A 59,123-nucleotide genomic window follows, 5' to 3' on the forward strand; every position below is an offset into this window, starting at 1 on the left:
TACTACTATTCACTCTGACTATTTAAGCAGTCCCCATTGAAAACTAGCCGTCAGACACCAATTTGTGGCCGTTCTGCACAATCTACAACTCCTGACAATGTATCCGTTGGGATCGGAGTCGACTAGCTCGATCTGGAGTCGACTCAACTGTTGCTGGAGTCGACTCATGCTTTACTGGAGACGACTCGCCCACTGGTCAGGATTTGAATTAAAGTGCTGTCCCGTTCTGGAGTCGACTCGGCCAAACCTGGAGTCGACTCGCCAATATCCGAAGATGACTCGTTCTCAGGGTTCCAGAGATCTATTTTTCTGCATTTCTTTCTCGAGTCGACTCGAATCATCTTGGAGTCGACTCGGCTCTTAGAGCCCAAAAACTGATCTTCTGTCTTTGGAGTTGAACTGCCTTAGAGTCGACTCGGATCGTCTTGGAGTCGACTCGGCTCTCAGAGCCCGAAAACTGATCCTCTGTCTTTGGAGTTGAACTGCCTCGGAGTCGACTCGGATCGTCTTGGAGTCGACTCGGCTCTCAGAGCCCGAAAATTGATCCTCTGTCTTTGGAGTTGAACTGCCTCGGAGTCGACTCGGATCGTCTTAGAGTCGACTTGGCTCTCAGAGCCCGAAAACTGATCCTCCGACTTTTAGTCTTGCTTTCCTCTGAGAGTCGACTCGGACGTAACTAGGAGTCGACTCGCCAAACTTCGGAGTCGACTCGTAACCTTCTAGAGTCGACTCGGTTGCAGGGTCTGAAATACATCGTTCAGTTTTTCTTCTGTTACCCTTAGGAGTCGACTCGGAAATATCGGGAGTCGACTCGGCAACCATCGGAGTCGACTCGAACCCTTCTGGAGTCGACTCGCTGACATGGTCTGAAAATCAACTTTCTGTCCTTCTGTCAGTTCTCAGTCAGAGTCGACTCGTAGTGTACCGGAGTCGACTCGAGCTTGTGCCAGAATCTCTGAAACACTTGGAGTCGACTCGCAAACTTCCGGAGTCGACTCGAGCTTCAGACTTTGGCTTAATTGTGTTCAACACTTAGCCGAATAATCTTGAACAACAGCTCGATGCTTTTAAAGATAAATTCACATATATTTGCCTGAAACTCTAGATTGAATTCATTAGTATAACTTAAAATATACTCAAATGCTTTGAGCTCATCAAAATCAAATAGGAGTATAACCAATCACTCCACATTACCCTAAGCAAAAGTTGCAATAAAATAATTATTGAATTATTGGAGGAATAATTGGCAATTAGATTGCTGATGAATTCAATTTGATTGAATAGTTGAGCTTAGGCTGAGCCAAATTGAATCTAATTCAATTTGGGCTACACTTGGGTTTGACCTAATAGGATTGGGTTCAACCCAAGTAGATTGGGATTGACCCAATTGATGTGACTTGATCATAGTGGCTCATCTTCAAGGATTAGATCACAGTGTTACCCTACACGCCATAAGAGATCCCATTGAATGAAAAAAAAAGAATTATGAACCCTTCTTTCTCCTTTGACCGGACGGCCTGATGATTATTCCAATCGGATTACTTGACTACTAGGATTAGAAAACTTGTTTTAGGTATAAATGTTTCAACTACTTTGAACCTGTAGCTCTGATACCACTATTGGGAATCTTAGTAGTCGCATGCATATAATTTTAAAAATTTTACAGCGGAAGCATGAATAAAACTATTTAATTCCTATGCATGCTAGAAATCAGATCTCTACAATGAAAACAGATCCTAGGATTTAAACATTTATCTCAAACAAGAAACTATGATTGTATATTAAACATACAATCCTGAAATTTCAGTAACCCTGAAATTTCTTCTTTGACATGGTCAGCAACTCGCTGTCAAATACATCGGGGCAAAAAGGAGACACCAAAACAAATCTATTCTTGGAATACTCTCACCCAGTTAAGTGGAATGAGTAAAAGGTTTCTTTTCCGTCCCCTTTTATCCCTAGCTTTGTCAAACCTGGAGGAGCACAAATGGTTTCTCAATGGGACATTGTGGAACAAAGCAGGGTATATTCTGGTTTGTTCCAGTTTATTTCACAACCAAACAACTAAAAGAAAGCCAGGTTGTTAAAAAATGAGGTTTAAAAGTCACGGGAAATTTGATCAAAGTCATGGACAGTTCCTTCGGGCAAAGCTTACCGGTTTAAAGAGATGTATGCTAATTCGCAGTGCCAGATCGTCAACAGAAAATGGATTTAACGCAGTAAATATGGAAAGAAGCCCGAATATTACGGATGACAAAGAATTGCTGTATACATGATAAGCAGAAAAAATGTCTATATGCAGCAGTTCTTGACTCCAAGGGCGTGAGAAAATCCAGGAATCAAAAGAAAAGGAAAAGATGCAGTATAATTTTCCAAAAATAGAGCAGAAAATTCTCTAGGCTATATTTTTGCACATCAAGCAGAACTTGGCAACTATTTCTTGATAAGCTAAAGCACATCAGTCCTGTATCAAAAAAAAAAAAACACACACACACACACACATCACTACTGCTGCATTGAAATACCCTAGTTCTGGCTTTCCAAGTGATCAAGGCACGGCATGATGCTATTTGGAAACAAGAAAAAGAGATGCAGATTAGATGGCACAGTATGCAAGCAGCTTGCCCAAGTGTTCTGCGGCATGACACACATTCACTTAACACACAAGGAAACAACAAAACCATAACCAGAAATCATATTTTTTCAATTAGGACCAGCCTATTTTATCCAATTCATATGTACATTACTTCAATCTTTGGAGGTCATGAGCAACATGGCCAGAAAGATGAAGAGGGAAATCACATTTACGATTCCTCTAAAACAACTCTGGATCACTTTACATATTCAAAGCAAAAAGTAAAACTTAAGAAAAATAGAGAAAAATAAACTTAACCAATATATATAGACATGAAGATGAAACATATGGGAAAGAAAAATGATTAATGTGCTCTTCTAACAAAGGATCCCTAAAACTAATCAGAATAACAGAGTTTCATGGGCAGGAGTCCAGGCAGGAATCTTCCTTCTTTTTAATCTTTTCTCCTGTTCATTTTCTTTAGAATTGTCAAAGTCAAATCTTCCCTGGTTTCCTAGAAACTCTCAGAGAGTACAGAATATGTTAGCCAGTTCTAGCTGGCCTATGTCTTTACCTTTTCCATTAATCTAGAGACGTTTTGAAGGAACCATAAGAATTCACGGCCTTTTGATGCTTAGATCATTGACTCTTTCTAAGACCAAATGTATCTTCAAGTCCACTGGTAACTTTTTTTCTCCTCTCGGCTATCATATCCGAATATGCCTAACAGAGAAAAATAATGACATGAAAAGCAAATTTCAAATCTATGGTAATTATATGCTTGTCAAGGAATAGATGCAAAAGGGCTATAAATTTAACTGCAAGATTTAAATCAAATTAATGTCCAGAGCTTTAGTTATTGAAATTAGCATATCTCAGAATGTTAACTGGGAAAAGGAGTTTGCAGGAAGTCACTATCAGTTCTCCATGAGTTCAATTTAACCCACCGTATTCATTGCTTTTTTCTAATGCTGTTTAATAAAGAACTACAACGTGATATAATGTTATTGAGTGTTATTGTAGTGTAATGATTTGTGATTCAAAGATTAGAAGCCAAAAATAAAGTGTTATACATTTACACACCAATTTTTATATAACTCTGCTCAAGGTCGGCGGAATCTGTATCGAACACCGTACCGCTTCCTTAGCGGCACGACTCAGAACAGGCTGTGTTGGGCCTATACCGACAGAGAAGATGACACGCAGACTGTGGGAGAGAGAGAAAAAGAGAGAGATGAAAGAGGGAGGGAGCCCGGTGGAGGGCTGGCGGACGCCGGCTGTGGCCGTCCTTAGCTGCGGGAAGCAAGGCTGCGGCCGTTTCCCTGTTCCAAACAAAACAGGGGTCCGGCTGCGGCTTTCAAAAATTTTGCGGCCTTTCCCTCTCCCTCCCTCCCCCACTAGCTCTCTCTTTTCTTCTCCTTTTTTGGCTCTCGGCAACAAGTTTCGTTTCGGTTGTCAGAATTATACCGGTGAGCCCCGGTACAACACGGGACGGCCGGAACTGCTCAGTTCGATACGGTTCCGTCAACCCTGACTCAGTTGCTAAACTCTGCAATTAACTTGGGATATATAGCATTAAGAGATGCATTACCAATATTAGTTGGAATTATTTTATCCGGAGAAATGGTCAAAAGATGTAACTGACTTCAGGATACACGTTATTTGACTATCACAGTACTGATGTAGTGTTATTCGGAGAGCCTGATGATGCACATTTCAGTTAAAATAGACAAGACAAGTATGCAGGTGGATGCTAATAGTATTCGAAGAAAAATCAGAACATATGTTGTAAAACTAAGCTGAACTACAAAAGAATATTTAGGAAAAATATTAAGGGAAACATGAATGCAAATCCAAATTAAAAACTGATAACCAGGACCATAGTCAGATTTTGTGATCCCAGATTTTTTCTAAAGTAGAATGTAAGGAATTTGGAGAAGTTTTGATATATTTGGAGCAGTACTTTAGGATATTCTAAGCACATGATGTTAATAAGAAAGTAATACTTATAAAACACTAGTAGGATCAATCTTGTTTTTTTCGGGTATGTATTTGGTCATAAAGAGGGTTTGGACATCTTGCATATTGAAGAAGGAAAGATCATGACAAAGGTACATAAAACAACTTGCTTGGATGCCCAACAACTATATCCATATAATATCTCTCACAATCTAGAATGGCCAAAGAGAGGTGGATGGAGATGTCAGGGGCATCCAAGCAATGTCATTCACTGCATAATCTCAAAATCTTCAAGATTCCAGAAATCACCTTTAAGATAGATTCAATCAAGATTTTAGATGTCGGTCCATGACAGACCAATGCTGATAGATGGGTATCCTATGTATTGCAGGGGCATCGAATAATACCAACTAATATCAAATCATGCTTGTGCAATATAATTTGTCATGGCCTAGTATTGACAAGTACTGAGCTAATTCTTTCGTCTTCATCATTTAATTGTAATGTTACCTCGACACAAGATGCAGGTGTCAAAAATCTGGGTGTTTTGATGAATCCAACAACACAACCTCAACAAACTTGCCAAGTGCAATTTCAGACAATGAAATCGCCTTAGCTTAATGGGAAGAGCAAGCGATATCACCTTCCTTGGTCCACTTTCCTCACTATTCCTTTCTTTTTCATTCTTCCCCCTTTGTTTCCCTCTCCTCCATTCCTCTCTCTGAGGATTTAATCTTAAGTCCCTTGTCTTCTTTCCTATGCCAATTCCTTATCAAGATGTCAATGTGTGCACTTCATTTGGCATTGGTGCACTTTTAACATTATGCCCTCATCCATTTCTCTATAGGCATACATATCATTCCTCCCTCTACCTTTCTCTCCATCATTGACTCCCACTATATCGGCCGTTCAATGCAGTGATAAAAAAGTGTATACTTTTAATGATGCACATAATTTGATCTTGAATACATATTCTAATTAAATAAATTCCTCATTGTACCTCTCTGGTTCTCCCCTAGTTTTCCAATCTTTCTGTATACGTGTCCCTCTCTCTCCCTCTATCCTGACTATTTTTTCTCTATTGCCCTTCTCCTTGTATCTACTTTGCTATGTTAACTTACTTCATTGATGCACAAATTTGCTTAGAGGAAGCACATTTCTTCTAATGTGCATATTTTAGTTGTGCGATCTATATTTGGCAAACACAATGTAACACATGAAAAATTTTAATACACACGCACATGCACATAAATATAAATTATATAAGCTGGACTTTAGTTAATAGTTTGTATTGGGCCCGGTTTGCTTGCATCAAAATTTGTTGTTATTAGTAGCAGTTTTCTAGTTAAGATATGGTTAGTGTATTTTCTCAAATCCCAAATTACATTGCGATGAAATCCTTGTACTATTAAATCATTAGATTTATTAGTCGTCCAAGATTTTAAAAAGGAGACTTTGACTAGGAAGAGAGGTGATAATCCTTAATTTGCAAGGAATGAGTGCCTATGTCTTATGCCTTTATTGAGAGTCTAGTATGTTTTTGCACATAGTAGTGGAACACGATGACCTAAATAGTGGTTTTAGACATTTCAAGTAATATTCTTAACTGAAGTGGTGAGATAGGTATCGGATTTGGATTGAATTAACTCACGGGAGGATGATTGTTGATTGGAGTCAATTTTGAAAAGCGAAGCCTAGTTTCACTTTGAAAGGTCTGTAGCATAATTGGTTGTTTGTCTGATACAGAGGAAATAAGAGTCGAACTTATATAATATTTTTTTGTAGTTAGAAAACTTTAAGTCAAGGTTCGCCATCTTGGTACAGGACCTCGTACCATTACCTCCTGTTACTGTGTTGGTAGGCCTAGTATGGGGGCCGGTTTAGTGTAAGAACACTCGGTACGCCCCCTCGTACTACGTACTAGTTCGCTACTGGTATGATACGATACGATACGGTCAGTACCTATCGGTACAGCAAATCTTCAGGTAAGATATTAGCTAGGTTTTGAACAGAAGGTGGGCATCTAGCTCCTCTTAATTCTAACTATATGTGACTTAGTTGTAGGTCAAGGTACATACTTTCAAGCATAGGATCAAATTTTGGAATCCTAACTCATTTAGCAAACATATTCTCCTACTTGGGGTTTGTTTGTGTGTAGTGGCTGAGGGCGTTGTGAGAGAGTCGGTGGGAGTCCTGACAAGAAAGTAGAATCCTTGTTAAAGCAGGCCTTGAGTTGGATCTATAAATGAGGGTTTTTCTTTTTACATTGTAGAAGAAGATGGGCACTCCTGATACAAAGTTTGGCGATCTCTTGTGCTCTAATAATAGTCATCACGTTAAATCCTAGACAAGTTGGCTATGGTGCCCAAGTGCTTGGTCCCCTCCGAAGTCCGCTGCAGAGATTAGCGAAACATGATTTAGAGCATCTTGGAGACAATAAATCATAATTTGATCCATGGAGTAAGTCTCCTAAAAACAGAAGTTTATTTATTTCTCACATTAATTTAAATACATAACCAAATTTCTGCATATAGTATTAAGTTTCGAATTTTCTGAATAATACAATTTCTACAAAATTTACAAATCTTCTTTATCTGAAAATTAATTTTCTGGGAATTTGTGCTAAGATATTTTCTAACATTTCTGCATATTATATTTCAAAGAATATCTGCATAAAACCGATTTTGCATATTAATTTCTGTACAATAAATTGCAGTAAACTATATTCAAATATCATATTTTCCAATATTATATTTATATAATTTGTATTTCTAAATAATAGAATTCTGTTTATTAGTTTTCTGGATATAAATAGTTTCAGCTATTAAGAAAAAATCTGCATACGAAAAATCTGCAAATTCAGCTTATAAGCCGCATGTTTTGCTTTGAACTTATAAAGATTGAATAAAAAAATAGAAAATTAAATTTTAGGCTTATTATTATTTCGCCAATTTCAAAGTATAAAGGAATCATGTGGGTAATATCTAGACATTTATGTAAGTTACTTTATTAATAATTAGGTTTTATTGTGTTGGATTGCATGGCTTGATTTGTCATGAAGAATATTCGAGGTAAGTAGTGATTCATTTTTTTTAGAGCTTTCTATTTATTTTCCTCTGAGTAAATATAGATAATTAAATAAATTATAAATTGACTAATATGCAGGTTTTAATTTTATGCAACTACGTTTTGAATGAAAAATAAATTTGTAATTAAAAGCATTACTTTTACTTTTATTGCTAATATTATGCATATTTTGTTTAGAAATTTTTTGTTGAACATGAATGATATATGAATGCCTTTGATAAGTTCTTTTGAAACTTTGACCATCAACTTGACTACATTTTGGACCCTGCCAATGGGGATAATATATTGGTACTTTGACTATTTCGAAACTCATTTTTTTGGACCACTCCATAAAGTATAAGTATGGTATTTTGGCCCACTACACTGGGTATAAACATGGTTGTCTAGCCCAGAGTATGCTGAACCATCTCAAACCGGATGGTTCAAGGTGTACTACTGAACTGTCCAGGAATTGAGATAGTTCGACTAATCAAAATGGAACACCTATAGAACTAGTCAGAACTAGAGCAATCAAGGCTGAACTAGTCATTTTTTGCTAGATTTGAACAGCTCTGATCTAGTTCATGTAAGCCAAAGCGGCTTATTATAATAAAACTCCTCGACTCCCTCCCCCCCCACCACTTCTTCGACGCCAAAGCCAATGCCGACGCGATCACCCTTGATCTACACCACCAATGCCTATATCTTTCCCTTCTAGCTATTTGAATTGGTATGCCTCTCTCTCCATCCCGCTCCTCCCTCCTTGCCCTCTCCCTCTCTTTTTCTCCCCTTTGTCTTCTCTCTCTCCCCTTAGTTCTCTTTTTAAAGTTAAGGTTAGGGTTTCTTCCTCACTCCCTCTTCTTCTTCTGATCCTTTGTCTCCGGTGTACCACAGCTTGATATGGTAAGTAGGAACAATTTTAAAGGATCGTTCTTAACCTAACAACCTAGAAAACTTTGACGACATTTATACCCTGTAGTAGGGACAAACAAGGATTGTTGAACCAATATTGTCCCGAACTGATAGCTGGCTAATACAACCTCCCAGTACCAGTTCGGCGAGCCAAACAAAGGTATAAATATGATCAGTCTCATAGGTTATTGGATTGAGAAAGACCCTTTAAAATTGTTCTTATATGATGAATGCTTCAGCAAATTTGAATATTTTTAGTATTAAATTTTTCTTATAAAAATGTAATTGTTTTGTTTTATATGCTTAAAATTAGCAAGAAAAATTTACTAACTTACTACTTAAGCAAGCTAGTTGAGGTATTCAATACTTACGGAGTTTCAAGCTCATTATTTAGTTTCTTCCTTCTTGATAGATCCAAAGAACTAGTGGCTACCAAGGTACTTTATGGGCAAAGTACGCCATACCAGCCTGAACCAAGCAATATGGTACATACCGTACCATACCGGTACGATACTGGTACTTGGTACACCAAAAAAAATCTCGTATCATACTGTACCGATACTTGCTAGTATGGCACCGGTACGGGGTCCGATATAGAGATGGTGAACCTTGGTTATGGGAGTGCGACTAGATACAACATTAGAACTTTTAGCACATTTTATAACTAGTCCTTTTTTTCTATGTATGATTATTGGAAGTATTTTGTAGGTTTGCTTTCTTTGATTACATTGAATTTTTTGGAGAGCTATTGAAGTTAGATTCTTGTAAAAAAATTTCTTGTAGTTTCTCGTTAGCTTTTGGTCTTGTTAAATATTAAATTTAGTTATTTTGATTTACTCCACAAACTTTATTGAATCAATTATGCTTTCATGTTTATATTGGACTAATCACAATATGCCTTGTATGCATGTAGGGCAATGCCTATAAGTATACGGCAATTGCTATGTCCCTAACTCACGATTTTATGCCGAGGGCATAAAACATGATGCATAATTTTTAGTCCATAAATTAGTTCTCGATGCACACAAGTCTAATACATTGTATTCATGTTTATTATTCAAAAGGTTACAATGATGGGTACCTGTACCAAGATATTTTGATCTGGGAATACAAGTAACCTCATTTAGTATGTATGTTCCTTTACCTTCGATTGCTTTTCTCCTTGCCATGTAGGCTTCCCCACCTAATGTGCAGAGGGTTGCGAGCAATGAAAATAGATGTGACAACAAAAAGGCCAAACTAAAGAAGAGAGTGGAGGAAGCAAAGGAGAAGCAGGTCAAATATAATCCAAGAAAGGAGAAGTAATGAAAGTGAAGGATACATAAGAAAAGAATGTCGAATATGTCTTGGAGGATTCGAAAGCATTGTCTAACATTGAAGGTGACAACAGTATTACAGCACAAAGTGTGGGAATAATAGGGTAGTAGATGTAGGCAGTAGATGTCGTGACAGGAAGTTACACAAAATGTGTTTAATTATTTTGTAGTCTTATTTAAAAATCTTCCAAACAGCCCCCTTTGAGAAAGCTCTTTAATTTCCCTTCTATCACCTAGGATCGACCAACACTAGATGCTATCCTAGGATGATGGTACAAGGAGATTGTCTTCAACTCAGCCCTTAGTCAAGTTTCATATTATTAAGGCTTCTCCAACATGTGCGTCTTTGAATGAAACATGTGCACCTATAGTTGTTTGAAAAATGTTGCACTATAATTGTGAATTCAAAAACATGTGCATAAGTCAAATGTGTGCACTATCATGGTAAGAGATTGCTGCCTTGATCATCTTTGATGCTTGGAACCGCATTGTGGTGTTCTGATATATTTATAATGTGTGTATTCACACCTGAATGAAAATCGTGCATCTTTGTTGTTAGATGTTGCACTATAATTTGTCCACATCAAATTAAACTGAATATAAGCTAAGTATAAACATAGAACGAAAGAATGAGGCCAGGAAGGCGCATTATGGACACATGCTAAAACACCTGCGTTAGCTACTTAAAATGTGCATCAACTAGTATAAATCTATGGATGTAAAGGACAGTTTCATTTCATATACATAATCAAATGACCAACACATGCTTGAAATGGACTATTGATAGTCAAGACCTTTAAAGGCTCTCAAGATAAGTAGATCTTAGTCAAATTTAGTTGAACAGTGAACCAATATTTCAAAATAAAAAGAATGCTTTAGTTTTTTAAAAAATTATTTACTGTAAAGTATGTCTATGCAATGATCAAAAAGTGTGAACCTTCCTGATGGATGCATATTATGATTCATATCAAATCCATTCACTCAAACATAAATTGATTTAGCAAAATATTGTGCATCTTCTTTTACTATGTGTGCATCTGCACAGATATTAACAATCAGATAACTGCTTGCATGTCATTCCATATAACATCGATGAAAAACACATAATCAGAATTTTAATGAATCTACATTAACTTGCAGCCATGGCATAATAGAAAGGGATGCCAAGCACATCCTATTGCCTGTATCAACACATCCTCCTATTAGCATCAGCATCTTTACTTGCTTGGAGTTGTTTGAAAATCAACATTGGCCAATGGACATTTGCCATGAAAGCTTGCTGCATCCTTCAAGGTCTCAACTCTCAAGTTTCTCAACTCATGAAGGGAGTTTGGTGGTCATGGTCTCAAAAATCCTATCCGTTTGTATTAGTATGAGCAAGGATTAAGAACCTAGTCCATGCTAATGGTACTCCATCCAAGTGCCAGTTCCGGTCATGCATCCCTATAGATATCCTCTATCTCTCTCCCTCTTTACTTTCCTTTCTTTCTTTTTCCTTTTTCTTCTACCTTCCTTTTTTTCCTTTCCTTTGTCCTTTTTCTTCTACCTTCCCTTCTTTCCTTTCCCTTTTTCTTCTTTTTTCTTCTACCTTCCTTTCTTTCCTTTCCTTTTCCTTCTTCTTCTTATCCCGTCCATTCTTTCCTTTTCCCTTTTTCTTCTTCTTCTCTTTCCTTTCTTCCTCCTTTCCTTTCTTTTTCTTCCCTCCTTTCTTTCTTTCCTTTTTTTCTTCTTCTTCCATTTCACTTTTTTCTTTTTTTTTCATCTTTCATTCATTTCTTTCCTCTTTTTCTCTCCCCACATTCATGGGTTTCGGAGTCCCAACCTCATCCTGGTCCTGTTTTCTCATAAGAATGGGACAGAATGACCGAAACGCCTCCTACCCCATCAAGACTCGTACAACATATCCAGTACCTTGAGTTTCTCTAAACTAGATTGCCTCAGTCTGTCGTATCGAGACAATTGCATCCCAACACTTGAGATTAAAATCTGTCTGACAGATACCAGGAATCATAGCAGCCAGCGACTAATTTGGTATAGTATCGATGCACACCTTATCATGTCGAGGCATACCAAACCAGAGAAAGGGAGGGGGAGAGGAAGAAGGGGACCGAGCGAGAGGGGTGAGGGAGAGAGGGAGGGAGGGGGAGAGAGGAGAGCGAGGGAGAGAGGAGGAGGGCGTTACCTGGTATCGATTAGCATCGAAGAGGAGCGAGATGGGTGGCCAAGCGAGCGAGACGAGCGACTGACACACACACAAAGCTTTGAAGCTCCAATCATGGCAAAAGGGGAGAGAGAGAAAATGGAGGGTTAGGAGGTCCTCTAGAGGGTTTTTAAAGGACCAAACCGTCCCAAGTCTTGACCAGTTCAGCTCTGTATGGCCCGAACCGTCTGATCCAAGAAATAGGTTTATATGTTGAACCGGGACGATGTTCGAAATCCAGTCTGAATCAGAGACTGTTCTGATTCAGTTTGCATCAAATTTCATCATTGTGGTCTAATGGATTTGGCATGTCGTAGTCCTAGACCACTTGGAGTTGGACCAATGGTAGGGAAGGGTTAGCTAAGACGCTGCTTCGATTGGATCTAGCCTTAGTAAAGTAGAAGTTGAAAGAGATTTTACCATAAGCTGTGGTTGGAAACATCCCTCGTACCACCTCAGACTACTATCCTATGATCATTTACATGGAAGGTATGCATTCTGCTAAACCCTCTAATCGTCCCTTCAGGTGTTAGCATCCTGAGATACCAAATTTTTATTTATTTTTTTATTTTTTCTCTGCATTGTTTTTAATGTTGTTTTGGACTAATTTGAGACCATCTTGGAACCATACTAACCCAGCCCCAAACTAAGATGGCTATGGATACCAAGATTTCAACCCCTGAGTCTAGCATTATCTTCTTCCTCATTCTTCACTACAAGGTCCGCCAAACTGGTACCAAAATTTATATTGGTCGATGGTCAATTCGGTACCGTACCGACACAAGGTACACAGAGGCGTGCTGGGCGTGCCAGTTTTGAACATGCACACCAGTTTTTTTTTTCAATATTTTTTAGGTTCGATTTATTGGCAATCAATTGTTTTCATCTTTTTCAATGATTTTAAGTATAATTTCATATTTTTTGAATTTTTTGCTATCTCTACGATCTCAATACAATCTAAATAATGCCTCTTGATGTTTTAGAGTGATGCAAAATATAAAATGATTAGTGAGATATTGCATGCTACAAGAATCAACATGAAATATCATAAAATCAATTAATAAGACACAAAATATAGTATAACATACATAATGATATCTAAAATTTCGTCAAGTAGTGATATCTCGTAGATATTCAGATCATTAGCATCATGAGGAGGCACCCCACTAACCAAGTGGTGTAGTCTTGTATGCTCATCCCATAAAGAGCGTGCACTGGATTATAACCACTCTCAGATCTCTTACTCAAGTTCTGGTTCTAAAAGGCAAGGTCTGCCAAATCGATACCAGAACATGTACTGGTTGGCGGTTGGTACGGTTCAGTACCGTTTTGGCTCCGTACTATATCGGACAGGTAGGGCATGCCGATCATGTACTGGCATGCCCAATTTATTTTAGAGTTTTCAAAAAAAATTAATTGGTAATCACTTTTTTTGAAAATTTTCAGTAATTTAAGTCTAATTTGATTTTTTTTATATTTTTTGATTTTTTGATGGTTTTTGATATTTCTATGATTTTAATTTAACCTAAATGATGATCTTATTGTTTTAAAATGATATAAATTACAAAATGATTAGTGAGATGTTACACGCTATAATGAAAAATCAAGTAGCGATGTAAAAATTAAAAAATAATACAATCAATTACATATATTTAAATTACAATATACATACCGATATCTAAAATCGGATCGAGTAGCGATACCTCTCATAGATATCCGAATCATCAGCATAGCCAGGAGGCACATCAGCCTACCCCTCTAACCAAGCGACATTGTAGTCATGTACAATCATCCTATAAGAAACGTGCTCCATATTATAAGCACTCTCGAATCTCTCGATGAAGTTTTGGCTCTGAGTGATTTTCTCTAGCTGAAAATACGGCTAGAAAGGGGCATATCCGAATATGCCGGCAGCAAAATTCGATCCGTAAGATATTTCAGGATGCATAGGATAATAGCCGACAGCTGACTTCTTACCCTTCGTGCCTCTCTTTCTGGTTATATTAGGAGGATGTATGTCGCCCTCCTGACTGAGTCGACCGGATAGCATAGTAGCCTCATTTAAGCATCTCTTCATCATATCTCTGAGAGAATATTTCGGACAAGGAGTAATGTGGTGACTGACTCTCCTATTGTTGTGGCTGATCAGTTGGAAGGATGCGTGAAATATTGGTCTCGGCCCATTGCTTTGCGTCGACCCGAGTCTCACTGACTACAAAACTGGCCGGTCATGGAGGCGATCCTCGCTTATCAAGCTTTAACTCCTGCTGCTGGCCCACAAGCTATATGATCATAAGATCATACTCATTATTAACGAAAGCACTATGGATCGGATCTGTGTACTTGAACTCCACTTCCTCATGAATGCACTGCAAGCCTCAACCTCAAATTCTAGTGAACATATACAACATCGTTGAAGCACTTATGTGTCAAATGGTTCCTCTGCTTGCTGTAGATAAGGATGAAGATGGACCAGTTGCGCTTACAGCCACTCGAGGAGACCGTCTGAGAGGATCTAAATAGTTAGCTGCTTCAGATTTTTCATAGATAATCCAAAATGAATCCACCATTCAGCTGCAAAAATATTAAAAAAATTAGATATAAGATAGTACTAATGTTAGTAACTATCTAATGCCAGATAAATATTCTCCTAATGTGTAATATACCTGAATTCATACTTTTCTTACGACAGCTGCTGAGAATCCAAAGCTATCACTACCCTCTCTAAATATTTTGGTCTGTGAAAAGAAATTGTATTGTACTATATTAATAATAGAAGATACTAGTTAACTTATACATGTCACTTAATTTAACTTACCTCTTCTGAACATAGGGCCGCAACTTCTAGATTTGGTCCCATCTTGTAAATAACATTATGCAAAGCGGCCAGAAGTCCATATCGTTTTCAGGTACGCTGTACTGAAACCGAGGATTCAGGTAGTAAGCTACAGATAGAGTTCATTATTTCTTAGTAAAATTGTACAAGTACAGAAGTAGTCTAATTTTCAGTATTCTTGCTTACATGTTATATGCAAGTTCCTACCTATCTGGTAGTCCCACCGCCGCTTAATGATGTCGATGTACTCGTAGGCATGCATCGGATTTACCTCCAAGATCTAAATCTTTGCCCTCTCCATCATGTGATACAAAAAGCCCATCTGGCGATACTTCTCACAATCCACGTTCCGAAGCACTCGTGGGCTTTGATGAAAAGAGAGTACCTGATTTAGGTTGAATATAAGAGCCAACAAGCCTACTTGAACCTTAGGGGCTCACGGGCCTTGAGAATATGCGATAAGTATAAGGATCGGCGAGCTTGGACAAACCTCAAGGGTCAACGAACCTAGAGAATATACGAGGACAAGTATAAGGGCCAGCAAGCCTGCTCGAACCTTGAGGACCCATAGGTTTTGAGAATACACAAGAACAAGTATAGAGCTAACATGCTTGCTCAAACCTCAGGGGTCAACGGGCCTTATTTCGAAAACACTTCGTATGATAAGACCAAGCGTGCCTCCTAGAATGAGCTAGGACTCGTATGATAAGACCAAGTGTGCCTCCTAGGCGGAGCTGGGATTTTTTAGATAAGAAATTCGAAGTCATTGGCTTCCATGGATGGTACAACTTGTAATGCTTTAGCCCCTGGGGGAGATTTGGAATATAATTTCATTGATGATTAGCAGTAAGAAATACAAAAATTTGAAAGCATAGCTCTTACTACTTTTGCATCCTACCATTGCTGGAGTTCGAACTTCTCGGGTTTGATTGCTAAACGTGGATATACCCAACTCAGCTAGGCTTAACTGCCATTTCACTGAGGCTCAAGAGCTCAGGCTCTTTGCTGCAAATCTTTAGAGGATAGTGGCTATCACCCTAGCGAGTGGCTGGTTACCATCCCGCCTTTCAGGGGTCCGACTGCCTCGACCAGAACTCTAGTGATCATTCACATATTGGCCGAGGTACATCTTCAAACAAGGGTTTCAATTTTCATCTTTTAATTGAAGACATTCCTCTATGTCATGCCATGGTCTTTGTTGAATTGGTAGTACTTGTCCATATCCCTCTTCTTAGCAGGGTTTCTGAATCTCGGTTCTGAATCTCCATTAGGATCTAGGCTGTCGATGTGTTGAGAGGGATATACCTCTCAGACCTCAATAATGGACTCCAAGGTCATGCAATGCTCCATTCTTGGTGGTGTTTTCTCCTCATATCATGTCTCGGTCTTTGCGCTTACCACATACTTTCCTACCATCTCTTTCCGAGCAGTGATAGTCTCCTTAGCATTGAAATATTTATCTACTCAATCTAGGAGATTGGATAGATCTTTCAGAGGCCTTTTCTCTGAGGAAAAGCTGAGGCACGAGTTCCTTAACCAATTCATCACCCGACTATTGCAACAGAATGGTCAAGCTCACACACTTCCAATGCCTCGACATTGACTGGCTGATGTAGTTTTGAAGGGACTTGTCTTTCCCTCGCCGATGGCAAACAAGCTAGTCAAAGCTTTCCTTCGCTTCCTGCTACTGACTAAGTGGTTAGAGAACTGGCGACCAAGTTGGTTGAAGGAAAAAATTGAGCCCGATCAGAGACTTGAATACCAAAGCCATGCCTTCCTGACCATGGCCAGGAAGGCCTGGCTCATCGCAACATTGGAAGCCTCTTGAAACAATATAAAAGCTTTAAGCTCTCAAGATGATTTATTAGATTGATGGTACCATCATAAAGCTCAAAATAGTGTACTTTGAAAACTCGTTCGGTAAAGGCTCTTCCATGATTTCTCTAGTGAAGGGAGGTTCAATCATCACCTTGAAATCATCGCGAATTTCAACCGTCTTATCCTGTACAACCCTGATCTAGTTGCCCATCTCCTCAATTTTATGATCGAGGTCTCTCTCCCACCTGGAGACTCTTTCCAGTCAATGTTGAGAGAGATCAATGGGATTGAAGCTTGCTCTGCAAGGGGAGCAAGAGGGATTTGCCTCTGGCTTCTCTCACAACCTTCAGGGTGGAGGTGACTGGCGCCAACTCCTTGATTCTACGATTAAGGTCTCTCTCCTGCTTGGGGACTCATTTTAGTTGGTGCAGAGCGAGAGCGAGAGCGAGAGCGGTTTGCCTCTAGCATCTCTCATAGCCTTCAGGGTGGAGGTGACTGTTGCCCTGCATTAAATCGTCTCAACGATGCGGTAGGCCTGCTGAAGGAGGGATGATCTACCATTGCAAATCCTACACCATTGTTGTGAGAGCCTTCACCTACTAAACCAGTAGGTCTACCTAGCCAGCATCGGCGGTCTCAACACCTGGTCGAGGAGGAGACCTTAGGAAACCATGCAGGGAGCCAGTGGACTCTAGTTGGACGGCTCCTGGGTTATTGTTCCTCCTGAGCTTCATGGCTCTTCCTTGGTTCCCACAAATGATCCCAATCTGTTGCCACTATTCCCGAGACGTCGAGGTGGACCGCCTCCATGAACCTATATAACAACAAATAATGTGCGAACTCGCCGGATTAGCTCCACCCAAGCCCTCCGATGCTTAAGTCAGAGAGGAATTTCTAGTGGAAATGAAGGAAGAAGAAAGAACAACAAAGAGACAAAGTCTACCCTAGTCCAAGTTATTACCTTCCTACGAGGACCTTCAGATCTATTTACAGCTAGAGCTCGAAATCTTTTGGAATCGTATCCCAACAAACTTGGGGTCACATTGCAATAAACTGCTAATGTGGTGTAACAACTTTGGAGACGTACTATAATAACCTAGCATGTGATAGAATTGCGTGCACCTTTGAGGCAAAATGATCGAGATGCTTCTTTCGTAGGGAGGATTCTACTCAGTTCGAATTAGTAGCAAAGGTTACCGACTAGGTTGAGAGGCAAGGTTTGCCGAACCAATACTGGTACCCATACCAGTCGGCATCCGGTACAGCTCGGGTACCGATTCGGTGCTAAACCGAACCTGTAGGGCATGCGGGTTCACGGACCGTGAACTGGCATGCCCTAATTTTTTTTTGCAGTTCTCAAAAAATTTTAGTGGTAATCACTTTTTTCGAACTTTTTTTATGAATTTAAGTCTAATTTGATGTTTTCTGTTTTTTTAATGTTTTCTTGATTTTTTTTGATATTTTTTGATATTTCTATGATCCTGGTTTAACTTAGATGATGTATCTTATTGCTTTAAAATGATGCAAATGATAAAATAAACATAAAATATCCTCAATTTAAGTAGTGAAGTGAAAAATATAAAATAATACAACCTGTATAACATACATACCGATATCTCAAATCATGTTGAGTGCCGATGGTTCTCGTAGATATTCGAATCATAAGCATAGTCGAAAGATACACCAACCCATCCCTCTAACCAATCGGCGTTGTAGTCTTGTACGTTCATCCTATAAAGAATGCGCACTGAGTTATAAGCACTCTCGGATCTCTCGCTAAAGCTCTAGCTCCGAGAGATGTCCTCTAGCCGATTCTATGGCTGTGGAGGGCTCCATCCGAATATGCCACCAATAAAATCCGACCCATGAGATGCTCCGGCTTGCGTAGAATAGTAACCACCAAAAGATGCTTTAGACACACCATATTCATATCTGTATCCAAATGGGTCATAGTTGTCTGTGGTTGCAGATAATAAGATCAAATATACAACTCAGAACCTAATATGTCCATGGATCCTACTCCACATACGAGGTCATTTGCAACTACATCATATTCTCCTGAATGACCTCGAGGAGCCCGTCTCCTATATGCAATCATATTCCCGTGAGCTCTACCAGATTATGCATCGTAGTCTTTCCACAATAGCAGCACTGTGGCATTATTTCCACAGTGTTGCTGTGGCAATAATGCTGGTGTTTCTTGACTCGGTGTGAACAGATCGGTTCCTACCATGTCGGCATCGAACCGGTCGAAATCGACGGTTCCGACTCGAAAAAGATTGGTTTTGGTTGGTCTTATTGCCATTTCAGCCCATATGGACTGAAACCATTTTCTATTAGCGAAACAACCCAGTTTCCAAGCGGGTCGATTCATTACTACCTGAACCGGATGGCTCGGCCCCGTTCGGTAGATCTTGCTGAGAGGTGTCGGCCTCGGAGGTGAGCCACTTCTAGTCTACTCGGCCCAGCCTCTAGGTTTGCTCAAGGAAACCAGAGCAGAATTCCTAGATAATTTTCAGGTGCGTAGGATCTGCCACACGAGTCATAAGCTAGACGAATCCTTGCACGCCAAATCGTGCTGGCCATTTATTGCCACAACATTTATCCTCCTAGGTCTCTGTTGCCCAAGGTGACAAGCCAAGAGGGGGGGTGAATTGGTTTCTCTAAATTTTTACTATCTTAATTTAATCAATCGATGAGTGAGTGAAGTTTAAAACAATACACAATGCAGACACACAAAAAGTATAGTGGTTCGGTGCTCTCCTAAACACCTACGTCCACTCCCCAAGCGACCTCTTGGGAATTCACTATAATCCCGCGGATTACAGTTGGATTGTTTTCCGGGCTCACAATCCAAAAACCTTTACACTTTGGTTTTCCGGGATCACCAAGAACCTATGTTGGTTTTACGGGCTCACCAACGAACCTTCACAATTGGTTTTACGGGCTCACCAACAAACCTACACCGTTGGTTTTACGGGCTCACCAACAAACCTTCACCGTTGGTTTTACGGGCTCACCAACAAACCTTTACAAGGTGATTAAAGAGAAGAAGAAAGTTGAAACTCCTAAATGAGCAAATATAACAATTATAAGCTACAAAGAAGAGTTTAGAATATAGTTATCGCTTGATGAGACTTCTCTCTTTTTTGTCAAGAATGTTTCACTCTTCAAGGATGGATGGAACTCTTAATGTCTCTTGGAATTTGCTCAACCACTTCCTTTTAACTCTTTGAATGAAGCACTTGGATGAAGAGAGTTAGGGCTCTTGTCTTTCTTGTGTAAGCTTTGATATTTTTCAAAAGTCCCTTTTCTCTGATGAATAGCGTCCCTTTAAATAGTTTTCCTCATCCATTGGACACCCCCCATTGGTTAGATTTCAAAAACTAGCCGTTACTTGCTGTTGGGAGGATAAAAAGTACTTCGGCAGAACTAGCCGTTATGCTTCTGCCCGTGCTTGGGTCGACCCAAACTTTCCTGGGGTCGACTCAAACCACTGTTCATCAGACTTGGGGTCGACTCAACTTTCACTGGGGTCGACCCAACTTTCACTGGGGTCGACTCATGCTACATTGGGGTCGGCCCTCTCAGAAAACACAGAACCTTACATTTCAACCGTCTTTCACTTAGGTCGACTCAACTCTTTTTGGGTCGACTCAAAGTTCAGGTGGGTCGACTCAATTTTCATTGGGGTCGACCCTCGCAGGGATTCCAGAGAACCAGTTTTTGAATGACACAGCCTTTGGGTCGACTCATGTTCAGTTTGGGTCGACTCAGGGTGGGGTCGACTCAAGTTCCATTGGGGTCGACCCTCTCAGGAATTCCAGAGACTTGTTTTCATGAGGCTTGAAGATGGGGTCGACTCAACTTCCACTTGGGTCGACCCAAGTACTGTTCATCCGTGCTATTTTTGCAGAAGTGTGCCCGATGGTTTCTTGATGTGCCGGGGTCGACTCCACCAATCTTGGGGTCGACTCATTCCACATTTTGCTGCAACTTAAGGTTAGATTCATCCATATAATCAATGAAATATACTTCAAGCAATTTTGAATATATGTCATGGTGGTGCTACATACTCTAATAAATGAAAATTACTACCGTCCACTTAAGAGTACGTTTCACTTGAAACTTGGCCGTATTGGAATTTAGAATTCACTATCCCTTTTCTATCGCAAATTTTATCTCATTGGTAATTATTGAAGTACATCTTGATGTCATTCTTCTAATGTACCGTGGGTGACAAACTTAGTAATGATGTATCATATTATCTTATAATATCTAATTAGATATTTCCTTAATGGTTGTATTAATCATCAAAATACCACTATCATTCTCAGTCTCCCCCTTTTTGATGATTACAAAATATTGAGTATGAGCAGATTGTTACTTAACTTAAAATCAGTTTTAGAAGAGCTCAAGTTGCTGAATTTCAGCTTTTCAAATTTGAGAGTGAATTCTCCCCCTTTTTCATCCAAATATTGCCAAATTGAACTTTTTGATTTACTCCCTCTTTCTTTTATATTTGGTTAAAGATGAAACTTTAAAAATTTGAGATAAAGCAAGAGTTTCAGATTATGTATCGAGGTGTAAAAGGTATGTGCCAAATTCTGAAATGTGATTAAAAGTTTAGACTTTAACATTTTCATTGTTACATATCGCTCCCCTTTAAGTGTATATTATCCCCTTTTATTAATTTTCAACTTTGTTTGATAACCTATTGCAACTTCTTTCTTTCCTTACTTCTCCCCCTTTTTGTTATCATCAAATAGGTGCATGGCAATAGATAAGTAGACGCAGTAAATAATAAACATTCAGATTTTACTGATCAAACATGGAACATTGTAGTACACTAACACCAAAAATACAATGTTCTTCAATCAAAGTGCAAAGTACATGATCAACACAAAATACATATGAGAACTAGATAAATTCTAGGCACTAATCATAGTGCTAACATCAGCCTAGGGGGTATCTAATGGCTGTGATCTGGTCCTCATCCTCCTAGCATAAGTGGCGAGGGGAGGTCGAGCCTGATGGGACTGAGTCTGGCGTGGATCTCGCTGAGCTGAATGACTCTATGCCGATACCTCTGACTCAGCTGCTCGGGGCACAGATGGACCATGAGCCTCTCTCTCTCCGTAAAGCTCCTACCTGCTCTCTGAGATCGCTAATCTCAGCAGTCATGCTATCCATCCTGCTCCATATCCCATCAGAGAGAGTCCTCACTTGAGCTGATACAAGCTCAGTCATCCTACTCCAAAACTCCTCTGTACATTCCGTAGGTGTGGATGACGAAAGTCCAGCCTCTGAAGGTGCTGTAGGATGATCCGCAGGCACCTCATCCTCAGGAATGGGGTCTCCAATCTCTGGTGCATCACCCTCTGGTGCATGTATCCCTGCTCCTGCACGCACCCACTGCCCGTTCACCTTTTCATAACCCATGCGAATTAGGGATCGTGCAGTGTAAGTGTCAGTAAATAATAGATGCCTGGAGATCTCTTCCTCTACTGATATGTCATGCTATCGGAAGACCAGGGTGAGTATCATACCATAGGGCAAGGAGACTCTCGAATTGCATATGGCCTTTCTCATCTGTCTGATCATCATAGCTGGGAGGTTCAGGGGAATGCCCTGAATAACGTGCTCCATAACAACCAGATCTCGCTCAGATATGAGATCAAATCTTCCACTCTTCGGAAACAGTATCCGACCTATGAAGTTATGCAATAACCTCATCTCAGCTGATAGAGAGCTAGCTACTAAATTTTCTGAATAATCAAAATCCTCTCTCTCAAAAATCAGCTGCAGAGCTCTCAACTTACTTTCTGGTTTTTCCGGTGTAGCTCCTTCGCAGGGGAGATGAAGCAACTCACTCAAACTTTCTTCTGAAACCCTAACCCTTACTCCTCGGACTTCAGATATAAGCTCTCCCATTCCAACTTAACCAACCCTGGGTAGATCACCACATCTAGGGAGCAAAGATACTCTCATCCTTGCCTTCGGATCCAATCACCTAACCGGAACCCTTCTTGATCCAAGAATTCGGAGTGGATCCTTCTCCCCATGGTCACCGGTCTCCCCGCATATTTTGCAAGTTGTACGGAGGGGGAGGGAGGAGGAGGAGGCTCTACACATGTCTCACCTTGTGGAGGCACTGTAGAAGACTCTCCAGCATGTCTATCAACACGGGTTGTCTGTGAAACTCTCCCGGATCTCTTAGCAACGGCTCGTTTGGGTCCCATTCCTTCCAAGATCTTGATCTAACAGCTTAGGAAAGCTTCCTTCTACTGTTTGGAGATGATTGGAAGAGATTGGAGAGTTGGACATAGGGTTTTAGGAAGAGGACAAGATGAAACAGTGCCCTAATGTCGCTCACGGGTCCCTCATTAAAAACAGGGTCCCGCCGTTGGGTCGACCCCAGATTTTTCTTGGGTCGACTCAACGTTGGGTCGACCCACCCCAATCTAACTTGGGTCGACCCTAGTTCAGAAAATTTTCTTTCTCTTCCTTTTAAAAAAAAATCTTCCTTTCCTCCAATCCTTACAAATTCTTTATAGGACAATGATACATGAGCAAGGAATCTATAGATGACTAGTTTGACTAATGTTTCATGGGTTTTTCGAAATGGGAGGAGAGTATCATGAGACAACTTGTTCCTTCTTATATCTCCTCAATCAAAAGGATCACATATACCTAATTCCCTCCTAAGCATGCAAAATCTGTCTTCACTTAAAGATTTTGTGAATATGTCAGCTAATTGTTTCTCGGTACACACATGCTCAATACATATATTTCCATTTTGAACATGATCTCTAATAAAATGATACCTTATTTCAATATGTTTGGCTTTAGAGTGCTGAACTGAATTCTTGGTAAGATTAATGGCACTAGTGTTATCACACTTTATAGGAATGTTATCTAGTTTAATTCCATAGTCCTCTAGTTGTTACTTGAGCCAAAGTACTTAAGCACAGCAACTGCCGGCAGCTATATATTCGGCTTCAGCCGTTGACAATGCTACTGAATTCTGCTTTTTGCTAAACCAAGATACTAAGTTATTTCCTAAAAATTGACATGTTCCACTAGTGCTCTTCCTATCTAATTTGCAACCAGCAAAATCTACATCAGAGTATGCAAGCAAATCTAAATAGGAGTCTCTCGAGTACCATAATCCTATGTTTGTAGTTCCTCTCAAATATCTAAGAATTTTTTTAACAGCACTTAGATGTGACTCCTTAGGATCTAATTGGTATCTAGCACATATTCCCACACTAAACACTATGTCTGGCCTACTAGCAGTAAGGTAAAGCAAGGATCCAATTAAGCCTCTATAAAGCTTCGTATCTATACTTTTTCCTTTTTCATCTTTGTCTAGCTTATTAGTGGGATTCATTGGGGTGCCTATTCCTATATGATTTTCATTCCCAAACTTCTTTAATATTTCCTTTGTGTATTTAGTTTGATGAATGAAGATACCTTCCTTAGTTTGCTTGATTTGTAATCCGAGAAAAAAGTTTAGTTCTCCCATCATACTCATCTCGAATTCTCCTTGCATTAATTTAGCAAACTCTTTGCAAAGATCATCATTAGTGGCACCAAAAATTATGTCATCTACATATATTTGAACTACTAGCAGATTTTTGTCTTTTCTTTTGAGAAAAAGTGTTTTATCTACATTTTTCCTACTGAATTCATTATTCAGTAGAAATTTGCTTAGTCGATCATACCAAGCCCTAGGTACTTGTTTCAACCTATATAATCCTTATGTAATCTAAACACATGATTTGGCAATTCATGATTCTCAAAACCAGGAGGTTGCTCTACATATACTTCTTTCTCTATAAAACCGTTTAAGAAGGCACTTTTTACATCCATTTGATACAATTTGAAATCCATGAAGCATGCAAAAGCTAGAAGTAATCTAATAGCTTCTAATCTGGCCACGGGAGCAAATGTTTCCTCAAAATCTATCCCTTCTTCTTGATTGTATCCCTTAGCTACAAGTCTAGCTTTATTTCTTATAACTACCCCATTTTCATCTAACTTATTACTAAAGATCCATTTTGTTCCAATTATAGAGTTATGCTTTGGTCTCTCAGTTAATGTCTATACATTACTTTTTTTGAATTGATTTAATTCTTCTTGCCTAGCATTTATCCAATTTATGTCTTTTTCAGCTTCTTCATAAGTCTTAGGTTCTATTTGTGAAACAAAAGCAAGATAGTCATTTAAATTTCTAAGAGAGGATCGAGTTCTTACCCCTTGAGATGGATCACCAATGATTAAGTCTTTAGGGTGTCCATATGCATACCTCCATTCCGTTGGCAAGTCTTGAGATTGTGGTGGCACACGATCATTTTTCTTTTCTTGATTTGGCACGTCATCAAGATTCAATTTTTCAAAGTCAATAATTCCTGCATCATCATCAAGAGTATTTTCTCTCCTAGGAGACTCACTATCAGACTCATCAAAAATGATACTAATTGACTCTTAAACTACTAGAGTTCTTTTGTTGAACACTCTGTATGCCCTGCTAGATGTAGAGTATCCTAAGAAGATACCTTCATCTGACTTGGCATCAAATTTACTCAAATCCTCCTTGCTATTGTTTAAAATGAAACATCTACATCCAAATACTCTAAAGCTAGAAGTAATCTAATAGTAATCTATGGCACAAAATCAGGGCCAGCTGCTGATAGTAATATAGGAATATAAATAGGTTTTATATTATTACTAAATATATTCTTTACTTATTTGGCAAATTACATATCTGTACCCTAGCTATCTGTACCCTAGCTGTAAATCCCTAATTATTAGGCTTGTAAACTTCTATATAATGTACAACTCCCAAAGGAGAGGTAGGCTGTTTTTGGCTCTCTAAAACTATTGTGTGCTTTAACTTGGTATTAGAGCCTCAACATTACAATCGAGGCAAAATATCCCCTAGTGTCTTGGAGTTTTGTTCTTGTCTTGCGCAGCACTTGTGATCCCAAAGTGAGAAAACTTGTTCAGGTATTTGCTGGTCTTGTTATATTGGCGTCCTTCTCTGTCCTGCCACCTAGCTTGTGACTCATTCTTGCTGGTTACATCATGAATTCTGAAAAGTCAGAATTTTTTTGTGTTCGTTTTACTGGGAAAAATTACTCGGCGTGGGCATTTCAATTCCAATTATTTGTCAAAGGGAAAGAATTGTGGGGTCATCTTGATGGGAGTGATTCAGCCCCTGAAGACAGAGAAAGATAAGGATCAGTATGCCAAGTGGGAAGTCTAGGATGCTCGGGTCATGTCTTGGATCCTAGGTTCGGTTGAACCTCATATTATTCTTAATCTGAGGCCGTATAAAACTGCCAAGGACATGTGGAATTACATGAAAAGGGTCTATAACCAAGGTAATACAGCTAGGAGATTTCAACTGGAGTATGAGATGGCAAATTTCACACATGGCAGACTCTCTATTGAAGCATATTTTTCTGATTTCCAAAATCTATGGACTGAATACTCTGATATCGTTTATGCTAATGTTCCTCCTAATGCACTTGCTGCTGTCCAAGCTGTGCATGAAATCAGCAAGCGGGATCAGTTCTTGATGAAGCTCAGATCTGATTTTGACACTGCACGTTCTAATCTGATGAACCGTGATCCAGTACCCTCGTTGGATGCTTGTTTTAATGAGCTTCTTCGTGAGGAACAACGCCTTTTCACTCAAACTGACATGACCCAGCAAGATCATGCGCGTAACCCTATACCTGTGGCTTATGCAGCCCAAGGGAAGTTGAAAGGCCGTGACATGAGTAATGTACAGTGCTATAGCTGCAAAGGTTTTGGTCATATTGCAACAAACTGTTCACGAAAATTCTGCAATTATTGTAAGAAATCAGGGCATATCATATCAGATTGTCCCACTCGGCCTCCCAAGAAAAACGAGAGTGTTTTCCATACTTCAGTTGGTGCCTCAAGTTCTGCCTCTCCGGTCATTCCTTCTGCTCCTCCACATCAGCCTTCTCTCACTCCTGAGATGGTACAACAGATCATAGTTTCTGCCTTTTCTGCCTTAGGGATCTCAGGTAACAAAATCATCTCTTCTCTGCCCTGGTTTTTTGATTCTGCAGCCTCTAATCACATGACAAACAGTGTTGTTCCTCTTACCAATGTGAAAAAGTATGCTGGTCCTCTTGATATTCACACAGCCGATGGGACTTCTTTGCCTATCACGGCTGTTGGTGATATTTCTCCCTCCTTAACTGATGTATTTGTGTCTCCTAGCTTAACTACCAATCTTATTTCTATTGGTCAATTAGTTGACAATAACTGCAATGTTACTTTCTCTCCTGCTGGTTGTGTTGTGCAGGATCAGGTATCCGGAAAAATGATCGCGAAGGGGCCTAAAGTGGGACGACTCTTTCCTCTTCACACCACACCTCCACCTTTTTTTTTTGCATCTCCTTCTTTTGTTACTTGTAATGCTGTTAGACCTGATTATCAAAGGTGGCATAGATGTCTTGGCCACCCTAATTCTCATGTACTCCGCACTTTGTTCAATTCTGGTCTGCTAGGCACTAAAGATTCCTCTTCTCTTAATGATGTTCAATTCGATTGTACGGCTTGCAAGCTGGGTAAAAGTAAAGTTTTGACTTTTCCAACTCATGCATCTCGGGCAACTCACTGTTTTGAGATCATTCATAGTGATGTTTGGGGGATTTCCCCTGTTGTTTCCCACGCTAACTACAAATACTTTGTTACTTTCATAGATGATTATAGCCGATTTACTTGGATTTATTTTCTTCGCTCTAAGGATGAAGTCTTTACTATTTTTCAGACCTTTGTTGCTCTTCTAGAGACTCAATTTTCTGCCAGAATTAAAGTCTTTCGTTCTGATTCTGGGGGAGAATACATGTCTACCAAATTTCAGGCACTTCTTCAAAGCAAAGGAATTCTCTCTCAGCGTTCTTGTCCGTTCACTCCACAACAAAATGGTGTTGCCGAGCGAAAGAATCGTCATCTTCTAGATGTGGTAAGAAGCTTGCTCCTTGAGTCCTCTGTCCCATCTCGTTTTTGGTGTGAAGCTCTTTCCACTGCTGTCCATTTAATCAATAGGCTACCTTCCCCTACTCTCAATAATGCTTCACCATTCTATCTTTTGTTTAAACATTCTCCTCATTACTCTCACCTTCATACGTTTGGTTGCGTTTGTTTTGTACATCTTCCTGCTCATGAACGCACTAAACTTAGCGCTCAATCTGTCCAGTGTGCTTTTTTGGGTTATGCTACAAATCAAAAGGGTTATCTTTGTTATGATCCTTGTGTACGTAGGATTCGTGTCTCTAGGAATGTAATCTTCTTTGAAAATCAGTATTTTTTTCAAAATCATGTTGAGTCGCCGTCTCCATCCTTATCTGTTTTGCATAATTTTGATTCCCCAGCGCATATAGAAAGGTTTAAACCTGGTTTTGTGTATGAGAGACGTCCTCGGACAATATCTGGTTTTCCTCCAGATCCCTCTAGGCCTCCTCACGATCTTGCAACGGAACCTGATTCTGCCTCAGACTCAGTGGTTGATCCAGTCCCTCTTCGCCGCACTATCAGACCTTTGAAACCCCCTGATCGGTATGGTTTCTCATCTCATGTCTCCCTTGTAGCTACACTGTCTTCTATTTCCATTCCATCATGTTATAAACAGGCTATGGACCATGAGTGTTGGCAGAAAGCAATGGCAGCCGAACTTCACGCCCTTGAGGAGAATCACACTTGGGATATTGTCTTGTCCATCTTCGGTGAAACCTCTTCGGAGTAAATGGGTGTATTCTGTTAAATTGAAATCTGATGGTTCTTTGGATCGCTACAAAGCTCGGTTGGTAGCTCTGGGTAACAAACAGGAATATGGCATCGACTATGAGGAGACCTTTGCTCCTGTTGCCAAAATGACCACAGTTCGCACAATTTTAGCCATGGCAGCCTCTCACTCTTGGCCGATCCACCAAATGGACGTGACAAATGCTTTTCTTCACGGTGACCTAAAGGAGGATATCTATATGACGCTTCCTTCAGGTATGACTGCCTCCTATGCAAATGATGTTTGTAAGCTTAGGCGTTCTTTGTATGGGCTGAAGCAGGCTCCCCGGGCTTGGTTTGAAAAGTTTCGCAGTACGCTGTTTAACTTCTTTTTTACACAGTCAGTTTGATGCCTCACTCTTCTTCCACAAAACTTCCATTGGTATGGTTCTTCTCTTGGTTTATGTGGATGACATTCTCATTATTGGGACTGATGTTGCTCTGATTTCCTTATGGATGGACATACCGAGCTTCTCAAGTTCCTCGAGGTCCTTGATCATAGTCAAACAGTGATCGTGGACAGACTGCCCCTCACGCATCTTTGCCTTGAAGAGCCTCTTGGACACTTCAAAGCGTGCAGTGCGGCTCTGGTCACCATACAACTCTTGCAGATGAGCCAGTATTTCCCTAGCAGTCTTTATGTTCTCATGCTGGCATTGAAGTTCGTTAGTCATGGATGCCATGATGTAGCACTTGACCTTAATGTCGTCATCAGTCCACTTCTGATGCGTCTCACGCTGATCATCAGTAGGACGTGCTGGTAACCTAGGGATATCATTCTCGAGCACATACCCTATTTTCTCACAATTTAGAACAATTTTCAGGTTCCTAAGCCAGTCTTTATAGTTGGTTCCGGTCAGTCTGTTGGTCTCAAGGATTCGGGTCAAAGGGTTTGAAGCTGACATTGTGATCTGTAGAGAGTAAAGATTCTAGTTAGACTTTGTACTTGAACTTAATTTGTTCTAGGGACTTTTAAAACAAATATGCTCCCACTATTTTCTCGAATCCCTTATACTCCCCTGATGGAGAAACGAAAACCCTACGCGACTAGGATTTCTAGTGGGTACTGCGGTCTCACCGATTTACATGCCGCCTCTCCTAACAGTTATTGGTGACATATAAATGGATGAGTGTACAACTCTTGTACAATGCTTCTCAAGCATATTGCAGTGGTACTTGGTCTCTAAGTGATGAAGACCTCACCTAACAGTTATTGGTCCCATTACTTAGTTAAGTCAGACCCACCGTATAACCGCGGAAATAAAGTCGTCATTGGGTCCTCACCTAACAGTTATTGATGCCCAACCCCACCTTTACCCCACAACATCTCATGTCTAATAGAGAGGTCCAGTCCCCCGATGCAACTTGCCCATTGTGTCCAGCCGAGACAAATCAACGCCGGAAAGACCTTAGCAACTCTACTACGGTGGAAGACCTATGGACTTAATATTGCATAATCAAGTCTTAGTGTTTGCAACTTGAGTTCTTCATAAGAGGTAATCGAACAATTGGCCAGGTAAGCAGGTGGGAGGCTCCCCTTACTCAGAGAGTAAGGTCCTAATTAAGTAACCACCTTATAGGCTTGCCTAGACACCAATTAGATCAATTAATCTAATATGACTAACTCATGTTGGTTCACCCTCGACTGATTAGGGAGGTTTCGATTTAGGTCTCACTCGATCGCGTATTCACATCTCATGCAAATATAAGTCTACCCGCATAGACATAAGCATTAAACATCCAGGCATTTATCAAAAATAAAATTAAATGGTGATGATCATGGATCCAAGATGGGATCATTTTACAAGCACATGCACGTCAATTGGTTTGATCGTCTTCAACTCTTGACTCGATCTTGATCCTCTAGGTCCAATTGTGATCAACTCCTTGATCCATCTTCAATCAACCCTTGATCTTGATCCGCGCATGTTGAGCTTGTTGATGTATATATCTATCAACCATCGACGTGCAACACACATCACAGTTTACATCCCAGATTGCTTTAAAAATTAAATAAAAATAAAAATAAAATTACAACCCTTTTCATTGAGACACGCAGGTCTCTAATACATGAATTTAAGATGCACGCAGGCATCTGAAAATTAAAATTACATGCATCACAGAACATCACAGAACATCGCAGAACATTTCAGCACATTCAAAGGGTCCATCCATGATCATCACCATACGCATCACATGCATAAAAAATTATTTTCAGATCTGTAATTTAACTGATTATATCATCTCATGACTTGCTGATCATGCATGTTTTGATTCTAAACATTTGTAATCACATTATTAATGCATTAGAATCATTAATCTAAGCATCCATTAATTAGTATGCAGAAAAAACAGCAAGCTGAAAATTCTGCATACTTAATTTTCAGCAAGCATAATCCCTTAAATTTCAGATCTAAAATGCCTTGAAAAATTTAATTCTAATCTTAATCTACATAACCATGGCTCTGATACCAATGTTAGCATCCCACATATGCCATGAAAATTTCGAAATAATTTTCAGATTGCAGCGGAAAAACATATGCGGACACATTATTACTTCTAGGACATAAATTTGTACTTGACTTTATTATTATTGAATAATAAATGGGCATCTTTTTCATTCATATTTTTTATGTGTCTATGAATCGTCCAAGAAATTAATAAGATGATGATACATATTTTCAAGAGTTGAGAATTTGAGCCATGTATCATTGGTGATTAATTTCTAAATGCTCTTGATCAATGGATCATCACGAGGACGGTGATCGATCCGATCAATGCACAGATCACTTTTCTTCTGGTTGGACGAGACTCGAGTCCACAGTGTAGGGACACTGAAGTGATAGTGCAGGTGCTTGTTAGAGAACAAGGGTACTGAGCGTGACCAAGACAAGAAGTCACTTGGATGTCTATCCACTCGTCAGTGACTTGCTTGATGTTGCAGTAGTATGACTGGTCCTTTGACCTGCGGTGCTTCGGCTACTCACAGTGAGGTTATTGTAGTTTGACTATACGTATACATGGTCTCTAGCCATATGGGTCCTTGTAGTGTAGATTGGCTGCAGTAAGTTCACTGTAGGAGTAGGGTATGCACTTACATGGAATCTATCAACCTTGATAGAAGAGGAGTGATCCTATGTGATTTGTTAGACTGAGTTCTAAGACCTTGGCCAGGGCAGAAATATAAAGTGGAGAAAGAGTTTTTCACTATCGAACTCAAGTCAAATAAATCTAGACATATGACAGACGACGAGGTTTGACGAGTTTTCCATGACCTCCGATCTGTAGGGATCCACGATAGGACTTTATCATACGATAACTGCACCTAGAGGTTCATCATTCTATTCTGCTGGGTGGCCACTACATACTGCTAGGTGTCACTGGTGGATGGTGAGACTCACAGGGATCATCTTGATGGTCGATAAACCCTGATGAGTTGAGTTGGAATTGTTTCAACCCATTGAAAGGAGTTTTCAATGATATTATGATAGAGATCATAATATATCTCACTACCAGTCAGAATGGAACCTATGGGGTCACACACATTAGAGGTATTGACCGATCCAATGGTTGAATGTGATTAGGAATCACAAATAATCAATTAGATTGATAAATGAAAACCCGTTAAGAGTTAGTGGCTAGAAGAAAGAATAATTGCAATCGAATTGCAATTTAATTTAATTAATTGGATTTAATTAATTGGACTTGATCATGAGTCCTACTTGGAGTGGGAATCATGGAGTTCTAATTGGATTAGGATTTCAAATTAAATTAGAATCCTATTTGGAATAGGATTTCTAAAGTCCAAATTGTCTTAGGGCTGAAAATTGAACAAGTCCTGATTAGATTAGGATTTTCTTAAGTCCTAATTAATTTTAATTTTAATCTAATTAATTTCATGACTCCTAATTGGATTAGGATTGAAGAGTTCAATAGAGTCATGGCTCAATTAAATTCTAATTGGATTAGAAATTGGAGGAAATTGAAATGGGTTCACAAAAATCCTATTTTGACTAGGATTGGACTCAAACAATGGACCCAAATTAAAACCCCCTTTAATTTATTTAAATAGCAGATTTAAATGAACTTGAGGGAGGGGCCCACGCCCCTCCCCTTGGGGTGTGCGTGGGAGAAAGAGGAGGGGCGCACGCCCCTCCTTGTTAGCCAAAAAGAAGAGATAAAGATGAGTTCCTAAAAAATAGGAACTCATCCTTATCTCTTAACTAATTAAAAGGGAGCATGGAATTTCGAAAAATATGGAGGTTTTTCTCCTCATTCCAGCCGTGAGCACCCTCCTCCATCTTCCTCCTTTGAGCCACAATCAAGAGAAGAAAAAGAAAAGCCTAAGACGCCCTCTTCCTTCTTCATCTTGGTTCCAAAAGGAAGAAAAAGAAAAAAGGCTGCAGGGCTTTGTTCTTGTTCCTTTGGTTCTTCCTTCTTCTTTCTCCTCTCAAGCCAATCAAAGGTTGATTCAAAGGAGAGGACTTCAGCCATCCATAGCCATCTCTGCAAGGGAGCTAGCACCCCGGTGAGATCCAAAGGCTTCGATCGAGTCAGTACTTCGTGTGGATACCTGTAGAGGCCGGACGCGTGTGCGGCTTCCACTGAGCCTTGATCAAATACCACGTAAATCAGATTTGCGGAGACCATCTACCCGCACAAGGTGAAGATCTGATCTTCTTAATGATTTTAAAATAGTTTAAAATAATTTAATTCTAATCTATCTACAAACGAAAGGTTTTAAAACACGTTCATGGCGATGAACAGATCCCGCATATGTTTTTCCGCTGCAATCTGAAAATTATTTCGAAATTTTCATGGCATATGAGGGATGCTAACAGTGGTATCAGAGCCATGGTTATGTAGATTAAGATTAGAATTAAATTTTTCAAGGCATTTTAGATCTGAAATTTAAGGGATTAGGCTTGCTGAAATTTATGTATGCAGAATTTTCAGCTTGCTGATTTTTCTGCATACTAATTTTTAGATGCTTAGATTAATGATTCTAAAGCTTTGATAATGTGATTACAAATATTTAGAGTCAAATCTAGCATGATCAGCAAGTCATGAGATAAAATAATCAGTTAAATATCAGATCTGAAAAATAATTTTTATGCATGTGATGCGTATGGTGATGATCATGGATGAACCCTTTTGAATGTGCTGAAATGTTCTGCGATGTTCTGTGATGCATGTAATTTTAATTTTTAGATGCCTGCGTGCATCTTAAATTCATGTATTAGAGACCTGCGTGTCTCATGAAAAAGGGTTATAATTTTATTTTTATTTTTATTTAATTTTTAAAGCAATCTGGGATGTAAACTGTGATGTGTGTTGCACGTCGATGGTTGATCGATATGTACATCAACAAGCTCAACATGCGCGGATCAAGATCAAGGGTTGATTGAAGATGGATCAAGGAGTTGATCACAATTGGACCTAGAGGATCAAGATCGAGTCAAGAGTTGAAGACGATCAAACCAATTGACGTGCATGTGCTTGTAAAATGACCCCATCTTGGATCCATGATCATCACCATTTAATTTTATTTTTGATAAATGCCTGGATGTTTAATGCTTATGATTATGCGGGTAGACTTATATTTGCATGAGATGTGAATACGCGATCGAGTGAGACCTAAATCGAAACCTCCCTAATCAGTCGAGGGTGAACCAACATGAGTTAGTCATATTAGATTAATTGATCTAATTGGTATCTAGGCAAGCCTATAAGGTGGTTACTTAATTAGGACCTTACTCTCTGAGTAAGGGGAGCCTCCCACCTGCTTACCTGGCCAATTGTTCGATTACCTCTTATGAAGAACTCAAGTTGCAAACACTAAGACTTGATTATGCAATATTAAGTCCATAGGTCTTCCACCGTAGTAGAGTTGCTAAGGTCTTTCCGGCGTTGATTTGTCTCGGCTGGACACAGTGGGCAAGTTGCATCGGGGGACTGGACCTCTCTATTAGACATGAGATGTTGTGGGGTAAAGGTGGGGTTGGGCACCAATAACTGTTAGGTGAGGACCCAATGACGACTTTATTTCCGCGGTTATACGGTGGGTCTGACTTAACTAAGTAATGGGACCAATAACTGTTAGGTGAGGTCTTCATCACTTAGAGACCAAGTAACACTGCAATATGCTTGAGAAGCATTGTACAAGAGTTGTACACTCATCCATTTATATGTCACCAATAACTGTTAGGTGAGGCGGCATGTAAATCGGTGAGACCGCAGTACCCACTAGAAATCCTAGTCGCGTAGGGTTTTCGTTTCTCCATCAGGGGAGTATGAGGGATTCGAGAAAATAGTGGGAGCATATTTGTTTTAAAAGTCCCTAGAACAAATTAAGTTCAAGTACAAAGTCTAATTATAATCTTTACTCTCTACAGATCACAATGTCAGCTTCAAACCCTTTGATCCGAATCCTTGAGACCAACAGACTGACCGGAACCAACTATAAAGACTGGCTTAGGAACCTGAAAATTGTTCTGAATTGTGAGAAAATAGGGTATGTGCTCGAGAATGATATCCCTAGGCTACCAGCACGTCCTACTGATGATCAGCGTGAGACGCATCAGAAGTGGACTGATGACGACATTAGGGTCAAGTGCTACATCATGGCATCCATGACTAACGAACTTCAATGCCAGCATGAGAACATAAAGACTGCTAGGGAAATACTGGCTCATCTGCAAGAGTTGTATGGTGAGCAGAGCCGCACTGCACGCTTTGAAGTGTCCAAGAGGCTCTTCAAGGCAAAGATGCGTGAGGGGCAGTCTGTCCACGATCACTGTTTGACTATGATCAAGGACCTCGAGGAACTTGAGAAGCTCGGTATGTCCATGCATAAGGAACTGCAGATAAATCTGATCCTGCAATCCCTTCCTAATTCATTTGGTCAGTTTATAGTAAACTACAATATCAATAAAATTGAATGCACAAAGACCGAATTGTTGAATATGTTGGTAACTGCTGAAGGGGCCTTGAAAGGTTCAAGGGGCTCTGTTCTGGCTGCTGAGCTGACTTCTGGTTCCAAGAGAAAGTCTACTTGGAAGAAAAAGAAGCCTGCTAAGAAGCAAAAGAAAGACAAGAAGCCTAAGAAGGAAGTTCACAAGAAAAGGGCTAATGACAAGGGAAAATGTTTCCACTGCAACGTCGACGGCCACTGGAAAAGGAACTGCCCTTCATACCTCGAGAGCCTGAAGAACAAAAAGGCAGACACACCTTCTGAAGGTATGTTAGATTTGCTCGTAATTGAAACTAATCTTACGGTTTCTTCTACTTCTAGTTGGGTTATAGATTCTGGTTCTAGTGCTCATTTGTGCACTACTATGCAGGGTCTAAAGGAAAGTAGGAGGCTGGCGGAAGGTGCAGTGACCCTTCGGGTTGGCAACGGGGCAAGAGTTGCTGCTGTAGCTGTGGGCACCTACCCTCTGCGATTACCGTCTGGATTTAGTTTATTGCTTAGAGACTGTTATTATGTCCCTGCTGCTAGCAAGAATTTGATTTCTGTTTCGTGTTTAGCACAGGATGGTCATGTTTTGACCTTTGACAAAGACTGCTGTTCTATTTATTTCAGAAATAAATTAGTTGCACGTGGTTTCATGATTGATAGTCTCTATCACTTGCATATTGATGTGTCTGTGAATGTGTCTGAGCAAGTAGTGAGTGCCATAGGATCTAAAAGATCCAGAGATGAGATAAACCAGAAGTATTTGTGGCACCTCAGGCTTGGCCATATTGGAGAGGACAGAATGAACAAAATGGAGAAAGATGGGCTTCTTGGCCCATTGACTTCCGAGTCATATCCAGTTTGTGAGTCCTGTCTTCAAGGAAAAATGGCTAGATTACCCTTTGTAGGACATGGAGAGAGGACCACTGAAATACTTACCCTGGTACACACTGATGTGTGTGGCCCATTCGATGTGCTAGCCAGGGGTCGTTATTCATACTTCATTACCTTTACCGATGACTATTCACGATATGGGTATGTGTATCTTATGAGATACAAATCTGAGTCTTTTGAAAAGTTCAAAGAGTTCAGAAATGAAGTAGAAAAACAGACTGGAAAAACCCTTAAGGTTCTTCGATCAAATCGAGGAGAATACCTTAGTGGGGAATTCCGGGATTATCTCAAGGAAAATGGCATAGTCTCACAATGGACACCTCCGGGTACACCTCAACTCAACGGGGTGTCAGAAAGGAGGAATCGGACTCTATTGGATATGGTCCGATCCATGATGAGCTTCACTGATCTACCTATGTTTCTTTGGGGAGATGCCTTATTATCGGCAATTTATTTATTGAATAGAGTTCCCTCTAAATCCGTTCCTACCACACCGTATGAGATATGGCATGGTAAGAAGCCGAGTCTTGGTCATCTCAAGATTTGGGGATGTCCGGCCCACGTCAAGCGACTACAGGCGGACAAGTTAGAGCCTAGGACCATAAGTGCTCGTTTCATTGGATATCCTAAAGAGTCATTAGGATACAATTTTTACATCTCAGAGGATCACAATGTGTTTGTGAGCCGACATGCCGTCTTTCTGGAAAAACAGTTTATCCTTGATAGAGGCAGTGGGAGAAAAATTGAGCTTGAAGAGAGAGTCTCTGAAAAGCAACGAGTCATGGATCCTATAGAACCTATTCATACAGAGCCAGTACACGTAGTACCTCCTCCACCTCGTAGATCTAGTAGGGTCTCCCATCCTCCCGATAGATACTTAGGTATACTAGTAGAGGACACCGAGGAAATGTTCCTCATGGGAGATAGGGAACATGTACAGGATCCCAATACCTACGACGAGGTGATATCTGATATCGATTCCGAGAAATGGCTGGAAGCCATGAAGTCAGAGATAGACTCCATGTATTCCAACCAAGTCTGGACCTTAGTAGATCCACCAGAAGGTATAGTACCTATTGGATGTAAATGGATCTATAAAAGGAAGATAGGTTCGGATGAAAAGGTAGAGACCTATAAGGCAAGGCTAGTAGCGAAAGGGTATAGTCAGCGCGAAGGCATTGACTATCAGGAGACCTTTTCACCTGTAGCTATACTGAAATCCATTCGAACATTGCTTGCCATTGCAGCATTTCATGATTATGAAATATGGCAGATGGATGTGAAAACTGCTTTCCTGAATGGATATCTTGATGAAGATATCTATATGGAGCAGCCTTTGGGTTTCACTTCCAGTGATGGTGATCACAAGGTCTGCAAGCTGCAAAGGTCCATCTATGGACTAAAGCAAGCATCTCGGAGTTGGAACACTTGTTTTAATGATGCGATCAAATCGTTGAGTTCATCAAGATCGAAGAGGAACCGTGTGTTTACAAGAAGGTTAGTGGGAGTGCTGTCGTGTTCCTCGTACTGTACGTGGATGACATCCTCCTGATAGAAAATGATATTCCTATGCTAACCTCGGTCAAGGTCTGGTTATCAAAAGAGTTCTCCATGAAAGACCTTGGGGAAGCATCCTACATTTTGGGGATAAAGGTCTATAGGGATAGATCTAAAAGGATGCTTGGCCTATCACAAAAGATGTACATAGAGGAGGTACTGAAGAGGTTCAGTATGGAAAATTCCAAGAGGGGTCTATTACCGCTTAGGCATGGGATTCATCTCTCCAAAAAGATGTGCCCCAACACATCTGAAGAGATTCAACGCATGAGCAGGATTCCTTATGCTTCTGCAATAGGAAGCCTCATGTATGCCATGCTGTGTACACGACCTGATATAGCCCTTGCTGTGAGTGTCACTAGCAGATATCAGTCGAATCCAGGTGAAGAGCACTGGACAGCTGTGAAGAACATTCTTAAGTACTTAAGAAGAACTAAAGATTTGTTCTTGGTCTTTGGAGGAGCATCGGAGTTAAAGGTAGAAGGATACACAGATTCAGACTTTATGACTGATATTGATGATAGAAAGTCTACATCTGGATATGTGTTCTTTGTGCAATGGTGGTACGGTAAATTGGAAGAGTTCCAAACAACCGATCATTGCTGATTCTACCATGGAAGCTGAGTATATCGCCGCCTCTGAAGCTGCAAAGGAAGCCTTCTGGTTCAAGAAATTCATTGCAGAGTTAGATGTAATGCCATCAGATGCCATCACACTCTACTGCGATAATAATGGCGCCATAGCTCTTGCTAAGGAGCCAAGGTCTCATCAGAAGTCCAAGCACATAGAGCGGCGCTTTCACCTCATACGCGAATACCTCGAGAAGAAATATGTCGAGGTGCAGAGAGTAGACTCCGCGGACAACGTGGCAGACCCGCTCACTAAGCAGTTAAATCAGCAGAAGACAGAAGCCCACCTTGAGAAGATGGGACTTAGATATATGTCTAATTGGCTTTAGTGCAAGTGGGAGATTGTTAGATGTATGCCCTAGAAGCCAATCTGGCGGACACATTATTACTTCTAGGACATAAATTTGTACTTGATTTTATTATTATTGAATAATAAATGGGCATCTTTTTCATTCATATTTTTTATGTGTCTATGAATCGTCCAAGAAATTAATAAGATGATGATACATATTCTCAAGAGTTGAGAATTTGAGCCATGTATCATTGGTGATTAATTTCTAAATGCTCTTGATCAATGGATCATCACGAGGACGGTGATCGATCCAATCAGTGCACAGATCACTTTTCTTCTGGATGGACGAGACTCGAGTCCACAGTGTAGGGACACTGAAGTGATAGTGCAGGTGCTTGTTGGAGAACAAGGGTACTGAGCGTGACCAAGACAAGAAGTCACTTGGATGTCTATCCACTCGTCAGTGACTTGCTTGATGTTGCAGTAGTATGACTGGTCCTTGACCTGCGGTGCTTCGGCTACTCACAGTGAGGTTATTGTAGTTTGACTACACGTATACATGGTCTCTAGCCATATGGGTCCTTGTAGTGTAGATTGGCTGCAGTAAGTTCACTGTAGGAGTAGGGTATGCACTTACATGGAATCTATCGACCTTGATAGAAGAGGAGTGATCCTATGTGATTTGTTAGACTGAGTTTTAAAACCTTGGCCAGGGCAGAAATATAAAGTGGAGAAAGAGTTTTTCACTATCGAACTCAAGTCAAATAAATCTAGACATATGACAGACGACGGGGTTTGACGAGTTTTCCATGACCTCCGATCTGTAGGGATCCACGATAGAAGGACTTTATCATACGATAACTGCACCTAGAGGTTCATCATTCTATTCTGCTGGGTGGCCACTAGATTCTCTAATTGAGGATATAGCATTACAATCAAAATATTTAGTGATAATTCTAGAAAATCATTCTCCTCTTTAAAACCAAGGATTGTTATCCTTTTAGACTCAGATTCAAAGACAAAAATATACCCAATGGCAATATTTCAGCAAAAAAATCACACTAACTGGATAAACAATCAAATCTAGATATAATCAAGCACCTCAACAATTCTATAGAAAAAGACATGGCTGAATCTATGAAAAGAATAGTTCAAGATTATTCCAACACAAGAAAGATCTATGGATGAGAAATGATAAACAAAAATTGATCAACATGAGAATCTATTACATAGATCAAATATAAATGAAACTACCATCATCCAAGCGAGTTCATCCCTAGCTCACCAAGAATTAGCTCTCCATGAATTTTTGGCTCCTCTTGATGATTTCTTTGTAATGCAGCCTTTTTTTCTCTTTAGAACGGCGTGCTCCCCAAGTATATATATGATTTTGGGGCTAAAAACCCTAGGAAACACGACTTAGACACGTTTGCATGTGTTTTTCCGTCTTTACCCTCGAGCACCAACGGTCAGCATGAGGTTCGGGAGACTCTCCAGATCGCATCTGATCTTCAAATTTTATGTTCTTATAGTCATTTGAAAGCTCTGGAAGTCTAGTTTCCAACAAAATTTGAATCATCTCAATTGGACTTCTGTAGCTCCCGAAATCATCAAAATACTACACAAAGGTCTGATCTGTCAGGGCCCAGGCTGGCGGTTTAGGGAAACCTAACTTTGCAACTTCATAACTTTCTCTCTGGAGCTCCAATTGACCTGATTCTTGATGCATATGAAACCTCAACATGTCTACTTCATCTCCACTAAGTTTCATTTCATTCGGACTGCAATGGGATATTCAATCTTCTTAACTCCATTCCTACAATAAAATCACCAAAATCAATTAAGACTTGGACACTTTGTGAAGTAAAGTTCAGATTAGAAAAATATCATAAAAATATCCAAATCATGCTTAAGTCTTAACAATTTAGCCTAAAGTGGTAGTGTTAAAAGGTACTTTTTCATGCACCTATCACCACTACATACTGCTAGGTGTCACTGGTGGATGGTGAGACTCACAGAGATCATCTTGATGGTCGATAAACCCTGATGAGTTGAGTTGGAATTGTTTCAACCCATTGAAAGGAGTTTTCAATGATATTGTGATAGAGATCATAATATATCTCACTACCAGTCAGAATGGAACCTATGGGGTCACACACATTAGAGGTATTGACCGATCCAATGGTTGAATGTGATTAGGAATCACAAATAATCAATTAGATTGATAAATGAAAACCCGCTAAGAGTTAGTGGCTAGAAGAAAGAATAATTGCAATCGGATTGCAATTTAATTTAATTAATGGATTTAATTAATTAGACTTGATCATGAGTCCTACTTGGAGTGGGAATCATGGAGTTCTAATTGGATTAGGATTTCAAATTAAATTAGAATCCTATTGGAATAAGATTTCTAAAGTCCCAATTGTCTTAGGGCTGAAAATTGAACAAGTCCTGATTAGATTAGGATTTTCTTAAGTCCTAATTAATTTTAATTTTAATCTAATTAATTTCATGACTCCTAATTGGATTAGGATTGAAGAGTTCAAATAGAGTCATGGCTCAATTAAATTCTAATTGGATTAGGAAATTGGAGGAAATTGAAATGGGTTCACAAAAATCCTATTTTGACTAGGATTGGACTCAAACAATGGACCCAAATTAAAACCCCCTTTAATTTATTTAAATAGCAGATTTAAATGAACTTGAGGGAGGGCCCACGCCCCTCCCCTTGGGGTGGTGCGTGGGAGAAAGAGGAGGGGCGCACGCCCCTCCTTGTTAGCCAAAAGAAGAGATAAAGATGAGTTCCTAAAAAATAGGAACTCATCCTTATCTCTTAACTAATTAAAAGGGAGCATGGAATTTCGAAAAATATGGAGGTTTTTCTCCTCATTCCAGCCGTGAGCACCCCTCCTCCATCTTCCTCCTTTGAGCCACAATCAAGAGAAGAAAAAGAAAAGCCTAAGACGCCCTCTTCCTTCTTCATCTTGGTTCCAAAAGGAAGAAAAGAAAAAAGGCTGCAGGGCTTTGTTCTTGTTCCTTTGGTTCTTCCTTCTTCTTCCTCCTCTCAAGCCAATCAAAGGTTGATTCAAAGGAGAGGACTTCAGCCATCCATAGCCATCTCTGCAAGGGAGCTAGCACCCCGGTGAGATCCAAAGGCTTCGATCGAGTCAGTACTTCGTGTGGATACCTGTAGAGGCCGGACGCGTGTGCGGCTTCCACTGAGCCTTGATCAAATACCACGTAAATCAGATTTGCGGAGACCATCTACCCGCACAAGGTGAAGATCTGATCTTCTTAATGATTTTAAAATAGTTTAAAATAATTTAATTCTAATCTATCTACAAACGAAAGGTTTTAAAACACGTTCATGCGCATGAACAGATCCCGCATATGTTTTTCCGCTGCAATCTGAAAATTATTTCGAAATTTTCATGGCATATGAGGGATGCTAACAATTCTCATTACTGGGACTGATGTTGCTCTGATTTCTAAGCTTCAGCAGTTGTTACATGACTCTTTTCATATGAAAGATCTTGGTCATCTCACCTACTTCTTGGGATTGGAGGTTCATTCTCAACCCAATGGGATTTTCTTGAATCAACATAAGCATACCCAAGATCTCATCACCTTGGCTTGGTTTGGAGGATACTCAATCAATTGATACTCCTTTGGAGGTGAATGTCAAGTATAGGGGAAGGCTGAAGGAGACCTTCCATCTGACTCCAACTCTTTATCAAAACTTTGGGACTGCTTATTTACTTAACTATTACTCGGGCCAGACATCTCCTATGCCGTTCATATAGTTAGCCAGTTTATGAACTCTCCTCGGCATCTTCACTTGGCTGCCGTCGTCGCATTATCCGCTATCTGTGCGGAACTCCTACCCGTGGGCTTTCTTTCCAGCTGGTTCTCCTCTCAACTTACGGCTATATAGTGATGCGGATTGGAAGCGGTGTCCGGATACTCGCCGGGTCTACGACGGGTGGTGTATGCCTTGGTGGTGCATTGATTTCTTGGAAATGTAAGAAACAAGATTGTGTGTCCAAATCATCCACCGAGGCTGAATATCGTGCCATGTCGGCTGCTTGTTCTGAAATTGTATGGTTTGCGTGGTCTTCTTACGGAGCTTGGTTTTCCCCCAGATCATCCTACTTCGCTTCATGTTGATAAACACTTAGTCGCTATACAAATTGCAGCCAATCTTGTTTACCATGAGCGAACCAAGCACTTGAGGTCGATTGTCACTATATTCGTGAAGCGCTTTGACCGGCGAGTGATCTCTCTTCCTTATATTTCTACTGACCTTCAGGTGCGCTGATGTCTTCACCAAAGCTATGACTACGGCAGCAGGCATCAATTTCTTGTTGGCAAATTGTTGCTGGTCGATCTCCCAGCATCAATTTGAGGGGGAGGATGTTAATGATAGTAATTTATGGCACAAAATCAGGGCCAGCTGCTGATAGTAATATAGGAATATAAATAAGTTTTATATTATTACTAGATATATTCTTTACTTATTTGGCAAAATTACATATCTGCACCCTAGCTATCTGTACCCTAGCTGTAAATCCCTAATTATTAGGGCTTGTAAAACTTCTATATAATGTACAACTCCCAAAGGAGAGGTAGGACTGTTTTTGGGCTCTCTAAAACTATTGTGTGCTTTAACACTTATTAGCTGCAAAGACACTCCTGCAATCAAGATCAGAAAATAAGCTTTAGGTACCCAAACTATGTTGGGTCCTTTAGGGTTAGTGATTGATGTTCCTTTTGGGTCCTTTGGGCTTCCTTTTATGAAATTTCTTCTTTTCTCTCATGAATTTTCTGAATTTTCTTCCAAGCATAGCCATTCCTTCTTCATCATATTCCTCCTCATCATCAGATTCTTCTGAATTCAGTTTTCTGTTTTGGGGAGTAGTGGACTTCAAGGCAATGGTCTTTCTTTTCTTGACCTCATCTCTGAATTTTGCCTCATTGTCAACTCATGGGATCGATGAGTGATCCTAGAAGTTCTTCCAATCTGCAATGTATTGGAGGTCCTTCTGCTTCTTGAATTCGCTGTTACTTTTGGCCTTCCAAACTCTTGGTAAGAACCTGAGAATTTTTCGCACTAAATCAGAGTTAGTATAAGACTTCCTAAACTTTTTAGCCCATTTTATATTTCTGTGAATCGAGTAAACATTTCAGATGTGACTCAGTGACTCCATTTTAAACAGCTCATACTTATGAACTAATATTTATTTTGACTCCTTGACCTGGTTAGTTCCTTCATGTGTGACCTCTAGTTTATCCCAAATTTCTTTGCGGAGATGCATGTAGATATTCTATTGAATTCACTTACATCTAGTGAACAATAAAGTACATTATTGCTTTTGCATTTAGTTGTGCTAGTCTTCTATCACTCTCATTCCAATCCATTCTGGTTGGAATGATTTTCCCTCTATACTAATTGTGGGTGTGTGTGGTCCTCTAGTTATGATATTCCACAATTCATAGTCTAGAGCTTGAATGAATATCCTCATCCTAGCTTTCCAGTATGGTTAATTTGAGCCATTAAACAGAGGTCTATACGTGGATTGCCCCACACTCAGAACATCCTACTTGAGTTTCATGATCTTGTCTCTTGATTGTGAGATCAACAAATACTATGTGAGCACCTCGCTCTGATACCACTTGTGCCCAAGTGACAAGCCAAAGAGGGGGTGAATTGGTTTCTCTAAATTTTTACTATCTTAATTTAATCAATCGATGAGTGAGTGAAGTTTAAAACAATACACAATGCAAACACACAAAAAGTATAGTGGTTCGGTGCTCTCCTAAGCACCTACGTCCACTCCCCAAGCGACCCCTTGGGAATTCACTATAATCCCGCGATTATAGTTGGATTGTTTCGGGGCTCACAATCCAAAAACCTTACACTTGGTTTTCCGGGATCACCAAAACCTATGTTGGTTTTACGGGCTCACCAACGAACCTTCACAATTGGTTTTACGGCTCACCAACAAACCTACACCGTTGGTTTTACGGCTCACCAACCAACCTCACCGTTGTTTTACGGCTCACCAACAAACCTTTACAAGTGATTAAAGAGAAGAAAATTGAAACTCCTAGATGAGCAAGTATAACAATTATAAGCTACAAAGAAGAGTTTAGAATATAGTTATCGCTTGATGAGACTTCTCTCTTCTTTGTCAAGAATGCTTTACTCTTCAAGGATGGATAGAGCTCTTAATGTCTCTTGGAATTTGCTCAACCACTTCCTTTTAACTCTTTGAATGAAGCACTTGGATGAAGAGAGTTAGGGCTCTTGTCTTTCTTGTGTAAGCTTTGATATTTTTCAAAAGTCCCTTTTCTCTGATGAATAGTGTCCCTTTAAATAGTTTTCCTCATCCATTGGACACCCCCCATTGGATAGATTTCAAAAACTAGCCGTTACTTGCTGTTGGAGGATAAAAAGTACTTCGCAGAACTAGCCGTTATGCTTCTGCCCGTGCTTGGGTCGACCCAAACTTTCCTGGAGTCGACTCAAACCACTGTCATCAGACTTGGGGTCGACTCAACTTTCACTGGGGTCGACCAACTTTCACTGGGTCGACTCATGCTACATTGGGGTCGGCCCTCTCAGAAAACACAGAACCTTACATTTTAGCCGTCTTCACTTGGGTCGACTCAACTCTTTTTGGGGTCGACTCAAAGTTCAGGTGGGTCGACTCAATTTTCATTGGGTCGACCCTCTCAAGGATCCAGAGAACCAGTTTTGAATGACACAGCCTTTGGGTCGACTCATGTTCAGTTTGGTCGACTCAGGTTGGGTCGACTCAAGTTCCATTAGGGTCGACCCTCTCAGGATTTCAGAGACTTGTTTCATGAGCTTGAAGATGGGTCGACTCAACTTCCACTTGGGTCGACCCAAGTACTGTTCATCCGTGCCATTTTTGCAGAAGTGTGCCCGATGGTTCCTTGATGTCCGAGGTCGACTCCACCAATCTTGGAGTCGACTCATTCACATTTTGCTGAACTTAAGGTTAGATTCATCCATATAATCAATGAAATATACTTCAAGCAATTTGAATATAGTCATGGTGTGCTACATACTCTAATCAATAAAATTACTACCGTCCACTTAAAGTACGTTCACTGAAACTTTGCCGTATGGAATTTAGAATTCACTATCCCTTTCTATCGCAAATTTATCTCATTGGTAATCATTGAAGTACATCTTGATGTCATTCTTCTAATGTACCGTGGGTGACGAACTTAGTAATGATGTATCATATTACCTTATAAATCTAATTAGATATTTCCTTAATGGTTGTGTTAATCATCAAATACCACTATCATTCTCATCTCTATTTATAGGTGGTTAGTCTACTTGTTCAAGTCAGTTGCCCTTCTATGTCAGCTCCCCTAGGTTGATTAGCAAAGTTAGTTCGTGAGTATAACACTTAGCAAGCATTACAATGAAGACAGACCTATTACTTAAATGATATGAAGTAAATATCATGTTATTCTTTCTATTTCCATTACTTAAATGATATTATATGTAGGTAAGAAAAACTCCCATTTTAGTTAATAAAATAAAAATTGCATAAAAATAAAAAGTAAATGGGATTTTCGTTCAGTTAATAATCAAAAACTCAAATGCATAAAAATAAAAAGTTGACATTTCTATCCAGTACAACTTTCAGGAATTTGGGATTTATTCAAAATAGAGACTTTCAATGATAGGATATTTCTGAAATCTTAAAGGCTCATAAATTTTTATCATGCTTGAGCATTGCTGAAACTGATAAGTCCATTAAGAGAAGTCATTAGACTAATTTGCCAAAAGTTTTGGCCTAATATGATGCTAATCAGCACATAGCACCTCAATGGAGTAACTCATTTTCAGCATTTGCACAAATGCAAAAATGGAGTTCTCTAAGTATAATTGGATACAGACTTACAGGTGAGATGGGTATTATGACTACAGATGAATGGTCTAAAAATGCAGAAAACCTAACGTAAGACTTTAGATGTCAGTAGTGAAAGTCCACGAAATTTCACTAGGGCAAAAGTATAATCTCATCAGTGACTCATGTTATAAACTGGCAGTTGATGGATGATGATTATTCATAGATTAGGAATAGTTTTTTATGTGACTTGATGATCTAAATGCAGTTCTTTTGCCAACTAAGCAACACTTATGTTTGTCATTATCTTACATCGAGGTCGGCGGAACCCGTACCAGGCACCGTACCAGTTCTCTAGCAGCACAAATCGATACGTGCAGTGTCGGGTCTGTATTGATGGAGGACACGACACGTAGACCGTGGGAGAGAGGAAAAGAGAGAGAGAGAAGGGGGAGAGAGCGAGGAAGAGGGAGGACCGGATGCCGGCAGAAGGCCAGTGGAGGCCGCGAGAAGCTAGGCCGCGCCCTCTTCGCTTGCCCACTTCACTTAAAAATTGCGAAATTTTTTAAGGCCCTGGCTGCTTTCCCTATTTCGAATGGAAAGCATCCATGGTCTCGCTTCCTGCGGCCGAGGCCGGCCTCCACCGGCCCTTCGCCGGCCTCCCGCCCTCTCTCTCTCGCTCTCTTTTCTTCTCCTTCTCCAGCTCCGGCAACGGATTTCTTTCCACTGCCGGAACCATACCGGTAAGCCACTGGTACGACTCGGAAGCCTAAATTAAGAGCATGATATATCGGAGCATAAATCCAAGTGAGCCACCAGTATGGTTCTTGTCACTTTGATTGGTTCGTCAACCGTCTTACATAAATCAAAGCATGATATAAATGCGAACATATACAGCAATAAAATCTAAGTGGCTTCACCAGAGATAAGTGGCATCTTATTTAACAATATCAATGCATAAATCCGAAAAGCGAAACCTAAATTAAGAATATCAAAATATCCTTATCATCAAGTAATCAGAACCTACATTAACACCACCACTTCAAAAATCAGAAGAGATGAACCAGACAGCTCATTAAGGCAACAGAAATAATAGGAGAATAAGGGGATGCCTTCCAAACCTTAGGATAAGAATACAGAAAGATATACCACCATGTGCATATCAAAGAGAGGACTCCAGCAGTGATTATTAATGAATGAAGGAATATCCAGCTACATGCAACTACCATCACTCCAGTAAGCAATATAGTCCATGGCTGACACCTAAAGAAACAAATGGATTACCCAAGTGACTAGGAAAAAGGCTTACCAGTGCATAATAAAATGAGCGAAAAGAAGAGTATAATTCAATAGCTACTCTCCAGGATTACTAAATTGATCTAAAAAGTTTGATCACAAATTATGTAATACAAATTCTACAAATTTGAGCATAAAATATAAAAACAAATATTTGGTGGCATTCTGTTGACTCAGTGTGATTTACATGATTATCATAATAATTCTAATGTATCATTATATTGCATATTAAATGCCATAGTCATAAACAACAAGCCTTATCCCAGTTATCTGAAGTCAGCTTTGTGGAAATATTATATTGCATATTAAATGCCATAGTCATAACCAACAAGCCTTATGCCAGCTATCTGAAGTCAGCTTTGTGGAAATATTCACTCTTATCATTATATTGCATATTAAATGCCATAGTCATAAACAACAAGCCTTATCCCAGTTATCTGACTTCAGCTTTGTGGAATATTATATTGCATATTAAATGCCATAGACATAACCAACAAGCATTATCCCAGTAATCTGAAGTCAGCTATGTGGATCTATATCTATAAACTATTATTATTACCTATTTCATTTGTCAAGGCAAGCTTTCTTAATCCTCTTTCACTTTTATGGCAATGTCAGTTTACGTGACAAGAAGAAGATCTAAAAAGAAGATTTTGTCCTTACTATGGTCTTCTGAAATCTTTTAGCACATTTGTGTATCAGTTCTGTTGCTTCTCCACCACACATAAGAAAAAGAGAGCTCCTAAAAGGCAATAAAATCAAAGAGCAAAGGCTTCTCTTCTTCCTAGTGGTATGCTAAGAATTCCATCGTAGGTAATGGCGAAATCAACATGATCTTCTAAATGCAGTCAAAACTCTTGCCCAAAAGTTTTGGGAGTTCTAGATAAATACATGACATCAGAACAAATATATTTTGCAACAAAATAAGCTCAAATACAATATCAGTGGAACCGGTACTGGGCACCGTACCAATTCTCCGGCAGGACGAGTCGGTACGGGCCCGCGCCGTGCCATGCCGTGCCGAGCCCATACTGAAGTGGGGGAGAGGGACGAGAGAGGAAAAGAGAGAGAGTGGGGGAGGAGGGAGGCCGCGGAGGGCAAATCACTTGCCGACTTCACTTAAAATTGAAAAATTAAAAAAGCGGTCAACCCCTGTTTCGAACGAAACAGGAGAACGGCCATGGTTTCAACCTTCCGGCCCTCCGCCGGCCCTCCCTCCCTCTCCCTCTCCCTCCCTCGCTCGCTATCTTTTCTTTTCTTTCCTTCTCCTTCTCCTTCTCCGCTCTGGCAACGCTTTTCATTTTCGTTGCCGGAATCATACTGATGGGCCACCGGTATGGCTCACAACGACCGAAACCGTCCGGTTCGAGACGGTTCCACCAGCCCTGCTCAAATGGATGTTAATCATTAAATGAAGGACCAATATGAATGTTAAAGGAAGTGTCCTCTCATTTGACATTAGCTGTCTTCTCTGCAAGAATCTACCCTACACAAAGAAAACCTTAAAAAGACAAGTGATGCTATCCTGACATTATTGGTCCTCACACTGGAATTTTTATTAAGGCAAGCACAATGCTTCTTGTACAACCCATGCATGGGCATGAAGGAGACATTTGTAGGCAAGGTAATTTTATATGCCATTGATAACTCATATGAAGGGCAACTAAGGAGGGAAAAACATCAACAAAGTCTCTCAGTCCTGGTGCTAATATCAGTAGGCACCGGGCCTATGGTATCAGGATGTCCCACATACCAACACTTCAAATGTTGGAATCCCAATATATACCAAGACCCCCTTTTTCATTGGTTTTCATGTTCTCATTATTGTTTTGGGATTTCTATGCTATTTAGGTTATTTGAGGTCTTTTGATTGGGTTTCTAATTATCAGTAATCGTCTTGGCACCCATTTCGCAATGTTTCTTCTTTTTTTTTAGGTTTTTTATGGCACTTTGATTTAGATAGGCTAGTGATTGAAATTTGAACTCATAAGTTTATTTGGGATAATAAATGCACAAAACTGTAAAATTTCATGAAAATAGCAAGGTAGCAAGGCAATTTAAAGCGACATTTATGTTTGGAAAATTAGCCAGCTATCAAATGCAACAACAAAAGGAAAGCAGCAAAAAGAAAACAACAACGACAACAACAACAACAAAAACAGGAACAACAACAAGATAGCTCTCTGATAGCTAGAGAGGATGCATGTCACATTGTGTGAGACCCAAGCACACTGATAGCTCTCTGCTTGAGTGCACTATTGATCCTGTCTTGCCAGCTTTAGATCTTGTCGTGTTGCAGGAGTATAGACTGCTTCAATAGCTTTCTCATGTACATTACCTTTTCTTGCACTTTGGAGTAAATATAGAACACTAAAACAACTTGTTCATTCTTTGAAAGGACAATCCATGCAATTGAGATCAATTATGAAATTAACTTGAACAGGTCTGTTCTGGCCTGCAAGAGGCACCATGATCAATGGGACTACATATAATATATATATATATATATATATATTAATATATAATATATATATATATATATACATACATACATATACACATATACATATGCACATATACATATACATATGCATATGCATATGCACATATGCAACTCCACATGTACATATACACAATACACATAGATATATACATACATACATAATATAATATACATATGCGTACACACATATAGACACACACACACACCACACACAATATATATATATGCGCTGCACTTAAATCGTAGTGTAGTTTCTTCTTTTTTTTGGGTAATGTTGAAGAAATAAGATATACAAAGAGAGAAGCAAGCACATAACTGAGAATAAAGTTAAAAAAAAAGCCTAGTGTAGATGACAACATCCTATGCAATCCATCTTTAAAATGAAAGCAAACTCAGGGCTATAATGGAGTACCAGGCGACCAATCTAAAAAGATGTGTGTTCCACCGATCAATCTGCAGCATAATTAGCCTCTCTGAATATGATAACTTTACTTATTTGAATTTTTGGTGCTAGCTAAAAGCTAGTCTTTTTAAATCACTCCATCCTTAAAAGATGCTCAACAAGCGTGGCTTATTAGAGCTAGCACAAGTCTTCTCCACATCCACCAATCTTGGATAGCATAATGAATGCATACAAATTTTTATCGTTGTCGCATAGAAACTCTAAAAAAGATAAACACTAGTTTTACTAAAACTCTCGCTCTCATTTCAGTGATTTACAGGATATATATACACAAGGAAATCCACTTAACCATTTATAGAAGTTGTTCCTTTAGTTCCTCGAATCAAGGTGTGTTACAACAACTTGCTAACAGCGTATTGGTTCGCTGGGATCGTCGCAGATCTCGCTAGGATGTTGCAGAAGTTCCACTCAAATATTGCAATAAATTTCATTAGAAAAAGAAATGGAGCAACCATTGCTCTTTCCATTAATTTCAAATCCTTCCTTTAAAATAAAGGAATAGAAATTGCATTTCTAATAATTTTTGGCATATAATAACAGCCTTCTAACTCCAAGAGCTTACCCGACAGCAACTCCAATCTATAGGTTCCAACAGCTTCAGCCTGGATGGACTCTCCTCCAGCGCCATAAAGCTTGAAGTCACATTTCTTCAAACTTCTAATTTCTGTAGTTCATGCAATGACTTGCATATATGAAAACCACAGCCAGTATCCAATACCCATGAATTTGAATTTGAAAAACTTAATGACAAACTGGCATGTAACATAAACATACCTTTTGATGCAACTCTTGCATCGGCTTTACAGTTGCAAGAAAACTCTTGCAATTTCTTTTCCAGTGCCTTCCTTGCCGCAATTAAAATAGGTACTTGATCCGGAGATTTTCTTTCCTTTATTCCTCTTAATCTTGCTACTTTTAGGGTTCAATCTTTTCTTAGAACCCTTACTGTCTGACTACCCTTATCTTTCTTGATATGGGTCTCGGCTATCTTGAGCATATTCAATAGCTCAGGCAAAGAGGTATTCAGTTTGTTCATGTGATAATTCACAACAAACTAAGAGAAGGATTCAGGGAGTGACTGCAGGATCAAATCCTGACTTAGCTTACCATCCATAGCAAAACCTAATTGAGTCAATCTAGTGATCAAGACAATAACCATAAGAATATGGTTTTGCACGGATGTCCCTTCACTCATCCTCGCATGGAATAACTGCTTAGATATCTCATATTTAGCAGTTCTACTCTACTTTCCATACAGCTCCTTTATATTGAGAAGTATAAAGAAACTATCCATGCTATCATGCTGCCTTTGCAATTCATTGCTCATGAAGACCAGCATGATACACTTGACAATCAAACTGTCATTCTTCCACATCTTATATGTGACAACCTCTTCTTCAGTAGTATCATCCCTTATCAATCCAAGATCAAGGGTTTCGAGGATGTAAGAAAGTTTCTCCTGAGTGAGAACAATCTTAAGATTCCTCAACCGGTGCACATAGTTTGGACCAGTCAACTTGTTGCATCCAAGATGCCTCTCAGTGATAGTGAAGAAGCCATTAATTCAGAATTAATTTTACATAAGCAAAGAACAAAACTAACATAAGCAGACCAATCATTATGACATACATACAATTAGATAAGGACTTTATCTAATTGTTACTCCCACTATTTTATCGAATATCATAGCCCTCTCCTATGATAAACGAAAAACCCCGAATTGATTTTTTTTAGTGGGGTTGAGATCCTAATTCCTCATAAAGGCCTTGTATTAGCACAACAAACCTTTATAAGTTCAGATGTAGGCAACTCTTTCCAATTACATCTTATACAATTCTCAACATTACCTTGTCCTCTAAAACATTTATAGCCTTGTGTTAGCACAACAAACTATAATGTTTTAGTTAAGTCAGTCCATTCATTTCCATACAGTCATATTTGAATAATGTTGCCTTTGTGTTAGCATAACAAAGCAACATACTAAAATATGCCATAAGCATCTTAATGCACCAAGACAATATATATTAGTCCCCATAGCAAGCCTTGTGTTAGCACAACAAACTAGCATTGATCTTAACCAAATAGTGTTGAAGCATGGAGGAAGGCTAGGAGTAGCATTGATCTTAGGTTGGTCCTCTACTCAACAACTTAAGTTTTTAGGCCATGAGTTCGCGACACATGGCATTGATGTGGCGACATGGAAGGTTGGGAATGGCACCTTAGCCTTCCTCATGAACACACAATTTTTTGCCATAAATTAAATCCTGGCGTTTGCATGAGTCCTTTAGCTCTATTAGCTTTGCAGCCATTCATGTCATCTTTTTAGGTTTGAAGCTTCCAAATCAAGGTTCGCTATCTTGGTACCGGACCCCGTACTTGTATCACACTAGCACAGTATCAATACGGTACGGTACAGAATTTTTTTGGCATATTAAGTGTCAGTACGCCATCCATACCAAATACCGGTACTGAATCGGTATGGTATGGTACTCCCCATACCACCCAGTTCGGACCGATACGGCATACTTGTTCCAAACACTAGAACACCTACTACATATTTTACCTTAACACAATTTTGATATTCACCCGCAAGCTTTATGGTTTCATATTCCTTATAGAGTTAAGCATTTTATATCTAGGGAACCAGCATCTATTGAGAGGATGTAACTTCATCCACAATATTGGCTAGATCTAGCATGTGTCTAGGCACAATTTTGGCCACACTAAGATCAAGAACTAAATTTGCATTCTTAAATTTGTCATGGCATTTTTCTGGTAACGCGGCATTCAAATTTCAATATCATGGTCAAGTTTATCTTTTTCCCATATTCTTGAATTGTACTTTAAACTGTTGACCTTGTCGTGCATCTACCTATCTAAAGCTCTTGCTCATCTTTTACTAGTTTCAGCAACGAAAATATATTGCCTACATTCATCATCTTTACCCAAACTTAGCACTCCATTCACAAAGTTATTTTAAACTTTAAAATCAAGGTACGTTGAACCGGTACTAGTAGGCATACCGGTCGCCTACCAGACCAGTTCGAGACCGTTCATACTGAAACGTTCCGGTACGAAACGATCTTTGTTTATATATATTTTTTTATTTTGGTTCACGGACGCATGTGGAAAAAACTTTTTCTTTTTGGTTTGCGTCCGTGTCTGCGCGGACAGAGCTGGCCATACCACTGTGAAATTTATGACCCGCACGGGGCACGAGAAAGCGCGTGGAAAAAAAAAATTTGGTTCTCGTCCGCCTCCGTGTCTGCGCCGCGGACGCGGCAAGGCTTACCACTCTGTGGCATTTATGACCCGTGCGGGGCAGCACGCTCGTGCGATTCCCCATGCAGGCGGGGGAATTGCGCGCGACGCAATTCCTAGCGCGGTAAATCGCGCCCGCGTGCCATGAAATCGCTCTGCCCCACACGCGGGGCGCTTTGTCCCGAGGGAGCGGGTGGCCCAAAAGGGCCATGCGCTGTGGTTTAAAATCCACAGCGCGAGCTGTGGTTAAAAAAAAAATTGGTACCAATGCGAACCACCCGGTTCGCACCGATACAGGCCGGTACGAGATCGATACGCATCCGGCACACATGCATACCGATCGGTACCAGTCCAAAAATAGCTAGAACTGGTACCCGGATAGCTGGAACCGGTATCCACACTGTCCGGATACCGGTTCCAGGCCGAACTAGTCTGTACCGGGCCGAACTGGCCGGTGCAGACTGGTTTGGCAGACCATGTTTAAAATATTACTCTATTAACTCTGCTTTGTGCAATTTTACCCAGCAATAGTCTAGAATTTGCAATATGCAACCAACAACAGTACCTTAACAAATGAACTTTCACAGGGAGCATGACCCCTTTTCACCCTCAAAATTACTATGCTTGTTAATTAAATAAAAGGTTCCAAACTACACCAAATATCAGCCCCTTTATGTTTCTAAATTTTCTTCTTGGGCCTTAATACCTCAATTCCCTAGTCTCCACTCCAATCATTCATCTCTATATTGGATACACCATCTTTGCCACCATACAAACCACACCCTACTTGTATGTCTTTGATTCAACACATCACCTAATATCAGAGATTCTGGTACCTTATGCTGTTCTCTTAAAATTCCACCATGAGTATGCATATCATAGAATTCCAACGGTTTTCAGTCCACTCTACTCCATTAGATGCATAAAGAACAAACTTTTAGGCATAATGTCTCCTTTCACTGGAAGCACAGATAAGCTTATTTATTTATTTATTTATCGGCAGTTTTTCGCATTTAAGATGTTACATCAAGCATGTGAAGTAGCCTGTGATGATGATGTCCACAACCAACACAGGTTGCATGAACTTCTGGGACATCTTTTACCACCCCCTACAAAATCCTTCCAGTATCATCACCGCAACCTAGAGTCTTCAAATTTTCCTTTGATGCTAGTGCAGAAGCTATCAAAACTGATGCAACAATAAGGTACAAATGTGATTGATCTAAGCTGCTTTTGAGATCAACTACAACCTCTAAAGCTAATGAAGATAAACTACACCAGATGAACTAGTAAGAGACAACAAACATAAAAACAAGTTAATCAGGCATGAGAAAAGTAAAAAAATGGAAATTAAAACTGTTAGAGATAGAATATTAAAAATCATGAACTTAGGCAACATTAATCTCATTCTTAGAGCAAAGGCATACATGCAATTCTAAACCAAAAACAGAAAGTTGAGGAAAATTTCACTAAGCAATGATATACTTTTGAAATTAAAAAATAAATAAATAAAAAGGCAAAAGCAGAGCCTAAATGGAGACAGCACAATGTCTGATGACGAAACAAAACTGCAAATGAAATGACCACTGTCATACAATTCAGAGTGGAAAAAAGAAAAGAAAAAGAAACCCAACCTAGAAAACCAGTAAGATTATTGTTTTTGTTCAAATTGCTTTTGTTTCTGTTTTTGTTTTTGAAACCCCACGAGAAAAACCGAGCTGGACAGAACAGCATATATGGCGAAACCCTTTGGTTTTTTAAATTGACTCTCAAATCCTTTAGAGTCTTTGGAAGCAGAGATTTGCTGCTTTCAAGAAAGAGTGAAAATGAAACCCAGGAATAGCAGAAGTTTTGTGAAAATGCCATCTTCAATGTCAATCTCCATGTTCTCTTTCACTAATTTATAGAGAAACAAAAACACAAAAACAACAACGACGCCAAACAGACCCTTAAAATAAATTATAAGGAAAATAAAGGCCAATAATATGAGGAAACGTTATATGGCAAACTGAAATTATTAATTCCACGTAATTGATGTTAGCATTGTTATTACCACCTCAAGATTGTATTTAAATGGTAAAGGGAGTAGATAGTTTTTCCTTTCCAAGAAACTCACCATGAGGGTTTGGTGTCCCAAACGGAATCGTATTCAAGTGAGAGATAGTTGAGATAGCCGTCCATGTCCTCGACCACACCATCTTCGCCCAGGAACGGAGACTCCTCGGACTCCTCCCCATTGCTACTGCGAAGAGGATAGGATTGCGAGAGGGACCCGGAGGAGGGAGCTCGACGGAGACGGGTTTGGTCACGAAAAAGGAACCGGGGTAACGGAGTTTTGGCGGGAAGACCCGGCGGCGGCGGGGAGGAAACGGGATAGAAAAGGGAGAACGGATACTACTTCCATTCTAGCCACGGGCTGGCTCAAGTTTTTCGCTACGTTTTCTTCCACTCCATCCTTTGCCTTCTCGACATATGCTAGCCTCCTTATCGCCACCACGTGCATTGCACGTGATATAAGAGAACGCATATTGAAATATCAAATTGTTTAATCTGTGCCTAATTCCAAATCAAGACATCACTAATGGCATTATTCAGTTATAACTGACCCTACAGGAATCCTCATTGACCATCAAGAAGAACAATTATAATGTCCATTAGTTGTCCTATTTTATGTTATTTGATTAGTTACAATGGCTATAGAAAATAACAAACAATAATGAAAAATAATTGCATTATTTCCAAATTATTGTTCACTTTATAGAAATATTATTTTTGGATGGTGCAAACATTTTTGGACAAAAATTGACATGAATTTAAATTTTGAAAATAAATATTATTTTCAAAATATGAAAATAAAAACCATTATTTATGGTGCAATAGATTATTATAATACTAAATAGTCTAATACAGTGTTGTTGCTGGAAATCGGACCCGGGGGTGATCGCAAACCAGGATGAGGAGCTTCTGCCATAGACGGTGGCGGACGGCTGTCTCCAGCAGACCTGCAAGAAGCCCAGGTCGAGGAATCCGGCGAAGCCCTTCGATGCTTAAGTCAGAGAGGATTCATAGATATTCTAATGGAGAAATCTTTTTGTAGAGGAGGAGAAAGTCCCCTCTCTCCCCAGAGTTCCTTCCTTTTTATAGAAGGGGGTGTGCGGTTATTCGCATCGGATGTGATTGCGCAAATTTAGGGTTAAATAGATTACCTTAGATGGCACGGAAATTTAGGTTAACTGGCAATTGGTTGAGATTGCAAGATTAGGTTTGACAACTGTTGTAGCGGAAACTGTGGATTTGATTTTGAATATGGAGATTGGTGACCCCTTCTTTATGCAGACGCTCCGATTTAGAGATCGGCTTAACTTTCGATGGAGTTGGGTCGGTCTAAACTTCTGACTAGGTCTTTCTTAGCCTCGAGATCAATCAAGCTATGCTTAGCCGAAACCATGCTTACCGAGATCACGCCCGCCGAACCATGCCCGCCTAGATCACGTTCGCCAAGACTATGCCCGCCGAGACTAGGTTTGCCGGAACTAGGCTTACTATCGGATTCGAGTGCTTTAACCATATGTATTCGTGATCCACTTTTTTCCCCATCATCTACCCCCCGACTTCTGAGTTCGAGCCGTTTTTGAGCTCGGGCGAAGGAAGTAGCCAATTCTGTCATGTTGATGAGATTAGCAGTTTCAAATTATTTTGTCATTTGTAAATGAGGTTAAATGGGCCAACCTCGGAGTCAGTGTCCCTGTACTTGGCCTCAAGGCTTTTTATCAATGAAATATATATTTTCTTCATCTGGTATAAATTTTGTTGCATTTTCGGACTTGTCTCTCCCTGTGTTCTAGACGAACCTTTGTCTTCGATTATTTGGGCAGGACTTCACACGTCGTTCACTTTTGAATCTGATTCCGACGTTTTTCGAAGAATTTTACTAAGTCTCCGGGCGCAGATTTGGTTGTAGCGCGGGCCGAGGTCAAGCTATTATTTGGCCGTTGGAGTCGCAAGCTATCACAGGCTTAAGTGCCCTTCGATCCATAGTCTCTGCCCTAGGCATCTTAAACCGTGGTCAAGGCGTCATTAGGTCTCTTCCAAATGACTCGAGGCATTTTCCGGTGTTATGAGAACACTTACTATTGTAACAGGGACCTATGGTTCGTAAGCAGATCAACATTAGAAGAAGTTTTGAATGGTCAGGAGAAATCCTTGAGGAATGTCTTATTGGTTGGATTTTCAAGCATTTGAGAGAGACCCTTAAAAGGCTTTATTGATAATATATCTTGAGGTTCTCAGAGTTCCAATTCGGGGAATAAGAGTTCCATCGAGGGACTCTAACTTGTATGCTTCGGGTCGTTGGATCAGAACGACTCGATATGGTCCTTCCTAAATTTGGGGCAAGCTTTCCTTACTCCCATAGGCTAAGAGGCTTCAGCTTTTCTTAGGACGAGATCACCCACTTTGAAGAGCTTGACCTTGAATTTTAGAGTTGTATTATTGTGCCACTTTCTGTTGATATCTTGTCATGTAGATTCGAGCGGCTTCCTTTGTTTCTTCAAGAAGATCTAAGTTGCTTCTGAGTCGGCGATGAATTGGAAACTGCATCGTAGTTCTCCACCCCTGGGTGATGGAAGCCTGATCTCCAAGGAGATGACTGCTTCCGTTCCCATAAGCTAGGGGTGAAAGGGGTTTCACCGGTTGGAATTTGGAATATGGTTCTGTAGGCCCAGAGGACATTATAAAAATCTTCGACCCATAGTCTTTTGGACCGATCGAGTCTGGCTTTAAGTCCTTGAAGAATGGTCCGATTTGTTACCTCCGTTTCTCCATTGGTTTGGGGATGAAGCGACCGAGGTAAAACAATGGTCAATGC

The 59,123-nt window shown here is 39.9% G+C and overlaps 1 protein-coding gene across 1 annotated transcript; it reads right to left on the reverse strand.

The window, feature by feature from the left end:
* Positions 1-2,677: 2,677 nt before the first annotated feature.
* On the reverse strand, positions 2,678-56,715 carry LOC103721442. The gene is made up of 3 exons (XM_008811643.4): positions 56,373-56,715; positions 47,855-47,996; positions 2,678-3,298 (listed from the first exon to the last, which is right to left on the reverse strand). Exons 1-3 carry the CDS (start codon positions 56,435-56,437, stop codon positions 3,215-3,217), a joined length of 291 nt encoding a protein of 96 aa, XP_008809865.2. The 5' UTR covers positions 56,438-56,715; the 3' UTR covers positions 2,678-3,214.
* Positions 56,716-59,123: the final 2,408 nt, after the last annotated feature.

Source organism: Phoenix dactylifera, unplaced genomic scaffold (assembly GCF_009389715.1).
Source record: "Phoenix dactylifera cultivar Barhee BC4 unplaced genomic scaffold, palm_55x_up_171113_PBpolish2nd_filt_p 000925F, whole genome shotgun sequence".
NCBI classification, from domain to species: Eukaryota; Viridiplantae; Streptophyta; class Magnoliopsida; order Arecales; family Arecaceae; genus Phoenix; species Phoenix dactylifera.

Bases quoted from the DNA above. Each gene is read 5' to 3' on its own strand.
- LOC103721442 (XM_008811643.4), bottom strand. From the start codon at position 56,437: ATGGACGGCTATCTCAACTATCTCTCACTTGAATACGATTCCGTTTGG. The intron at 47,997-56,372 runs GTGAGTTTCTTG...TTGTTTCTTTAG, and splicing joins TGGGACACCAAACCCTCATG to GTGTCAGCCATGGACTATAT. The intron at 3,299-47,854 runs GTTTGGAAGGCA...TTTCTCTGTTAG, and splicing joins TTCTGTATTCTTATCCTAAG to GCATATTCGGATATGATAGC.